Consider the following 72,089-nt stretch of genomic DNA (forward strand, 5'->3'; position numbering starts at 1 on the left):
TTTGCCTTAAAATGAAACATTGGGGTAAAATACTCTAAAGAAAACAAAAATAAGGATCAAAATGACTATTTAATAGAATCGGTATGATACTTTTTTTTGGCGTCATGCCTTGTTTTCAATCCTTGATTATTAATTTTTTACAGGAGGAATGGGTGGTGTGTAGGGTATTCCAAAAGAGTGCAGCATTGAAGAAACCCCAGCCAAGTTCATCCTCTCAACCATCGCTTGGATCTCCATGTGATGCAAATTCAATCGTGAATGAGTTTGGCGACGTTGAGCTACCAAACTTGAATATCAATGCCAGGGGCATTGCAAACCCCAGCTACAGTAACACTGTTAACCTTGCTCATGTGAATCCCATGAACTTAAACCTGGATTTTGGAGCAGCAGCAAGCTTTCCATCGTCTCTCTCTTGGCCTTCCACCATTCTAAACCCTAATCTTTCCATGAATTCCTTTCTGCTCAAGGCATTGCAGCTTAGGAATCTTCAACCAAGAGATTTTACAGCTATGGATTATTCGATTCTGTCGTCAACACAAGGGATTAATATCCCTCCATACGCAACAGATTTAGCTTCTTCTTCCAAGGTTGTAGTTCCTTTGCATCAACAACAACAACAGCAACAACAACAACATGAGCAACCATTCAACATGGACTCCATGTGGTGAAAGTTGTAAACCAAATATAGCTGAAAGTGTGTAAAAAAAAAGCTAACACTTTGTCAATGACATGAAAGGGTTGATTAAGATGAAAACAATCTCCATGGTGTAATGAGCAGTTCGATCTTATATAATATGTCTATGTATGTACGTAGGTAAATGAGAGGGAAAGAAACACCCTAGTGATCTCCTGTTATATAATATATCTCTTCTAGAAGTAGAATGCTCCTTGTGATTAGTACACCTTTTCCACCGGAAAGTTCTAATCAATGTCCGTAAATTACAACTGCTATAATAAGAAGTTGCAGTCTCTTTCTCTGGTGTCTAGCAACTTAATATTGTATTATTTCATGCAAGCTATAATTACATATAAATACAATATAAAGCTGAAAGCTGCTACAATTTTTTGTGAATATAAAAACTCTTTGCAGTACAGTATTTTTGGGTGCAATTTTTGTAATAAAAATATGATATGAGCTTGATGGTGCTGTTGACGCAAATCTAGCAACAGGCACTACGGGAGGAGTTATCCGTGACAGCACAGACTCTTGGACGTTGGGTTTCAACAAATTTCTCGGTCACACAACTGTTCTTCAGGCTGAATTGTGGAGCATCCTCATTGGTCTAAAGCTAGCTTGGTCTAGAGGCATTCATAAGTTAAAAATTCAGTCAGACTCCCTCTATGCTGTTAAGTCTATTTCTGAAGCCGACGCACAAACAAGTCCACTATCACTCGTCCGAGAAATTCTCAGCATAGCATACGATCGGACGACTGGGAAACATCTATTCAGTGGGTACCAAGAGAAGCAAACGTTGCTGCGGATGCAATGGAAAAAATGGCGGATAGGAATGTATTCTCCACGATGGTGTATGAAATGCCCCCTCTATCTATGTTACCTCTGCTCAATCGGGACTTACATGGCCCTCCCCATTTGAGGCTTGTCTTGTAATTCCTTAGCTGTCACCTTCAATTCAAAAAAAATATATATAATTTAATTATAATAATACAATATCGTAGTAATAATAAACGATATAATGTCGTAATAATAGTAATGCAACAAAAGGTTGTTGCAATATTATATAGTAGCAACGTAAGAAAATAAAATTAAAAAAGTAAAATTTGAACAAAAATTCTTATTGGATAGAGTTAGATGAACAAAAGAGGAATTTTTGTTGAGGTATGTATGAACAGTTTCCTTAAGACATATTTGTTATCTCCTCGATACTTTGAATAACGTTGGACATCGATATCCCAGAATACAACTACAAATGATCACAGTTGCAAGCACAACAACAATGAACTCGAACAAAATCTATATTTTCTTGATAAGTGCTTTATTTGTTTATATTTTGCTTTTAAATTGCTCCTTAATCATTGGTTTTTATGGTTTATTTGTTCGTTTTAATTCATTTTATGTGCAGGACACTGGATTCTGGAAATTGCACTAAATGGACGGAATTTTGTAGTTTTTTTTTTAATTTTCGAAATCAAAGCTAGATTAGTGGGCATGACTTTGGACATAAAACATCTGATGTGGTGATGACGTCAGCACCTTCTAGAAGGTCCAGTCAACGCTTCTAGAAGAACGAATGGTAAAACGACACGTTTCTGCAATCCGAATTTGAATTAAACTCATGTTTTAGGATATTATTTTATATATTATATTTTATCTTTGTTTTAGGTATTTTAGTTTAAATAGTTTTAAGTGTTTTAATTAGGATTTAGGATATTATTTTAAATATATTTTATCTTATCTTTGTTTTATGTATTTTAGTTTAAATAGTTTTAAGTATTTTAATTAAGATTTATTTCTTTATTTTAGCAATTATCTTTAGCTTGTTTTTAGGATTTTGAAGGCTATAAATACCATTTCAGGGTAAACCTAAAAACATATCTCTCACATCTGAGAATTTAATCTTCTTCTTCTCTCTAGCTTTATAAAATTTTCTCTATTTTCTTTCAAGTTTTTCGCATACTTTTATTTTATTTTATTTTAAAGTCTTGTTTTCAAATATGCTAAGTATGACTTTTGTCATGCTTAGCTAATTTTCTTTTAAGCCGAAGGATAAATTGAAGGCTCAATTCCAAACGTGAAAATTGTAAGGCACCTAAATCGCCTGGGATTTTTCTCTCTGTTTTCTGGGCTTATTTTTCAAATCAAAACGATTTTCAAAACCAAAAGTCGACATTGGTCTAGATGTTGTTATGGTTAACGTGGGAAGAAGGATTGACTTATTGAAGAACATTCGACTTTCTGTGAACACACTTAGCAAAATTGTTTGCAAAGAGGAAACTGAGATCGAAATCAGTTATTATTGAAACAACATAATCCGAGTCGGCAACTTTTCAAACTTCAACATTTTAAGATCTACAACATTGTTGTTGCTTAGATCAACTCACAAACCGAAATTTAATAGTGCACTTGGATATTCGGTATATAAAGCATAGTCACAAGGAATTGTCCTTGTAGACAAGTAGCCGACGTGTATCTTGAAGTAAAGATCTATTTCGATGATCTGAGGAATTTGAGGCAAAGCTGAAGTTTGTGTTTTTTCTTACCATAAGTCTTCGTTATATTAATTTATTTTATTTTTTATTTAGTTTTTATCTCATTATATATCTTTAAACAATTTAAAAATTCCCCTTCTTATCTTTATCATTATCTTTACTATTTATTATTTTATTATTATCTTTCATTTAAAACAATTTATATTTAATTATTTATTTAATTATTTTATTTTTAGCTTTTTATCTTTATCTGAAATTCTATTTTCTTCTAAATCAAAAGTCCATTGAATCAGAAACACCAGAGTCCCTGTGGATCGACCATGCTTCTCTATACTACTCTCATTTTTTACTTATTAAGAAGTCGAAATTATTTTGATAGCAAAACGATAGTTATCAAAGTGGTGCCGTTGTCGAGGTCTCAAGACAAATACTGATTTATTGTTCTTTGTTTTTGATTTATGACCAGAAGAAACCCAGGTGAATTTGTAGATCTTAACCTGGAGATCGAAGCACGATCATAAAGAATTTACGCACAAACGCTTCGAGAAAAAAGAAAGAGATGAGAAGAGCACAATTTAGAAACAAAATCAAATCTAGAGACAAACTCTAAAGCAAACACATATAATGAAGATCAAATCCTAATGGCAGAAGAAGAACAAAGGATCCGAGAGCTAGCCACATCTCTTGTCACTCAGACACCATTATGCATTAATTTTCTTAGTGACGGGACTTCATTCCAGTTAAAGACGGGACTTCATTCCAGTTAAAGACGGGACTTATTCATCTTCTTCCCACTTTCCATGGCCTTCCAACTAAAGATCCACACAAACACTTGTTGGAGTTCTACGTGGTTTGCACTAGCATGAAATCACAGGAAGTTACTGAAGATCAAATTAAATTGAGGGCTTTCTCTTTCTCTTTAACTGACTTGTCTAAAGATTGATTATTTTATTTACCTCCGAATTCAGTTAATTCATGGGCTGACATGATTCGAATTTTTCTTGACAGGTTCTTCCCAGTGGCTAAAGCAAGCCAGTTATGAAGGAGCATTCTTTATATTCAGTAAAAGACCGAAGAAAGTCTTTATGACTGTTGGGAACGATTTAAAAAACTTTGTGCATGTTGTCCACAACACGAATTAAATGAGCAAATATTACTTTAATACTTTTATGAAGGCCTTTTATCGATGGAAATGAAAATGGTAGATGCCTCCAATGGAGGAGCGTTAGTCAACATGACCCCAACAATAGTGAGATAGTCAACATTTTTCAAGTGAACCCAACCGACGGGTTCACTAGATAATTACATTTTCTATTAAAAATAAATTAGATAAATTAACTGAAATAATTAATTCACTTGTTGCAGGAAAATCTGGGGTAACAAGAGCATGTGGGATATGCACGAAGTTGGACCATCCGACGGACTGCTATCAGATGATACATGAAGGAGGCAATGCAGAAATAAATGTTGTAGGAAACTTTCCAGGTCCTCCACAAACACCGTACAACCCATATAGTAATACTTATAATCCGTGATGGCGAGACCACCCAAATCTCAGTTATGCGCCAAATCAAAAGCCAACTTTTCAACCAAGACCTCCTCATCAACAACAAACGCAAAAGACATCATTAGAGGAAATAATGGAAAAGTTAGTAATTTCCTAGGAAAAGCTGGTTATATCCAATCAAAAATTCCAAAGTCAAACCAAAACATATTTTCAAGAGTTAGATAACCAAGTAAGCCGACCAGCTCAAACTGCGGGGAAATTGGAATCACAAGGAAGACTACCTTCTCAAACGGAGTTAAATCTGAAAGAGAATGTTAGTGCGATCACACTCCGAAGTGGAACAGTCATCTCACCTGAAAGTCCAGCAGAAAAAGCCGCATATCATGAAGAACAAGAAGAAAAACACCTTCAGAAATACAAGGTACATCTGACGTACATCCTTCTCTTTCTTCTCATGAAATCACGCCACCACCCTTCCCATCAAGATTGATAAAGCGTGATAAAAGAGCTAAAAAAAAGGGATATCTTAGAGGTGTTCCAAAAAGTTCAAGTTAACATACCTCTTCTTGAAGTAATTCGACAAATACCGAGGTATGCTCAATTTTTAAAAGAAATTTGCACTACAAAGAGGAAATTAATGGGGCACAAAAAGGTAAATTTGGGAGAACATGTTTCCGTCATTTTTTAACAAAAACTCCCACCAAACATTTTAAAATCAAACGTGTAATGTTTGACTTAGGGGCTTCAATCAACGTTATACCATTTTCTATTTATAAAATGATTACTAACGAGCCTTTGAAGGAAACAGGAATAACCATACAGTTGGCTGATCGATCTGTGATCTATCCAGTGGGAGTGATGGAAAATGTCTTAGTAAAGGTCGATGTACTATTTTTTCCTGCAGATTTCTATGTCATTGACATGGAACATGATAGGTCGAATTCTTATTCTGAAGTACTCTTAGGCCGACCTTCTTAAGCACATCACATACAAAGATTGATGTTAGAAGTGGTATACTGACAATGAAATTTAATCGTGAGATCGTTGAATTTGATGTTTGCAAAGCAATGAAATACCCGGATCGTGTTGATAGAATTAATTCTTTTGATTTTATAGATCCTTTAATTGATGGATATATTGAATCTAAGTTTTCTTATAAAGGATCATGAACTTTGCCACGAAGGGGAAGAAAGGGAGTTTGAAAATATTCATTCAATCAATTTGATTTATATTTACTTTCCTCTAAAACTAAAATTTACCTTTTGTTTTGCAGGCACCTGAGGTAGAATTAAAGCAGTTACCGAAAAATTTGAAATATATCATTTTAAGTGAAAATGGAACCTTACCGGTGATTATTTCAAGTAAATTATTTGAAGGAGAAGAGGAAGCTTTGGTAATGGTTTCGTGTTGTCACAAAGAATCCATATGATGGACCATTTCTGACATTAAAGGATTAAGTCCCTCGACTTGCATGCACAAGATCAAAGTTGAAGAATGAGCGAAGCCATCACAAGAAGGACAACACCGATTAATCTACCGATGATGGAAGTAGTAAAGAAGGAAATTCAGAAACTCCTTGATACTGATGTAATATATACGATATCAGATAGTAATTGGGTAAGTTCGATTCATGTGGTTCCCAAGAGAATAGGAGTCACAGTGGTCGAAAATCAAGAAGGGGAGTTAGTGCCAACAAGAATTCAAAAATGGATGGCGAGTTTGTATTTATTATAGGAAGTTGAACTCTCTTACTCGAAAATATCATTTTCCTCTTCCTTTTATAGACCAAATGATTGAAAGATTAACTACGAAAACTCATTACTGTTGCCTTGATGGTTTTTCATGTTTTTTTCTAAATGCCAGTAACACTCGAGGGTCAAGAGAAAACAACTTTTACTTGTCCCTTTGGTACATTTGCATATAGACGAATGCCCTTTGGTCTTTGTAATGCACCGACCACTTTCCAAAGATGCATGTTGAGTATATTTTCCAACTACATGGAGAAAGGTATCGAAGTCTTTATGGATGTCTTCACGGTTTATGATAATTCTTTTAGTGAATGTCTTAATAATTTAACTAATGTGCTTAAAAGATGCTTAGAGTTTAACCTTGTTTTAAACTATGAAAAATGCCATTTTATGGTTGATAAAGGGTTAATTTTAAGTTATATTATTTCCTCAAAAAGGGATTGTGGTTGATAAAGCTAAAACATATGTTATACGCTCACTTCGTTACCCCACAACTGTGAGGGAAATTCGTTCTTTTCTTGGCCATGCAAGAATTTACCGCAGGTTTATTAAAGACTTTTCGAAGGTAGCACAATCTTTATGCAATCTTCTTCAAAAAGATCAAAACTTTGTCTTTAATTCAAAATGCAAGGAGTCTTTTGATTCATTAAAGGGAAAGCTTATTTCAGCTCTAGTTGTTCAGTCTCCAGATTGGAATTACCCCTTTGAACTTATGTGTGACGCATCGGATAAGAGCGTTGGAGCCGTTCTCGGCTAAAAAATAGGGAAAAAACCACATGTTATGCCTATGCATCCCAAACTTTGGACTCGGCTTAGAAAAATTATTCAACTACATAAAAGAACTTTTTGCTATAATTTTTGCTTTAGAAAAATTTAGATCTTATTTTCTTGGCATTAAAATTACTGTTTTTCTGATCATGCAACTTTAAAGTATTTGATGAGCAAAAATGAAGTAAAACCGAAGCTTATCCGGTGGATCATGCTTTTACAAGAATATGTGAAAATTTGGTAGCGAATCACTTGAGTCAAATTCCCCTTTCTACATCTGACCCACCACTTAGAGAAGAATTTCCTGAAGAAAAACTGATGGTGGCAGAAATCATAACTCCATGGTTTGCGGATATGGTTAATTATTTGGCCACAGGTAAGTTACCATTAGATTTACCAAGATCTGAAATCAATCGAATTAAGCGTGAATCCTGATACTATATTTGAGAAGATCCTTATTTATAGAAGCACTGCTCGGATAAGGTAATTCAACGATGTATTACAAAAAATGAGATAAATTCAATTTTACAATTTTGTCACTCTTACTCTTGTGGTGGACATTTTGGGCCAAAACGTACAACTCATAAAATTCTTGAATGTGGTTTCTTTTGGCCTAGCATCTTTCGGGACTCTTATCTATTTTGTAAAACCTATGAAAGATGTCAACGTATAGGTAATTTAAGCTGTAAGAATGAAAATTTTCTTACTTATGTACAAGTTTGTGAAATTTTTGATGTTTGGGGAATCAATTATATGGGTCCTTTTATTTTGTCATTTGGAAATACCTATATTATTTTATCTGTATATTATATTTCTAAATGGGTGGAAGCTAAGGTCACTCGGAATAATGATCCTAAAACTACAATTAATTTTTTGAAAAATACTATTTTTTTTCTAGGTTTGGCACGCAATGGGCTATAATAAGCGATAGGGGAACTCATTTCATCAACCGAGTAATCGAGTATCTAATGAAGAAATTTGGAGTAACCCAAAGAATTGCTACCACTTACCATCCACAAACAAATGGACAGACCGAAGTATCAAATCGGGAAATTAAAACAATTCTTGAAATTTTTTTTAAACCGGACCGAAAAAATTAGAGTTTAAAATTAACTGATGCACTTTGGGCATATCGAACCGCTTATAAATATCCCATTGGGATGTCATCATACCGACTAGTTTTCGGTAAACCATGTCATTTACCGATTGAGTTAGAACATCGAGCTTATTGGGCCGTTAAACAATGTAATTTGGACATAGATGCAGTTGGTGAAGCTCGAAAATTACATATTAAAGAACTTGAGGAAATTCAAAAACAATGCCTATGACAGTGCTCAAATATTTAAAGAAAAAACAAAAGAATTTCATGATAATCGAATTTCTTTTAAAACATTTTTCGTCAGTCAAAACGTTTTGTTATTTAACTCTAAATTTAAACTTTTTGCAGAGAAACTCAAATCAAAATGGCTCGGACCATTTACAGTGACTCAAGTATTTCCTCACGGTGCTATTGAAGTTGAAAATAACTCAGGAGTTTGATTAAAGGTTAATGGTCAAAGATTGACGCCGTATTATGAAAATGCTCTAGTTGGTCTAATCGAAGAAATCTATTTAGAGGAACCCACAGTCTGTTAAAATCATGCCATCAAGCTAACGACGTTAAACAAAAGTGCTTGATGAGAGGCAACCCATTTCGTTTTAATTTTATTTTAATTTCGTTTTAATTTTAGCAAACTTTATTTCATTCTATTTATTTTATTTTATTTTATCAGATGCTTAATTTTATTTTATTTTTCTCTGAACAAATTCGAATTCCGATCACATATATAACAAAAAATTAGTGTCTCACATCTAAAGGTAGTAAGTAGGCGCACGTTAGCATAGCCCAACCCTATTGTGGCGCATGTTAGCATACCCCAAGTTAAATTTTTGGTTCATTCTTCTGCCAAAAATTCCAAGTTTTGGAGTTACTTTTGTTTCAAAATTTTTCGTGGGCCCACCTTATCTATCACTATCTCTACATTTACAATTTTCAACCAATCCCAACAAATTTTCATTCCACCTTTTCAGTTTGACTCAAAATCAACATCTTCTTTTTCTTTCTTTTTTATTCCCCACGTGACTAGCCCCCATAAACAACCCAACAATTTTCTTTCTTCATTCATTCCAGCCACACGCCCCTCCACATTTCTTTCTTTGTTCGCCGGTCACACTTCGTCCGTTGCTCATCCCTCATCGCCTCCCCCACACATCGACTACTCTATTTCTTCTCACCATGGTACGAACACGTAACCAAGAGAAACAAGGGGTTCCTCCACCGCTCAACCTTGGAGGACGTCGTCGCCATGCCGCTCTAACTATTATGGACGTTCCAAGTGATTTCGACCCACTGCCCACGGCACCATCTCCTTAAATTAGTGTGCGACGACTGCAAGAATCACCACCGAAGATCCTAATACGTGCACCCGTGACCGCCGCTTTTCTGATCAGCCGTTCTACCTCTTTCCACTGTCATGCTACCAGACCAAGTAGTCCTTTACCACTGATGACCCCGACATTCTACTCTATGCTGTCCTTTAAAGTAGGCTTGAATGAAATCGAAGGGTCACCATACAAAACGTTCGATCATTTCGATGAAAGGAATTGAAAAGGCCGAACCTATTATGTACCATCCTAGGAGCTGCTACAAGGTTATCTTGATTTTGATGGCGATGACGCAAGGAGTTTTGATAGCATTCGTCACGGTAGGTTTCAAGTATGTAAGTATATTTCATCTCGTACACTCAACACCTTACATTTACGTGATGTTGTGATGCACTATTTTGATGGTATTGGTTAGACTCTCTATGCATATATTAGATGTGATACTTATTATGAATTGGTCTTTGAGTTCTATACCACTTTTATTTTTCTGCAGCATCATGCCATATCTATGAATACATCTGATGTTATTGCTTTTCGATTGCTAGGATAATATTTTAGGATGTCGTTAAATGATTTTAACTTCTCTATGGGGTTCATGATTGATGTTACAGACCATGATTATCTGACATCTTTACGTGAGATTCCACAGGACTTTGACACTAATATGGTATATGAAGCACTTACATGATTGACAGGCATTCAATTCGATGCATGCATTACAAAGGCGTGGCATATTCATGACCCTTCTCTACGTTATATACACTGGTTCCTTACTTACAACTATTCTGGTCACAATGATACTACATCTTGTTTGAGTAAGGTTCAATTATTTTTCTTATGGTGTATGCAAAACGGAACGAAGGTAAACTTAGGATATTGGTTAGCTCGAGCCTTCGCATGAGTTGTATGAACTAATTGACCCTTGATTCTTGGACCTTATATTACACATTTAACATCTCGTTTATTTCTATTGACCTTTGATACTATAAATTTTACTCATGATTTTTCTATGAATCCACTTGATGCTAGATGTTTGGACTGAATGGGACTTCTTGCAGGCACTCCCACTGCCCCCACACATTGCACCTCCCGACACCATTACACCTTGTAATGGGCACGTGTACATGAGATGGATTGAACCACCTCCGGCAGCCAGTTCCCAACCGGATATGCGAGCCGAGATGCAAGGCATGTCTGGTCGCCTTAACACTATTGAAGCTAACCTAGTCGAGGTTATTTTTTACCTTTGCCTGGGCTCGTCTTAACGTGGTCGCGGCCGTGGTCGGTACTATATTGGGGTGTATTCCTTTTCCATCTCTTTGTTTTTAATTTGATATACGTTTTGGGACAAAACGGAATAAGTGAGGGGGAAGGATAAGCATGTCAAATATTTTCCTTGACTTATTTGATTGTTTGAAATTGGGATATTCTAATATTGATGTATTGGGATCGTTGCTTGTTATTCTTGAATTTCACTTTATACTCTTATTTCCTTTTGGATTATGACCATGTTTTGATCGAATTTAATTTACATGATTGGTGCTTGGTATAGCTAGTGAATTTTTGTTGAGTATTGATATTTCATGCTTTGTTGATAGAGATGAACTTGACTCAGTACATATAAACTTTTCTTGTGAGATTGGAGCTTAACGAGCATATATTTTCTTTCTTGCTCATTGTTTGACTTGAGTGTGTCGGACTAATTAGGATGTTCTAAAACTTGTAGTCACAATGCTTATCGAGACTACATGTTGAACGTAATGTTTTAATGTGATAGGGGCACCTAGGATAAACCCACTTTTCCCAAAAAGCCTACCCATTTACATATCCACTAGTGAACCACATTTGAGCCTATTTCCCTTTCTTTGTTTTACACCTCGTACTTAAACTTGAAGCCTCTCTTTTTATTTTTCCTCTCTTTTTATTTTTCCTCTCTTTTCACACCCTTATTGAGACTTGAGATCTTATAACACTCTTTTTCCATGAAGAAAAAAATTGTTCATTGTTTGGAACAGTAGAAAAAAAAGAAGAAAAAAATTGTCATTGTTTCGAGCAACATAAAAAATGTTCACTGTTTTGAACAAAGAAAGAAAAAAGAAGAAGGAAAATTGATCGTTTCAATTGCCTTTCATTTATTCTTTTTCCTTGTTTTATTGTACTTCATGTTAGTTCGTGGATTGTTCCTAATTGTATTAATCTCTTGTCATAGAAATTAACCCGATCATCATGGGCTTTTCCCTACCCTAACCTAAGCCCCATTACACCTTGTTTAAATACCCCTTGACTATTACATTATGTTTACTTTTAGTAGTGGAGAATTGATTGGATTCCAAGCCTATGGTAATATTTTGGTTAGTTTTAGTTTGAGCGATTTCATTTACCCCTAAACACTTTGAGCAAATATGTGTGAATCTTTGTAAGGTATTGAGTCATATTTCATTGAAGTTGGCAATTAATTGGGATATCTTGCTTACTTTAAATTTTCTTAGTTGTTTATTTGCTTGATTGTAACTTGAATTAGGCAAATGTCATGGACTTAGTTCGATTAGAAGTTTGAGAAATAAATTGAAATTGAAGACGAAAACTTGTGATTTTGATGTGTAAATTGATGAATGCTCGAGGACAAACATTGAATAAGTGAGGGGGAATTTGATAAGTGCTTTATTTGGTTAATATTTTGCTTTTAAATTGCTCCTTAATCATTGGTTTTTGTGGCTTATTTGTTCATTTTGATTAATTTTCTGTGCAGGCAATCGCTTGTAAATGTATATGCTAAGGCAAGCAATTATGTACAAGTATACACAATCGATTCAAGTAATATAGGGTAAGTGAGTATTGTCTCCTCAAGGATTGGTTTAGAAATTTAATTTCACCACAACTAGAACTAGTGGTCACAAACTAATTCATACTAGATTGTCAACTTAAAAACTACTAGTAATAAAACAAAGAAGTGATAAAATGATTGTAGAAAAGTTTGGTCGAGGCAAAATAAATATGCAGAATGTTGGAGTAAAATAAAACAAGGACAAGTATTGATTTAAATATAATGCAAACAACCTCACATATTTAGACTTATCACGAAGAACTTATTCTAAACCTTTGTATTAACAACAATTATTCTAAGTCTAGAATGAATTATTATGACTTGCTTAAGCTGCCCAATAGGATTACTAGGTATTCTTAGACGGTTGATATGGCAATACTCCTCAGTGTTAACTACAACTCTTGGTTTGTCAGACTGTTGTTGTAGCAATACCTCTCAGTGTGAACTATAGGCGTTGTCTATCATACTCTAGCATCTATCCCTTTTAGTCATTTGAAACCCGCTCTTTATCTCTAAGGTAGACAAGTTAGAACTTCACCATCTCAGATTCATTCCCTTGCTCACGTGGATCTATCTTAATTCTCTCGAATCTATGAATCACTATCTATAAAAAAGGCGATCTCTCGATGCTCTTACATTGCCAAGACATGTTTTACCAAAACCCCAGGAGATCTCTCGATGCTCTTACAGTATCAAGGTAAAATATTTAAACAATGAACAAAATAGTCATTAGTGAAACATAATTCATCATTCATAAACAGAAAATAATTGTTCAGGCAACACAAAGTTTAACACCAAGTAAGACAACCATGGTGCTATCAAAAAGTCATCCAAGATTCAACGTTTAATACAACCCCAAACATATAAAGAGATTAAGAACAAAGAAAGAACGACCCCAAAATTGGGGGCTCTATCGCGACAATTCTGATCAGCACCATGCCTGCCTTGGTGATCAGCCTCTCTCGAGACCTGATCACCGCTCTGCTATAGCCTGGCTATGAAGGACACCAAGGAAGATTGATTCATGAATGGTGGGAAAGCACTGCAGTTGCTTGTTTACGCCTTAAGTAAAGCTCTTCTCTCTTCTTCATTGCCTCCTCTTTTTGGCCGCTATGGCTGGTTATTTATAAGGAAGGATCTCTTAGGGCTTTGTATAATTTGGAGATTCCTTAAATAACTGTTGTTATATTCCCAGGCCTAAAAAGGAAAGGCGGCTGTCAAAATATTTAAGGCTTACTTGCACGTGAAATAGGTCATCCAGATGGTATGTGATATAGGCAGTTTTGTCATACCCGCTTCAGACTCCCTAGATAAACCTTACCTCAGTGAGATAAATCTACTCCTCACGTTCTTATTTGTTCCGTTGGCCCTTGCAAATTTCATTGTCACGACTGAAATGTTCTTTCTCTGTAAGTTTCCTATACAAACACAATCCACACAACCCTTTCTACTCGGCAGCATCAGTCAAACCAAATAAATCTTACCGAAGCAAAACTTATCCACCACAAGCTAACATAACCTATATGCAACTAAATGAAACTAAACAACATACTTTGTTTACATGAGCAATAACTTAAGTGAAAAGACTAGAAATTGAGTCTTTTTACGGAGTTATTACACCCTCAAACTTAAGCTATTGCATGTCCTCAAGCAATGTATAATAATTAGAAGAAAATTAAAATTGTCATGGAAAAGCAGTGTTAAGAAAATCATATGGTTTGAGATTTCATCCCTCAGCAAAAATATTTGGCCTCAACATGTTCGACAGTCATATCAGTCAAGTCCCTTCCCTAGTCAGGATTCCTTGTTATTGTGTGTGCGTGATTGTAAACAGTCTATGCATAAAGGTAATTAGAAAACTTAAAGTAAGCGCTTCTGGATTGTCAAGGAATCAAATTATTTGTCAGGCTTAGTTTATACTCCTAGTTATTTATCAATTTTTTTTCTTCTTTTTTTCAGAGGGGAGTCAGCTCATCACACCTACCGTTCCACACTCTAGGTGAAAGGGAGCATACCTTCCACCCCCAAGCTAGTCGGGCAGAGTCATCCTATGACTACTTTCATTCACTCATATGCCTTGGCAAATCTTAATTTCTTATGGAGTTTTTCTATTTACTCCTTTGCATAGAGGAGTGTCCTTTTTTATTTTTCAAGTTTTAAACACTAGAGAGCTTCACTTTACCCTTTAAATATTCTTGAAGTCTCAACAAATATAAAGTTATTTCCTAAAAATTTTACAGATTACCTTAAGCAGGGACAACCTACAATCGTGTTTGTAGATTTCAAATAATCAGGCCTAGGGTTGATTCTCTTCCTTAGACAGTCTTACAATAATTCTGGCATAGGCAATCAATTTATGCATTCATAATTGGGCATCCCTAATTCATTCCAAATAATAGTCTTAACCTACTTATGTCATGACAACCAAAATTTTCAACCAATTATCATCAATTACTATTTAACAAAGTATGGTAAAATATGTCACAATACCTCCCCCAAACTTGAGGGATACATTGTCCTCAATGCATGATAACTAAAACTACATGATACTATATGTGAATGCAAAAATAAATAAATAAATAACTAAAATGGAAACTCACTGTGGTGGGGTGGCTTCACTGGACACCCTTGTTCGGCGTCATTTGGGTAGGGAGGGACTCTCTAATTTCGAGTCTATTGCTGCTATCGTCGAGGGAGACAGTTGAAGTATATGGCATGATGTTCGCTTGTAGCGCTTCTTGCTGGTAGAGGCTCATGCTGGAATTAGTTGCTCGGCAGTAGGAGTCGGTTGTGCTGGAACTGGTGATGGGCTTTGAGCTGCTGCTGGTACTAGCGTTGCTTGATAGACAGGGACTGAATAGGATTATGCTCGGGTTACTTCAGGGTTTGTGTAAAAGCTTTATCGGAGAAGAAGTTGGGTGGGCTATCTTGGCTGCTCTCGGAGGTCGAGAAAGATGAGGAGCTGAGGAACTCTTCTGTGTCACCTTGTCCTTTCTCTGGTACATGCAAGACATGGGTTGCTAGTGGTGGCACGTTTGTGGGTACTCCTAGGGGAACCTCTGAAGAGACATTTGATGTTGAGGCATGGAATGTGCTATCGTCAGCATTGTATTTGAGGATGACAATGGGGAAGTGTGGTAGATTAACGTTTGTGTTTGGGAGCAACTCCTTGAAGAAGGCGTTAAGTTGTATGTCCCTTACCTTGACATACTCGAAATAGATCTCCATGTGATCCTCTAGGTGCCCTATCTTCTCAAGCGTTTCTCGCGTGTGCGTAACCACTGCGGCCATTCTGGCTGCGACAACAGATTTTGCTCCCCGTTTTAAACCTTCATGGGGGCGTTGTCATCGAAACTCATCAGCTCAGGTACCTTCTTCTTGGTGATACCCTCATTGGATTTAATTAAATCCTTAAAGGGCTCTTCGGGGACCTTCTTTTTTCTACACAGTGCAGTTATCAAGTTAGGAAATAATAAATTACCCTGGTTCTTTTTCGCACACTTGTGGATTTGTTCGTAGATGATTTCTCTAATGTTGATATTCCTCCCATATATTATCGAGTGCAAGAGCATCAATCTTTTCACGAGCATAGTGGTGCTGTGAGATATTGGCATAAGCTTGCCTTTGAGGAAATAATTCCATAACTTCACGATCGGTTTGAGGGCTCTGCGATCGACTCTCTTCCTCGTTAGGGCATTCCCTTCGAACTTGGCCCACTTGAAGCAAAAAACTTCTAGGACTCCACTATATGTTTCCTAGTTTACCTCGGCCACAAATTTCTTATGCTGCTCTTGCACCTTCCCCAACTTGAAGTATATGTTAAGTGCTGAAGGGGAAAATCGCAGGAGCTTTCCTCGGATGTATGTGGTTGGACGGGTCCTCGAGATAGGCGTAGAACTCCCTCATCATTGCTGGTGCTACGACTTTAGGATGGCGAGCGAACTTCTCCAAGTTATGTTTCTTTATCACGTCCATAACCTCCGGTCCAAATGACTCTTCATCCTCTGCTAGAAAGAAGAATCCATCTTCCAAATACACTTTACGTTTTTGGAGGATTTTGAAGCGTGCTTCTGCTTCGGCTGTTTGGAAATGCTCAAAGCTCGGTGTTGGGGCTGGGATTTTCCTTGATCTTGCCATGGTATTCGGTTGGTGTGGTGAAATCAGTGGCGGCGATGGGGAAGATTTTTATTGAGAGAAATATAAAGTTTCTTGCTTAGTAGAGAGAGAGTGAGGCACGATTAAGAAGAAGAAGAAGTTGGGCAGTTTTTTTTCTTTGGAAAGTAATGGGTGGTTTTGAGGTAATTTTGTCTTTACACGAGGGGAAAATATTTTGCATTGAATGTTGGATATGTGATTGGACGTAAAGTGGGGGAAAAGATTTCATTCCCTTTTTAATTATGCCGCCTAAACCTTGTCACCCTATGGTTTCCTTTATTTTCATGCATGCTCCATCTCCCTATGCTGCCACGTTTGCTTTGTATACCTACAATAAATAAAGAAATAAAATAAAACGGATAATGAAAGTAGAAAATAACTTAATTTATTTATGTACATAATTCAAATTTTTGTTCCTAGGTAACGAATTTTGTTCAAGTAAGTAAGGTAAACTCTTGGGTGTTAGGTGCCAACGATGCCGGTTTGTCGCACATAACTGAAGCTCATTTGTACTCCTTTAGCCTCTGCCCGTTCACCTTGAAGATGGAACCATCATTTTTTTTTTCTAGATTTCTATTGCTTCATTGTTGTGGACTTGATGTACGATGAAAGGTCCTGACCATCGTGATTTTAGCTTGTCTGGGAATAACTTAAGACGTGAATTGTAGAGCAATACTTGTTGTCCAGAATAAAATTGCCTCGGTAATATTTTTCTTTCATGCCATCGTTTTGTTTTTTCCTTGTATAGGCGGGAATTCTCGTATGCGTGTGCTCTGAATTCATCCATCTCGTTCAGTTCCAAGAGTCTTCTTTCTCCAGGAAGCTGAGTATCCATGTTTAACTTTTTGATGGCCTAGTAAGCTTTATGTTCAAGTTTAACAGGCAGATGACATTCCTTTCCGTAGACTAGTTTGAATGGTGACATTCCAAGTGGTTTCTTTCATGCTGTACGATAGGCCCATAGCACTTCATCTAGCTTCGGTGACCAGTCTTTCCGACTTAGGTTGACCACTTTCTCAAGGATTTGTTTAATTTCTCGGTTAGGCACTTTGGCTTGTCTATTAGTCTGAGGGTGGTACGCTATAGCGATCCTATGTCGTACTCCATATCGTTTCAGTACCTTGGCAATCAGTTTGTTATCAAAATGTGTGCCTTCTTCGGTAATGATATCTCGTGGTGTTCCAAAGCGTGTGAATATATTTTTGTGCAAAAATTTTAGCACCATCTTGGAATCATTTTTAGGTGTTGTGATGGCATCAACCCATTTGGATACATAGTCCACTGCTAAGAGAATGTACAAATCTCCGAATGATGTGGGAAAAGGTCCCATGAAGTCTATTCCCCATACATCAAAAAGTTCAATCTCCAGAATATTTTGCCATGGCATCTCATGCCGTTTTGATATGTTTCTTGTTCATTGGCATCTATCACATGACTTATAGAATTTATGTGCATCTTTGAACAAGGTTGGCCAATAGAATCCAGACTGAAGTATTTTCACCGCTATTCTCATTCCACCAAAATGTCCTCAATACGGTGACGAGTGACATTGCAGAAGAATATCTTTCTACTCTTCTCCTGGGACGCATTTTCTGATTATTTGTTCTACACATTGTTTAAATAGAAATGGTTCATCCCAGTAGTAATGTCGCACATCATGTCAAAACTTCTTTCGGCCCTGGCTAGACAAATCAAGAGGAACAATACCACTAACAAGAAAGTTAACTATGTCAGCATACCACGGTGCAACCGTGACAAATAATATTTTCTAATCAGGGAAATCCTCTTGAATTTATGTTATGTCAAGATAATCAGATTTGTTATCTAGCCTAGACAAATGGTTTGTCACTTGATTTTCTGTACCCTTTCTATCATTGATCTCTAAATCAAACTCTTGTAGTAATAATATCCATCGAATTAGTCTAGGCTTTGCATATTTTTTATTGATTAAATATTTAATGGTGGAATGATCTGTATGCACAATTACCTTAGTGCCTATTAGATATGGCCTAAACCTATCGAATGTAAATACTACTGCTAAGAGTTCTTTTCAGTAGTGGTATAGTTTACTTGTGCATCATTGAGAGTATGGTTAGCATAGTAGATAACATGAAAGATTTTACTTTTTCATTGCCCTAGCACCGCTCCGACTGCATAATCACTAGCATTGCACATGAGCTCAAATGGTTTGTTTCAGTCAGGTGGGATAACAATTGGTGCTGCTGACAACTTCTTCTTTAAATTTGTGAAGGCATCCAAACAATCATTAGTAAATTCAAATGGATGATTTTGTTAAAGCAAAAGACCCAAGGGTTTAGAGATTTGAAAAAAATCTTTTATGAACCGCCTGTAGAAGCCTGCATGAACAAGGAAACTGCGTACACCTCTCACGTTGGTGGGTGGGAGAAGGTTTGCAATTACTTCCACCTTGGCTTTATCGACTTCAATGCCTCGGCTTGAAATTTTGTGACCCAACACTATTTCTTCGATCACCATATATGACATTTCTCCCAATTTAGTATTAGGTTGGTTTCTTCACATCATTTCAGTACATTTGATAGATTGTCGACACATCGGTCAAAATCATCACCTGAGACAGAGAAGTCATCCATGAATATTTCCTTACATTCTTCCACCATATCTGAAAGAGATTGCCATCATGCATCTTTGGAAGGTAGCTGGAGCGTTACACATCCTAAATGACATTCATCTAAATGCATAGGTACCATATGGGCATGTGAAAGTGGTTTTTTCTTGATCCTCCTATGCTATGGCTATTTGATTATATCCTGAGTATCCATTGAGGAAGTAATAAAATGCTTTTCCCGCTAACCTATCCAGCATTTGGTCGATAAAAGGGAGGGGAAAATGATCTCTCTTTGTGGCTTTGTTAAGCTTCTTGTAATCCATGCACATGCGCCAGCCTGTGACTGTTCTCGTGGTGAGGAGTTTATCATGTTCTCTTTTAATAACGGTCACACCACCTTTCTTTGGTACACACTGCACCGGGCTGACCCATGAACTATCGGATATAGGATAAATCACTCACGTATCCAACCATTTTATAATTTCCTTCATGACTACCTTCTTCACGATTGGGTTGAGTCTTCTTTAGGATTCCACCGAAGTGTTATGGCTATCTTCTAGATTGATTTTGTGCATGCATATGGTCGGACTGATTCCTTTCAAGTCTGTCATTGTCCATCTGAGAGCCTTTCTATGCTGTGACAAAATATTCAACAAACTATTCTCCTGTTCGGAGGTTAGATTGGCAAATATTAATACTGGTAAAGTTTCATCAACTCTTAGATATGCATACTTCAAATGTGATGGCAAAGTTTTAAGTTCCAGTTTTGAAGCATGTTGTAAGGATGACTCTGGAGACTTAACTTCATCATAATCTAAGGGTTCAAATTTTATACCTGATTTATTCTGAAGAAGCCTTGATTGATTCTTTGTATTTCCTCCGTATCCTGCATTGGTGTCATTTTCAGGGCCCTTATTGTTCATATTTTCGTTGTCAGGTCCATGATTCTCAAAATTGTCTTCTAAAAGTAATGCGTCGGTGCCAAAAGTTGTCTTGTTCATGCATCTCGGTTGTAGGGTCATGATACAAAGCGTTGTATTTGTCGAACCTTAGAGATTCATCACGTGCAAGGATTGTCTTTTCTTCTACCTTATTAATGCATTGTCATTCCTCTGAATCGTCCACATATTTCATAGAGTTGAATACATTGATAGTGATGCTTTACTCTCCTACTCGTATTGTGAACTCTCCATTTTCACAATATATTAGGATTCTTCCAGTGGCTAAGAAGGGTCGTCCCAGAATGATTGGTGCGTTTTCATCAGCCTCACAATCCAAGATGAGAAAATCAATTGGAAATACGAATTTATCCACATTTACTATGACGTCTTCTATTTTTCCCTCGGGCAGCACATAAGACCGATCGACTAGCTGTAGGATGATTGTGGTTGGGCTGGCTTGATACCTTTCTAGTTTCATAAATATGGATTTTGGTATCAAGTTTACACTTGATCCCAAATCAACGAGAGCTCGTCCTATGAAGTCATTACCAATTGAACATGGTATTATAAAGCTGCCAGGGTCTTTTTGTTTTGGTGGGAGTTTGCTTACTGCCGAACAGATTTCTGTTGTCGTGGAAACACATTCTACCTTCCGTTTCTTCGTAATAATATCCTTAAGAAACTTAGCATAGGAAGGCATTTGCTCGATAACTTTAAAAAAAGGGCAGACATTTGCTCGATGGCTTCAAGAAAGGGTATATTGATATACCGCTGGTCCATAACATCAACAAATTTCTTGAACTGGATGTCATCATTATGCTTCTTCAATCATTGAGGGAATGGTGGTGGAGGTCTCACATTATCTACTGTTGGTGCTAAGGAATCTCTGACCTTTGCCATGAATTTCTCATTGTTTGAAGGATGTTTTTCTGAGCCTTCACTTCTTTCCTTCTCTTCAGGCGATTCATCTCGTTCATCATTTTCATCTCGATCCTCTGGTTGTATTATGCCACGACGAGGACTGTTTAGGTGTTTTCCCCCAAACTTGTCATTTTGGTTGACCTGTTTTCCACTCCTTAGTGTAAGTACACTGCATTGCTCATTCCCATGATGTTTAGAAATCTCTATATCACTAGGGAGATTTCCTTGTGGGAGAGAATGTAATGTTGTAGCAATTTGTCCCACTTGATTCTCCAATGCTCTTAGAGATGAACTATGGCTTTGCAAAAGTGTTGCTTGGCTTTGTAACAAATTTCTTTGATTTTTAATTGTTGCAGAATGTTCGTACATCAAGATCTTTGTAGATGCCATGAAATATTTTGTCGAGGCCATAAATTCCTGCAATGATAATTCCAAGGAATTAGTACTGGAATTAATATTAGAGGAATAAGCTATACCTTTATTATTTTGCCAGGACTGCTGATGATGCTGATTCTGAAAATGTTGATGGTCAGAATTATTTTGCTGTGGCATGTAATTTCTTGTTTGACTATTGTCGTTCCCTTGATTACTTCATGAGAAATTTGGGTGTTGTCTCCAACCACGATTATACATGTTTGAATAGGGGTTATTATTGCTCCAATTGTAGTTGCCCATAAAATTAGTTGACTCATGGTTGTCTAGACATTCACTCTCATGATGGTTACCATGACAAAATATGCATACATTATTGGTCACCTTGACTTCTCTTACCTCATTAGGAAGTTGCAAAATTTTCAACATATTGGTTATGGCAGAATGTTGAGCGGCTACTGAATCCTTACCCTCTAATTCATATGCTCTAGATGTTTTTTTGCCTGTCCCTAATCTTGTATTTGGGAATTGATAATCATTATTTGTTATCCTATCAAGGATGTCAAAGGCTTCCTTGGGTGATTTGTTTAGTAAGGTTCCATTTGTCGGGGCAACTAACATCATTCGAGTTGGTGCATTAACTCCGTTGTAAAACATCACCACTTGCGTCCAGTCAAGAAATCCATGGTTAAAACATTTGTGAAGTAGACTTTTGTACCTATCCCAACATTCGTATATTGATTCATAATCTCTTTGGCGAAAACTTGCAATGTCATTGCGAAGCTGTGTATTCATATTTGGCAGGTTATATCAGAGTAAGAAACTCTTGTATAAATCTGCCCATGACTCTATTGAGCCGAAAGGAACTCCGCTGACCCAAGCTCTTGCTCTATCGCGTAGGGAGTAAGGGAAAGTTTTAATTTAAGCATATCTTCATGTACTCCTTGTTGTCGAAACGAGTCGCATACTTCAAGGAAAACACAAACATGCTGCCTAGCATCCTCATTGGGCGAACCACCAAATTGGCCAATATAGTTTAGTATATTAAACATCACCGATTTCAGTTTGAAGTGAGTTGCTTGTATTTCAGGTGCCACTATGCCTAGATTGAGGTCATCGAGAATTGGGTTCAAATGATCTTGTATCACTCTTGGCCTTGAAACTTGAAGGTTGATAGCTGCATCAGGTCATATATCTCCTATGTTGTCTTGCATTTGAAGTTGGTTTAAATGTTCTCTGGTTTTTTGAGCATGCAACCTTTGTCTGAACGATTACTCAACTTCAGGTTCGAATGGTTCCAAAGGCTTACCAGCAGATCTCAAGGTCATTCAATAATAAAAACCTACAAAAGAAAATATTAAATTACGTTAGACTAGATATAAGGTGACAAGAAAAACTTGTTATGGAGAATAAAAATTTCGTTAGTTTCCAATCCCTGGCAACGGTGCCAAAAACTTGATCGCTTGTAAATGTATATGGTAAGGCAAGCAATTCTGTGCAAGTGTACACAATCGATTCAAGTAATATAGGGTAAGTGAGTATCGTCTCCTTAGTGATTGGTTTAGAAATTTAATTTCACCAAAACTAGAACTAATGGTCACAAACTAATTCCTCCTAGATTGTCAACTTAAAAACTACTAGTAATAAAACAAAGAAGTGATATAATGATTGAAAAAAAGTTTGGTCAAGGCAAAATAAATATGCAGAATGCTGGAGTAAAAATAAAACAAGGACAAGTATTGATTTAAATATAATGCAAACAACCTTACATATTTAGATTTGCTTAGAAATATTATGACTTGCTTAAGCTGCCCGACATGATTACTAGGTATTCTTAGACAGTTGCTATGGCAATACTTCTCAGCATTAACTACAACTCTTGGTTTATCAGACTGTTGTTATAGAAATACCTCTCAGCGTGAACTATAGGTGTTGTCTATCATACTCTAACATCTATCCCTTTTAGTCATTTGAAACCCGCTCCTTATCTCTAAGGTAGACAAGTTAGAACTTCACCATCCCAGATTCATTCCCTTGCTCACGTGGATCTATCTTAATTCTCTCGAATCTAAGAATCACTATATAGACAAAAAGCGATCTCTCGATGCTCTTACATTTCCAAGACTTGTTTTACCAAAACCCCAGGTGATCTCTCGATGCTCTTATAGTGTCAAGGTAAAATATTTAAACAATGAACAAAACAGTCATGAGCAAAACATAATTCATCATTCATAAACAGAAAATAATTGTTCAGACAACACAAAGTTTAATACCAAGTAAGATAATCATGGTGCTATAAAAAAGTCATCCAAGATTCAACGTTTAATACAACCCTAAACATATAAAGGAGATTAAGAACAAAGGAAGAACAACTCCCAAAATCGGGGGCTCTGTCACGACAATTCTGATCAACACCGCGCCTGCCTTGGTGATCAGCCTCTCTCAAGACCTGATCACCGTTCTGCTACAACCTGGCTATGGAGGACACCAAGGAATATTGGTTGGTGAACGGTGGGAAATCATTGTTGTTGCTTGCTCATGCCTTAAGTAAAGCTCTTCTCTCTTCTTCCTTGCCTCCTCTTTTTGGCGGCTACGGCTGGTTATTTATAAGGAAGGAACTCATAGGGCTTTGCATAATTTGGAGATTCCTTAAATAACTGTTGTTATATTCCAGGCTTAAAAAGGAAATGCGGCTGGCGGCTGTCAGAATGTTTAAGGCTTGCTTGCAAGTGAAGTAGGTCATCCAATTGGCGTGTGAAATAGGTAGTTTCGTCATACCCGCGTCAGACTCCTCAGATAAACCTTGCCTCGGTGAGATAAATATGTTTCTCACATTCTTATATGTTCCGTTGGCCCTTGAAAATTTCATTGTCACGACTGAAATGTTCTTCCTTTGTAAGTTTCTTGCACAAACACAATCCACACAACCCTTTCTCCTCCGCAGCATCAGTCAGACCAAATAAATCTTACCGAAGCAAAACTTATCCATCACAAGCTAACATAACCTATATGCAAATAAATGCAACTAAAATATTTTGCATACTTTGTTTAGACGAGCAATAACTTAAGTGAAAAGACTAGAAATTGAGTCTTTTTACGGAGTTATCATCAAGATATTAGATTTTGAAAATTGCACTAAAATGACAAAATTCTACAGTTTTTTTTTATTTTTAGAATAAAAACTAGATTAGTGGGTATGACTTTGGGCATGAAATATATAATGTGGCGATGACGTCAGAACCTTCTAAAAAGTCCAGTCAGCACTTCTAGAAGAACGAATGGATCAGCCGCACGTTTCTGCAATCTGGATTTGAATTAAACTCATGTTTTAAGATATTATTTTAAATATTATATTTTATCTTTGTTTTAGTTATTTAGTTTAAATAATTATAAGTGTTTTAATTAGGATTTAGGATATATTTTAAATATATTTTATCTTATCTTGTTTTAGGTATTTTAGTTTAAATAGTTTTAAGTATTTAATTAGGTTTATTTTTTATTTTAGGAATTGTCTTTAGCTTGTTTTTAGGATTTTGAAGGCTATAAATACCCTCTTAGGGTAAGCCTAGAAACATATCTCTCAACAACAGAGAATTTACTCTTCTTTTTCTCTCTAGCTTTATAAAATTCTCTCTTCTATTTTCTTCCAATTGTTTCGTATTTTTTACTTTATTTTAAGTTTTTCAAATATGCTGAGTATGACTTTTGTCATGCTTAGCTAATTTTCCTTTAAGCCGAATGCTAAAGCGAAGGCTCAATTCCAAATGTTAGAATTGTAAGGCACATAAATCGCACCGGATTTTTCTCTCTGTTTTATGGGCTTATTTTTCAAATCAAAACAATTTTTAAAACCAAAAGTTGATGTTGGTCTGAATGTTGTTATGGTTAACGTGGGAAGAAGGATCAGCTTATTGAAGCATATTTGACTTCCTGTGAAGACACTTAGCAAAATTGTTTGCTAAGAGGAAACTGAGATCGGAATCAGTTATTGTTGAAACATCATAATCCGAGTTGGCAGCTTTTCGAACTTCAACATTTTAAGATCTACAACATTGTTGTTGCTTAAATCAAATCACAAACTAAAATTTAAGAGTGCACTTGGATATTCAGTATACAAAGCATAGTCACAAGGAATTGTCATTGTAGAGAAGTAGTCGTCGTGAATCTTGAAGTAAAGATCTATTTCGATGATCCGAGTAATTTCAGGCAAAACTGAAGTCTGAGGTTGTTCTTACCATAAATATTCTTTATCTCAATTTATTTTATTTATTTGTTTGTTTATTTAATTTTTATCTCATTATATTTCTTTAAACAATTTAAAAATTCTCCCTTCTTATCTTTATCATTATATCATAATTATTATTTATTAATTTATTATTTTATCCTTATCTCCCATTTAAAACAATTTATATTTTATTATTTTATTCTTAGCTTTTTATCTTTATCTGAAATTCTATTTTCTTCTAAATCAAAAGTCCACTAAATCATAAACACCAGAGTTCCTGTGGATCAACCTTGCTTCTCTATACTACTCTTATTTTTTTACTTATTAAGAAACCAAAATTATTTTGATAGCAAAACGACAGTTATCATTTCTCTATCAACAGAAAGAACAAATTTGAAATGAATTTTCTAAGTCTTTTTCTAATTCAACGTGTGTCTAAATTGTGTCTCAACTAGTCTTTATAAAGTGGAGAGGAAATGAATAGAAAGGTTAATACCATTTGATGAAGAGACTTGATCTTTGATAAAGAGAATTGTTGAAAAGCTTATAGGTATAATTAAATGGATGTAGCTTTAAACAAAATTAATAAGTATATTCACCAAGTGACCTAACTTATTAATAGCCTATTCACCAAGTAACATAACTTATTATTAATAGCATCAATATCATTCAATTAATCAATTATTTTTTCAACAATTTTTGTAGTAGTTTTTGTTCATGCTAAAACTTTGTTGTTAATATTAATTCCTTGTACTATGTCAGGATTAATATTGTTTGAATTAGTTATATTCTTTTAAGCATTCAAAATCTCACTAGATGTAATAAAATTTTAAATCTGTAAAAATAAAATTACTTTGAGTGATTTTGGTGCTTAGAGACTTTGTGTTAAATGAGTGTTTATAGATGTGGTTCTCCATAAAAACCACTCAAAATTAATTTTTCAAATGCATGAGATAACCCACGTTCATAAACTTCAATCCCATGAATAGAAAAGTTAAGCAATTCGGCCATACCACGAACCACAACATGGAAACTACCAACATTCTCCCACTTGGTTCGTAATTCCCATGAGTATTTAAAGTTGAAACATAATGCACGAACTATAACAATATTTCCTTTTAGACTTTGAATAGTATCTTTCATGTATCACAATATATCATATCTCAACACTTTAATTAAAATTTTCTTAATGAATAAACTCAATATTTATTCATGGTCCAAACTTTAGTGACATTTCTCGAAATAATTAAATTAATGTTCATACAACAAAAATAAGAAACATTAAACTTAATAAAGTTTTATTATAATCGATATTACAAAATTTACAAAGTAATAATAACTCTCATTGTGACAACATGATCCTTAAATTTATGTGATGGTATGCCTTTAGTCAAAGGATCAACTAACATCCATTCAGTTTTAGTGTGCTCAATGATCACTTTCTTTTCTTTAAAATGTTTCCTTATGGCCATATACTTAATATCGATGTGTTTACTTCAAATTACATTTTTGTTGTTCTTAGCCATAGAGACGGTAGCTGGACTGCCATAATATACCATTAATGACATAGAAATCGAGTCCACAAGTTTAAGCCCATAAATAAAACTCTTCAACCATACCCATGCGAGGTAGCCTCAAAACAAGAAACAAACTCAATCTCCATAATGAAAGTACCATTAAAGGTTTGTTTGACACTCCTAAAAAATATAACTTTACTAACAAACATAAATATGTATATATGATGTTGGTTTATGTGAATCAACATAGCTAACAAAGTCTGAATCGAAGTAGTTAATCATTTCCAAACTATGTAATCATTTATATGTAAGCATGTAGTCCTTTTTCCATTTTTGGTATCTCAACTTTTTTTTGCAGCTTTTCAGTTGTCAATATTCAAATTACTATAACATCTTCCAACATTTCAACTACAAATGCAATGTCAGGTTTTGTACATGTTTGAGCATACGTTAGGCTTTCAACATCATAAGCATATGAAATATTTTTTACTTGCTCCCTCGTTATCCAGGCATTATTTCAAATTGAACTTATCATCCATCATGATAGGAATAACATTAGGTGAACAATCTTTCATCCGAAATCTTTCTAAAACTTTTATTGATGTCTATCTCTATGAAACTTAATGTCAATGACATAAGATACATCACTTATATTTATCATATCAAAATTTTTAGAAATAAATTGTTTCACCTTATGTGGCATATCTCTATCATTTGTTGCAAGTAAAATGTCATCCACATATAGAATCATAAAATAAATTTCACTCACACTGATCTTCTGATATATACATAGATTCATGGTATTCTCAACAAAATCAAATAAAGAGATAACTTGATAAAATTTTAGATATCATTTTCAGGAGGCTTCTTTCAATCTATATACAAACTTTTTTTTAACTTGCATACAAAGTATTCTCCATCACCATAAGAGAATCCTTTTGGTTATTTTATGTATATATCTTCATCTAGGTCACCATTGAGAAAGACAGTTTTCACATACATTTGTTCCAACTTAAGGTTAAAATGAGCTCCTAATGCTAACACAATATGTAAGAAATCTTTCTTAGATACTGAACTAAAAGTCTCAATATAATCGATTCCTTCTCGTTGAGTGAATCCTTCATTGAGTGAATCATTCTCGCTGCGTGAATTCTGTCATAACAAGTCTTGCTTTAGTCTTTCTATGTTGCCTATTGAGTTGTTTTGTTTTGAAGACCCATTTACATCCAATAGCATTTACATTGTCAGACAATGGTACAAGATCCCAAACATTGTTGATTTTCGTGGAATTCATCTCATCCTTCATAACATTGTACCATAATTCTGATTCATTGCAGCTCATAACTTGTGAAAAGGAGATCATTTTCAACTCCAACATTGTAGTCCAACTCTTGTAGATATCGAATATAGTAACTAGAAATTGGTTATTTGTTTAACTAAAGTTTTTGTGGCTAATTCCCTAATTAAATAAAATTATTTATATATCTAGAAATATACCATAAAGGTTTATTACAAAATACTCTCTCTAATAAGTCTTAAATTTTTATGTATCTAATATGTATGTAACTAAAAACCATATAATTTACATATGCCAACGAGTGTTGGTACAAGTGGTTGAGATTCAAGAATTTGATCTTATAAGGCTAAGTTTGAATCCTACCACCGTCACTCTTGGTGGGCAATCTGTAAATTCCTATGTAAATCTCAATTGGATCTTAGGTATGCCTAGCCCTGAACTAGGGAAGCCATCCAACTTTCTGTACCAAATATATATAATTCACATACAATCAAACAAATTTATTGTTTATTAAATATTTCTAAAATTTTCACAAAATTATTTAAAAAATAATTAATTTTAGAAATTTTTTAATAAAATCTAACGATTTTTCAAAACAAAGTTTGCAAAACTTCTCAAAACTTAGAAAATCATGGCATCATTTTGACAAACATATAAACTTTTTAAAATCGGACAAGATAAAGATTAAACATGATCTGACACTAAATGTAAGTATAAAACGATCAACACAACAAAAAAGATTAAAATTATAAATACCTCTATCCATTCCCTAATCGATGTCAAATTGAGATGTGGTAGAATGTGATAGCACCACCGTTAAATACTTCGAAGCAGCGTAGATCAATGTGAATCACTGTCGATTGTGATTGTTGGATTTTTTTTATCAGGAGAAACTCTAACCTTATAACAACTTGGGTCACGATCTTTTGCTCTTTTATCACAAACATGGCCAATGTTTATACACAATTTGAGAATTAAAGAGAGTTGATTCAAACAATGAATGCTCGAAAAGTCATTAGGGAGTATGTAAAAAAATTTAGCGTGGTACTAATGTCACAATTTTACAAATGTGATATTTCATTTTTTTAGTACCACAATTTTACAAATGTGATATATGTAATCTTTTAATCAGTTTAGTATTTAAATGGGTAAACTATGCGATTTTTTCTTTTTGTTTAGGGTATGTCTTACTGTAATCACCAATTTAAAAATTAAGGGTAAATGATCCATAACATTATCAATCTGTCTATATAAGTCCTGTCGTTAACCTTTAACGAATATGTGACATAGATGAGGGACTAAAATAGAACAGAAGTTGATGGATGGGAGACTAAAATTGAATGAATCGGTAACGTTGTGGACTAAAATCGAACGGATTGATAACGATAAGGTTATATACCTTTAATTTTCAAATTGGTGGCCAAAATTAGTCAGACCAAAAATAAAGGGGATTAGTCACATAGTTTACCCTATTTAAAATTATAATTTCTATAAATATGGTACATGAAATAATTAGCTTAATACCCAAATAAGTGCCCAAACTATACCGTTTTTCCTGAATAGGCGCCTACAGTATTTTTTGAACCATCCAAATGCCTAACGTTACAAATGTGACCACTTTAGGTGCCCAAACCGTAACTGCCGTTAGTTTTCTCCGTTATATGACACATATCAAAATTTGGTAATTTTGAATTTATTTTTTAAAAAAAATATTAAAAGTATTATTATATTTATAAAAAAAATCTAATTCTTTTAAATTACAAAAGAGCCTCAAATCCCTAAAATCCAAATCCTAACACTAACCCATTGTTGCCACCTTTTCCGGCCACGACCACTATCGCTGACGTAGTCCCTGCCATCATCCTAGTTATATTCGACCGTAGTTGTTGTCGATTGGACGTCTAAATCACGTGGGATCGCGATTCTCATCCTAGGGTTTACAGGATATAAAACATCGATTCATCGTCGATCGACCATCAATCGGTCATGATTTCATAGGTTTTGGTCACTAGGGGAGGTGAGGTCGGGTGGAGATTCGTCGACGAAAAAGGGTGTTGGTCGGCGTGGGTTTAGGGGTTGAAATGAAGGTTTTCAAAATTTTGGGGTTATTTCAAAATGTATATGTTTTCTTTTTAAAAAATATATAATTTTATTTTTTAATTTTATATAAAAAAATTAAAATTATCAGATCGACATATGTCACTTAACGGAGGAAATATTTGAGCACTTATTTGGGTAGCCGAAATATTTTGATATGTATATTAATCAAAATTGCATATTTGATACTTGTATTTATCAAACATGGATCCATATTATATAATTTAAAAATAAATTTTAATTTATTATTTCATTTATTCCAATTATAAAAATTTGAATATGAAATTCATATTATACTTTTAACATTTATATATATATATAATATAATAATATAAGGTATTAAATATATGATATTTGATAAAATAAACTACTAAATTGAATAAAAAAATAAGTATCAATATATAAGTTTGTTAAATATATCAAATTAATTAAAACGATATATTAAATCTTATGATAAATTACATATTTAGTCATCTACCTATTCTCGTGGTTCAGTTTGGTCATTCAACTATTTTGTTTTAAAAGACATATCTAATGTTACGTTTCAGTTCCATTTTGATCATCTGCCGTTAAAAAAGTAACAATGATACAGATATATCACCATAAGGTAATATCATATACTTACTAAGAAAAAAATAAAAAATTATTACGTCAACAATTTTGTTTATATTTTTTAGTGATAATCAACCGAAACAGAACAAAAAATATAACATTATGTATGATTTTGAAAACAAAATAGTTAAGCATAAAAACGTAAAGTACACAAATGGTCCCCCGACTATAGGATATTGTTTTATTGAGTCCCCTGACTATTAAAAGTAACAAAATGGTCCTCAACTATAGGGTGTTGTTTTGTGAGTCTCTCGACTATTAAAAGTTACAAAACGTTCACCTGACTATTATTATGTTCCAAACTCGTCCTTTTTGTTAAAAGATAACGATCGTCTAAAGACGTTAATATAATGACTGAGATATGATAATCGTTTGGGATTATGCGATCAAATTTTATCATATATCAATCAACAAGTAAACGTCCATCTCAAAATATCATAATTTTTTAATGAAAAATGACGATTCAGGACCATTAGTGTACTTTATCCAATATTAAATGACCAAAGAATAATGTTCACCTTTGGTTTATGGATTTTTAAACTTACGAGGAGGATTGGATCTCATTTTAAGCTCAATTCTTTTCATTGGGCTGAGGCCTTTAAGAACCACTTCGCTACTAGGAAAAGCTTTCTCTCTGATCTCTGGTATTTGTTGTGATAGATGACGGAAACAATGGCGGGAAATCAAGTGGCCGCCGAGGGCTTGGCGGCCAACATAGCCGGAATGTCAAAGAGCCAACTTTAGAAATCATGTCCCAGATGAAGGCACTCTTCTACTTTCTATTTGATTTCAATTTTCCCTCTTTTCTAACGAAAGCCACTTCCTTCGCCGTCAATTCTAACTAGTAGTTTCTTTTTTATGCGCAGACACTTATAGAACAAAACCAGCAGGCGAGGCAGATGTTATCCAAAACCCTCTCTTGACTAAAGCCCTTTGCCAGGTTTCCCTTTCTTCTCTATTTATTACTTATTTTCTATATGAAAATGCCCTTTCTTTCTTTCTAAATTGGTCTTAGTTTTAGTACTGATAGAAGTTATGTGTTGGTATCCTATGCATTACTGATTGTTGGTTGCTATTATCATTAGCATTAACTCTTTAGTTTTACACTCTGATATCCAAGCTAAAGTTGTAAACTTTTGTCGCCTTTACTTGTTATAGAGATTGATATTAGCTTGTGAGAAGGAATTGAGTTAAACGGATCTGTGAATAAGTTTTATATTCAAGAATGTTGGTATGGATAAGAAGCTGTTATGGAAAATCCTTCTTGATGGGCTAATTGTAGAGTGCTGTACAGCTTGATGGGTTAACTACCCCTCTTTTGATTTAAATTGCATCTTTTCTAGATGGTGTGCGGTTGATTTAGGAGCTTCCATGCCTGACTAGATTCTTTGATTATTCTTGTTTGTTTAGGCTCAGATTATGCTTGGAATGGTTAAGCCCCTCAAATGGTATGCTTTTGATCTTTTAGATTGTCTTTGAAATTATGTGTCCGGACTGTGCTTGTGTCTGACCTTTTGCTTTTATTTTGACTCCAACCATCCATCCACCTGCATCGCAACAATCTCAGCGATCATCACAACCACCTCGTCAGTCAAATATCCAGCCATCACAATTGTTGCCAGGTCAAGTTGGGTTGCAGGAGCAAGCTGCTCCATCTCAGAACCAACCTCATGTAAGGAAACAACATCAGAACCAAACGGGGATGCAAATCTCAGTTGCTTCTGTTGCTGCTGCAAACCTTCAGTCTCAACCCATGCCGTCACATTCCCTACAAACACCGCAGCAGACGAAGGGTCATTTGAATCCTCCTGTGTCCCTTCCACGTACATCCAACTCCCAAATGTACCTCCCGTTCCTCTGAATTTATCTTCACAGCCCCCTCATCATCATCATCAAACCCCTATGCTGACATGTCCAGCCAGATGCAGCAGTCATTGCAGACAACTGGATTTCCTCATATGCCTCTGCATCCTCCAATGCAACCACTGGTTCAAATGTTGGTTTCCAGCACCTTGGTCCCTCCAGCATCTTTCACGGCCGATGTTCCATGTAAGTCAAGAGTTACATATTGGAAATCAGTATAGGGTGTCTTATTGTAACATATTCTGCAATAATCCTCTTATTGTTGAATGCTCAGTCAGGTAATAAACCTCCTTCTATCCATGGACCTTTGTTTCCACAAGGACAGCCACCACATGCAAATCAGATGCCACCTCAATCAACATATCAAACTCAGGTATGGTTGTTTGATATGTATTGGTTTGATCATTAGTGAAATACTCTTATTGGGCTGATTATAAAACAATCTCATGTTCTTTATCACGCTTAGTGGCATAACTAAGTAGATGGTTCTAAACTTCCGTTTTTCACCTTGTGTGTAGGCTATTTTTTCAATATCTGAAAAAGTTCAACAAATATGTGCTTGTTCATTGGTACCATAGCTGACACTCAGTTAAACTAATTGAATTTGTGTCTCTAAGAATCGAGGACATTTGTTTTTTACTTTCCTTTTAATTGTTGTACGTGAAGATGGAAAGCAATTGCAAGTTAGAAATGCATGTGGTTGTGATTGTAATAGCACGTAGGTTGAATTTAGGTACTTCAATGTGGAGAAAAGTGATGCATGTAATATCGCTTGCATTGTACAAAAGTCAGCAAGTAGAAATATAATTGCAGTTATCAATGAGCAGTTTATTCTGTCTTCAAAGAATTGAATTCTTGCAGCTGATATATACACGAGTTCTTGCTGAATCTAGAAAAGTAATCCATTGAGTGGAGTGAACAAAGATTATGAGTTGGTAACTGATTCTGAATTAAATAAAAGATAAAGCTTTGACAACTGAATTAAATTATCCAAATGAAAGAAGTGAAGTGATTAAACTATTTTTTATGTTATACTTAATTATTAGTTTTGCTACATTTTCCTTCTAAAAGCAAAAAGAAGTGGGGAAAAAAAAAGAATTTCTGAAAGAATAAAAGCTTAGTAATTTTACGATAATTATGCATGATTTTAGTTTTGAATGCGGCTAATAGGCTTGGATTAAGTTATATTTTAAATTTACTTATTTTTAATTAACTATGATCCGATCTTTACCATTCAACCTTTATTTTGTAGTCATTTGTGAGAAATATTATCTTAATAAGCAAATGCACAAACTGTCTTCAGACTTCGCTAATTGACAACATATTGTTTCAGACAGGGGGCTTGGATTTAGGATCCGAGTTCGGCAGCCGTGTTAGGGTATGATGCAGATGGATAGAGATCTTCAGATGTTTAGCCAGCCAGATAATTCAACACCAACACAGCTCCAAGGAACCTCTCTGTGGTTCCTGGTAAGATGGGTCCAGGAATCAGCCCCCTCCTCCTGCATCGGTAATTATCTCGACTTTCGAGTTTTCATATAAGCAGTAAATTTTCAGTAGCTCAGATAGTTGCATTAACAGTTTGATTTTCCATTGGCTCTTTGTAGTTGACTCCTGAAATGGAGAAGGCACTACTTCAGCAGGTCAGGAGCCTCACTCCAGAACAGATAAAATCTCTTGCCCAGAGCACAGGAACCAAGTCCTTCAGCTCCAGCAAGTTCTGCGCCAATGAAAATGCTGAGACTTCAGCCAGTGATGGAAGGCTTTGTTATGTATTTACCGATCAACAGACGAAAATTGATTTGTTTATTCAGTACGGCTGCTAATTTGCAGACGCAGTTCATCTTATCTGTAGGTTGGTAGCTTCTAAATTTCTTCCACACATTGATGATGTTGATCTTTTTCTGCTACTCTGTTTCTTCGGCTTTAGCAAATTAAAATTAAAAATAGAAAAATTGAGAAAAAGGAAATTAATTTCCAGTACAGTCGACACTTCTTATCTTTACTTCTTATTCTCATATTGTGTTTACTCAATTTTGTGAGCTGTATACTTATAGAGTTCTCTGATGTTATCACTTTAGATACAAAAGCGAATAATATGTACAGTTAAAACTACAAAAATAAAAAACTAGCATACTATAACTTCCTCTTCTTATCTTCCTTTTCTATTTCGAGTACCACTGGTGCTGCTGGGATGCTGAACCATCACTCTCAATCTCCTCATCCATCTTTCCGTGCTTGCTTTCCTAGGAGGCGAATGCCTCGTAAATGTCTCCAAAAATATCAGGAGAAACGTACTTTCCTGGCAATAAAGCCAGTATCAAAGCTGCAAATAGAAGAATGACCGCAAATTTCTCGCTTGTCTAGTATATTAACAACATAGCCTAAGTCAGACTAATAAAAACAGTCTAATCAGTTTTATTTGATACGATTATGGAAGTCGAAAAATCTGAGATGGTGACATGAATCGTCGACAGGTTTATAGACGATAAACAGAAATATACTATGGTGAAAAGGAGAGTGTAGAACCTTTGGGAAAATGGACAGCAACAAGGCACGAAACTTGAGATGAGCTATGTTTCCATCTTGGATAAGCTGTTCAGCTTGAGATATCGCATTCTGTACAGCCAAAAGCTGCTCCATTGTGTTCATAGGCGGAGGTGCTATTATCTTAATTTCATCCATAGGCCTGCCTTGGTTGAAACGTCGCCTAAGAGCCATAAAGTTAGCGAAAAACAACAACATCAATGCAAAGGCATAAGCCAACCATCCCATGAAATGTACAATAAATGAATGCCATTAAGATCATGCAAAGAAACACCCCAGTGCTATGCTAAACTGTCTTTCTATCAGATCAACCAATATCCAATCAAACATTTTCTTCTGACATGAGTACCTAAGCTGGTGGCATCAATAAAACATTTACGAAATTTGACTCTGAGATATCAATAGAACATTGTTCCAGCTTAACTCGGATTATTTATCATAAGTTCAGATAGACGAAATACAAGCCACCGTGCGCATTCCAGGTGAAGGTGCATCCAAAATGAATACACGAAAGTGCTAGATTATGAACAAGGACAGCAAATCAAACCCATTATTTTTAACAAACTGATTTGCAGTTGAATAATGACAAGAAACAAGATTTGGCATTTTGTAAATTCTAAAGAGAATACCTTCATAACAGCTACTTTAACCCCATCGACTGTTTCTTGTGCTTGCACCACCTTTTTATAGTTGTTACTAGACTCCTTAACAGCTCTGTCCAACAAACTCATCTCATCTACAACTAGTTCACCAACAAGAAGCCCATCCTCACTTGGAGTACTTGAACAAACACAAAACCCAAGTTTGAAACCATTGCCAAGGCTGAGATGGAGTACATGCCACCTCCAGCCACAAGATTGTTACCCCGTTCTAATTTCCTAGAATTTGACATATTTGCAAGTGTCTCCTGTATCAAATCTCCCCCAGGTAGTTGATTTCAAAGATTAAACATGAGAAGGGACTCAAACCGAACATTGTTTGAGAAACTCATTTCTTGAATGGTTTGTACCCGTAAATTCCCAGAATAGCTTTTGAAAGTGCATCACCCTTTTCAACTCCCTCAATATGGTACTTGTTTATAAATTTATGAACATCTAAAATTTCCCGGATTATTGCTAGCCAGTAATCAAGCCGAGTGTTCCCTTTAAGCTCAGGAAACTCTATAACAATTGGTTCTGATCTAAAAGAGAAACACGGTAAACAGTCAATATATAAATTATCACTACAGCAAAACAGAGTTTTAGCGGCATTTTTTAGTCCTATAGCGGCGTTTTTAAACGTCGCTAAAAGCGCTTGCGGCGATTGGAAAAATGCCGTAAGAAGCACCGCTAAAACCAGTGCCGCTAAAGTTAGCGGCATTTGAGAACCAAAAAACGCCGCCATAGGTCAAGATCTATAGCGGCGTTTTTGAAACTAACGCCACAAAAGGTTGATATCTATAGCGGCGTTTTTGGAACAAACGCCGCGAACGGTCGAGATCTATAACGACATTTTTGGAACAAACGCCGCAAAAGGTCGAGATCTATAGCGGCGTTTTTGGAACAAACGCCGCAAAAGGTCATATCTATAGCAGCATTTTTGGATACAAACGCCGCAAAAGGTCGAGATCTATAGCGGTGTTTTTGGAACAAACGTCGCAAAAGGACATATCTATAGCGGCGTTTTTGGATACAAACGCCGCAAAAAGTCATATCTATAGCGGCGTTTTTGGATACAAATGCCGCAAAAGGTCATATCTATAGCTGCGTTTTTGGAACAAACGTCGAAAAAGGTCATATCTATAGCGGCGTTTTTGGATACAAATGCCGCTAATTACCTTTCTTTGGCTAAGATTAATTGATTTTGCAATTTCATTTATGCTCTACATCACCTAAATTTAATATCATGTAGTTTTATCTAGTTAACAACAACCATACATTTTAATTAAAGCATAAGTTATGCAGAAAAATACTTAAGAACAAAATAACTTAAAATTTATAAATATTAAAATTAAATGTAATGTAGTTTGACATTGTTCTCTAGGATTTAGTCTAGGTTCTTTCACTTTTAATTAAAAAAAATATTGTTCACTAGAATTTAGTCTTAATTGCTCTTTCAATTAAATCTACTAGCTCCGGTTCACTATCTACTTTAACACAAAGAAAAAGCTGTTGTGCCAAAAATGGCCTCATCCTGAGCTGCTTTCAGTTGCTCCTCCCTCCTTGCCTACATGTAAACACAACACCAGTTATGCTAGAGCAACAAAACCAATTGTCTCCCACAAAACACAAATAACATACATACAACATAACAGGTATGAATGAATATCAATTGGAATTTGAAACAAGGACAGATGAAAAGGAATGATGCATCACCTCTATAGCAAAAAACTGAAAACTCCAGCTAATATGCTTCACTAATAATGCATCATCTTCAGTAACTGCCAACAATGAGGCACATGAAGTAAGTTCTAGTACACCTTTGTTCACTCCAAGATTACAAATATTTCAAGCTAAAGGTTGCAAAGTGAGCTCGAATATATAAATTTATAAGTGAAGTACATATTCAATGATAATCATTGATTATTATAAACCAATAGATTCCCCTAAATAATTGAACATTGTCGGTTTTCAGATTATTATACAAAATCAAAACATTACTTGAGAAACGAGGATACTTTAGTTTATTCCTAAAATAATTATTCAATTCAATGTAGGTAAAAGATCAATAGTTTGATTTACAAATTTCTTAACTTCCCCTTAAAGCTTTAAACAAAAGCAAGGGAGTTACAAGAATTCTTCTTGTGAAGGGAAGAGAACTGAGTGCAGAGAGGCCTTACATGCTTGTAGGATTTACGTTATGGGAGGGCCTAAAACAATAGATGGTTGACCAGCAAGAAAGAGTCTAAAAGAGGTGAAAACAGCTTTAGCTTCTATAAAACTTGAGGGGAAACCAGTAAACTTCATTTTATGTCCAGCCTTTATTAACTCTCGACAGCAAGTATATATGAATTATGATTTACCTAGATCAAATGCTTGATAGTAATACTCATCATTACTTATGAGGTTTAACATCTAATACCTGTTAAATTTTATATTAAATAGCCAAATCTCGTTCCAAATATTCATATTACATAACAATGTAAGCAGTTCAACATTTTTTGCATGTATTATTCTTATAAAGTTTGCAACCTTCTCATTCATATCATCCATTTTTTTCTGATTCTTCAGATTCCTAAATAATATTGCCTCCGATGGACATAAATATAATCCAAGACTAAACTTTAGTTAACAAATTGATTGTTGAGACCAATGAAGAGAATGATTGTAATAGACTCAATGAACGGTCGATAACAGAAAACAGGCATACATATTAAACTGAAAGTACTATATTAGAGGTAATTAACTTCTTAAGTCCTATTGCTACTTGAAAATAATGGGGGTCCAAAATTTTAATTCCAACCAGCTACTTGAAACATAGTTTAGAAAAAGTCACATCACCATTATTAAAGACTATTATTGTTGTGAGATGTAAAACTTGAAACTAATAGAATTCACAATGAGAAAATGGAAAGATAGTCGTCAACACACATATGCAGTGCAAGGAAAGGATGATAAAAGCAATCAACATCATCAGCAGGATTCTGAAACGTTTGGTTTGTACTTTGAACTTGAGCAAAACGTAAGCTAGAGAGGAGAATATAGATAGTGAAAATCTATTACTTTTATCATAAGAGGTTGTACTTGGGGTTGTGGACATACCATAACAATATCTTGGGGATCCACCTGTCAAAAGAATGATTCTAGTAGTTATTTCATATTTTGAATTGCAAATGAATTTATGTACCAATGAAATAATAGAAAAGTAAAGGGGTCAAAAAGATGTCAGACAACAAATCTCAAAGGATAAGAAAGGCTACTTGGAGGTCACTGCATAGAAGAGTAATACCATCAGCCAGTATCATATCTGTGTCAGGATCTGAATAACATATGTGAGTAAGTTTTTTTTTTAAAGGAGTTATGCAGGCTGCTAAATATAGCCATGGTATCAATCAATGGAAAGTAAGTTGCATAAATGAATTTCAGGATTTCATCGAAATGAAAATAAGAGTATATCAAAATCTCAAAGAACATAAAGAAATTCAGCAGTTTTCTCTGTTATGTTCAATCAAAAATACTAAACTAAAGCAAACCACAAATTATTAAGGCAAACTGTAAAATAGAATTTTCTTCACTACAATTTGTTGAAACATTTTGATATTTCGATATAACAAATTAAGTTAAATGGATTTTAAGATTTTCCAAATGATTTTCTAAGTATATTCGATATAACTATTCGAATATCAAAACATTACTCCAAATATTTCAAAAATCATTTTTAATCCTTACTTAAGTGTAAAATTAAGTTTTAATCATAAAACAATTTCAAAATAATTTTACAAAGTAGTTCGAACCAATTCAAAGTCAAAAATTCCAGATTGCTCAGAGGGAACCGATTCCCCCCCATAGGAGGAACCGATTCCCCCTGAATGGTTTGGCTCCGAGATTTCCAGAATGCTCGGAGGGAACCGATTCCCCCATAGGAGGAACCGATTCCCCCCTAAACAGTTTTGTTCCGAGAATTCCAGTATGCTCGGAGGGAACCAATACCCCCCAAGGGGGTACCGATTCCCCCCTTGTACAACGGTCGAAATATTTGAATTTTACACTTAGGAACCGATTCCCTTCAAGGGGGAACCGATTCCCCCCACACTCCAATCTGTTTTATTAAATGTTTTCACACTAAAACGGCTATAATATCTTCTCTAATCATCCCCAACGTTCAGAAGTGATCCAAAGTGTATTTAAGCAAGCTTAGAAGCCATTGATCAACAACAAGAAACATCAAGCAACTAGAATCAAGAGAGAATCAAAGAGAAAGCATCAAACCTCAAGTTTGAGCATTTCAAGCCTATTTTCATTCAATATTCATTTTGCTTTCAAGAACACTTTTTGTGCTCAATTGTATTCATCTTTGAGTGTTCTTTTCTTTGTTCTAGAATTGTGCAAACATCTTACCTTGTGAGGTTTTCTTGTAAGTTTGCAAATTTGTAATCTTCTCTTTGAGAAAAGAGTGTTCTCAAGAGTTGGTGTATACTCTTGAGGGAATTGTAAGGTTATCTCTTTGGCCTCAAAAGAAAGAACAAATTAGTGAATTTGTTGGAAAATCCTTAGTGTGGATAGCTAAGGTAATGGACGTAGACTTTGTTTGAGAAAGTCGAACCACTGTAAATCGCTGTGCAATTACTTTCAATTTTCTGCAAAAGCTTCCACAAAATTTTTTATTGCCAATTCACCCCCCTCTTGGCCAATTTCGTCATTCGATTAACTCAACAATTGGTATCAGAGCCTAACTCATTTGAAGGTTTAATCGCCTCTTGAGTCGATCCGGGAAGAGTTACATCGATTACCAAGTCATCAATGGCCTCCACTTCAAATTACGACTCCGGTCTCGATTCGATGCCCGTCAACAAGCCTCCTTTCTTCAATGGAGCTAACTACGCCTATTGGAAGAATAGAATGATGTACTTCATTCAAGAAAGTGACATGGGAGCATGGAATGCCGTAGAAGAAGGATACATTAAGCCTATCACTCATCCAAGGTTGTGGAGTGAAGGAGATACAAAAATGTTCCAGCTCAACTCCAAAGCCATCCATATTATCTTTTGTGCTCTTGGACCAGATGAATACGGAAGAGTTTCATCGTGTACAACCGCCAAAGAAATATGGGACAAGCTTCAAGTCACACATGAGGGTACCGATGAGGTAAAGAAATCAAAAATTAGTATTCTAACGCATAGCTATGAAAATTTCAGGATGAAACCAAATGAAGACATCAAAGCTATGACGGATAGATTTTCAACGATTGTCAATGGTCTCAAATCATATGGAGAGATCATCTCAAATGAAAAGCTTGTGAGGAAGTTAGTCTACTCCCTCCCAAAATCATGGCAATCAAAGAAGATGGCAATCATCGAGTCTAAGGACCTATCGTCCTTAACTCTTGAAGAACTTATCGGTTCACTCCTCACTCATGAGATGATGCTTGAAGATGAGGTGGACCTTGATAAAGTTGAATAGACACCAAAGGAGAATGAGAAGAAGAAAAACATTGGAGTTGCTCTCAAATCCACAAAAGATGAGAGTGATTCTAATGATGATGATGATGACGAGGAAATGGCATTGTTTGCCAAACGGTTCAGAAAAATGATGAGACCTTACCGAGGAAGAAAATTCAAACGAAATGAAGGCCTCAAAGATGAACCAAAAGAGAAGGACCCGATCATTTGCTATGAATGCAAAAGCCAGGGCATGTCAAATATGATTGCCCACAATTGAAGAAGAAGGGTCAATCAAAGAATAAGCACAAGGCTCATGTGGCTACATGGAGCGATGAAGAAGGTTCCGATGAAGAGGAACAAGAAGTAGCAAACTTGTGCTTGATGGCATTTGGGGAAGATTCTAAGGTAACCTCTAACTCATCTGATTTTGATGATTTATCTTATGATGAGCTATTAGAGGAATATAATGGGTTGGCTTCGGATTATGAGAAATTATTTTTAAAATATAAAAATGATGTTTCAAAGTTGAAAAATGAAAATAAACTCATATCCAAAACCAACAATGATCTTGAAAGTAAAATCAAAGATTTGCAAATCAAACTAGAAGAGTTTGAAAAGAAAAATTTAGATTTGCAAAATTTACTTTCAAAGGTCAATGATGATCATCAAAAGAAAATTGATGATCTTAAAACTTCTTTTGATAAAGTTGGAACAAAACGTTTTGAAAAAGGAGAAAATTCAAAATCCAACTTTGTTAGAAAAGATTTTAGAAACTACAATCATAGAAATCCTCAACGAACCTTAAATGGTAAAATCTTTAGAAGTATATGGGTTCCTAAAGGACTCATTACTACTAAAGATAAAGATATCCTACACAAATGGATACCTAAGGGAACTAGGATTTTGGAAACTAATGAATATGGACCCAAAAGAATTTGGGTACCAAAATCAAAAATTAATCTATGTTTGTAGGGAAAGGAGCATTGCTACAAGGCACGGGAAACAAATTCAAATTCATGGTACCTTGATAGTGGATGCTCAAGACACATGACCGGAGACAAAAGCCGGTTCATAGAGCTTAACGTCAAAAATGGAGGAGAAGTGACTTTTGGTGATAATTCAAAAGGTCACATTGAAGGTATTGGTACAATAGGTAATACCTCTTCTATACAAATTAAAAATGTTTTATATGTGAATGGATTAAAGCATAATCTATTGAGTATTAGTCAATTATGCGATAAAGGATTCAATGTCTTATTTGAAATTAATGGTTGTAAAGTCATTGACATTGCATCTAATCGGATTATGCTTGTTGGTCATAGAATAGGAAACATTTACGTGGTGCATTTAGATTCTATTGATATGACTAATTTATGCCTAGTTGCTAAGGATGAGCATGATAGTTGGTTATGGCATAGGAGACTAGATCATGCTAGTATGAGTGTTTTGCAACGGTTAATTCAAGGAGACTTAGTAAGAGGGTTGCCTAAGCTTAAATTTGATAATGATAAAATCTGTGATGCTTGTGCTAAAGGAAAACAAAAACGAGTTTCTTTTAAATCTATTAATGATGTATCAACTAGTAGAGTATTACAATTGATCCATTTAGATCTTTTTAGGCCAACTAGAACTACTAGCTTGGGAGGAAAACAATATGCATTTGTCTTGGTAGATGACTATTCTAGATACACTTGGGTTCTATTCTTAAGTACTAAAGATGAAGCATTAGAAAATTTCATCACATTTTCAAAAATAATCCAAAATGAAAAAGGTTACTCTATCACTAGTGTTAGAAGTGATCATGGAACTGAATTTGAAAATCTTGGATTTATTGAGTTTTGTAATTCTAATGGTATTAGCCACAATTTTTCAGCACCTAGAACCCCTCAACAAAATGGAGTTGTTGAGAGGAAAAATCGAACTTTAGAAGAAATGGCTAGAACCATGCTTTGTGAAAATAATTTGCCAAAATATTTTTGGGCGGAAGCCACAAATACCGCTTGTTATGTTGTAAATCGAGTAATGATTAGGCCAATTTTAAAGAAAACTCCATATGAAATTCTCAAAAATAAAAAACCTAACATTAGCTATTTTCATCCTTTTGGATGTAAATGTTTTGTTTTAAACAACGGTAAAGAAAATCTTGGTAAATTTGATGCTAAAAGTGATGAAGGAATTTTTCTGGGTTATTCCTTAAATTCTAAAGCTTATCGTGTATTTAATAAAAGAACTTTAGTTGTAGAAGAGTCTATACATGTTGTTTTCGATGATAATCCCCTTCCGAGGAAGGATTTTTATGTTAATGATGATGTAGGTATTGTACAAGCAAATGACGTTAGACATGACATTGGAGAATCATCATCAAAGGAAGAAACAAAAGATGAGGAAACTCATGATCCCCTCGAGAATCCAACCATTGAAGAAAGGGAAGTATCTTTTCCAAGAGAGTACAACTATGTCAAGGATGGTGAAATTATAGGTGATCCATCAAAAGGGGTAACTACTCGATCTTCTCTTAGAAATATCTGTAATTATGTTGCATGCATAGAGCCTAAGAACATCAAAGAAGCATTAAAAGATGAACATTGGATTATGGCTATGCAAGAAGAATTAAATCAATTTGAGAGAAGTAAAGTATGGACATTAGTTGAAAGGCCTAGTAATAAATCTACTGTAGGTACTAGATGGGTTTTTAGAAATAAACTTGATGAAAGTGGTAATATAGTGAGGAACAAGGCTAGACTTGTTGCTCAAGGCTATACTCAAGAAGAAGGCATAGACTATGATGAAACATACGCTCCCGTAGCTAGGATGGAAGCAATTAGAATGTTATTAGCATTTGCATGTTTCAATGAATTTAAATTATATCAAATGGATGTTAAAAGTGCATTTTTAAATGGTTTTATAAAGAAGAAGTGTACGTGGAACAACCTCCATGTTTGAAGATTCAAATTTTCCGGATCATGTTTTAAAATTGACAAAAGCTCTTTATGGTTTAAAACAAGCTCCTAGAGCTTGGTATGAAAGATTGTCAAATTTTTTAATTGAAAAAGGTTTTTTAAAAGGAAAGGTTGACACTACATTGTTTTTAAAAAGAAAATGTAAAGATTTATTAGTAGTTCAAATTTATGTTGATGATATAATATTTGGTTCTACTAATGATGTTCTTTGTCAAGAATTTTCTAAGCTAATGCAAAGTGAGTTTGAGATGAGCATGATGGGGAGCTCTCATTTTTCTTGGGACTCCAAATCAAGCAAAGAAAAGATGGCATCTTCATTAATCAAGCTAAGTACGTCAAAGATATGCTCAAGAAGTTTGGACTGGAAAATGGGAAACCTCATAACACTCCAATGAGCTCTTCAACAAAGCTTGACTTAGATGAAGGAGGTAAATGTGTAGATGTTAAATTATATAGGTCAATGATTGGCTCTTTGCTTTATCTAACTGCAATTAGACCGGACATTATGTTTAGTGTTTGCTTATGTGCTAGATTTCAATCATGTCCTAAGGAATCACATTTACTAGCTGTTAAGAGAATCTTTAGATACCTTAAGGACACTCCTAGTTTAGGACTTTGGTATCCTAGAGACTCTAGCTTTAGCTTGCATGCTTTTTCTGATGCGGATTATGGAGGATGCAAATTAGATAGGAAAAGCACCTCCGGTACTTGCCAATTCCTTGGAAATATGCTGATTTCTTGGTTTTCAAAGAAACAAAATTGTGTTGCATTATCTACCACTGAAGCAGAATACATTTCAGCTGGTAGTTGCTGTGCACAAGTTTTATGGATGAAACACAACTTTTTGATTATGGAATTGAAGTAGGTACCATTCCTATCAAGTGTGACAATACTAGTGCTATTTGTCTCACTAAAAATCCCATCCAACACTCTAGAACTAAGCACATTGAAATAAGACATCACTTCATTAGAGACCATGTCACTAAGGAAGATGTAGTTCTAGAATTTGTTGATACTTTGCACCAATTAGCGGATATCTTTACAAAACCCTTAGACAAGGAAAGATTTGGACACTTAGGAGAGAATTAGGTTTGACCAACCTATCTTCACTTAGTGTTTAAAATAATTTTAGCACTTTTAATAAATCTTGAAAAATACTTATAATAATAATTTTTGATTGCATTCTTGCTATTAGTTAGGGGGAGTTTGTGATTCTTAGTGAAAATTAATTTTATGTTCAAAAATCGATTAAAGATTAATTTAATTGTTTGAACATAATTAATTTTTGATATATGAGTTGCCAATACCACTAGAAAAGATTAATTTAGCATTTTGTGCTTAAAAATTGGATTTTAGCATTTTGGTGCAGAGGGAATCGATCCCCCCCTGAGGGAACCGATTCCCCCTTTGAATGGGAACCGATTCCCCCCACAGGGGAATCGATACCCCCTGGGGTTCTGTTAAAATCGGGCAGAACACCCAAAAACGCAAAAACCCTCATTTACTCTCTTCTTCCGCCGTTCCTCTCCTCTAGATAACCCAAATCTCCATTTTTGTCTCAAATCAACGATATTAATCGGAATTCGAATCAAATATCATCTTCTAAACCTGTTGGAATCATTAAGATCGTGCAAACAACATCTAAATCCCCTCAATCTTCATCTTTCAAGGTAATTTTTCTAAACTCTCTATTTCATTGTTTTTGAACATAGGATTAGTTTTAATTAGTTCTAGGTTGAATTAGTGATCGGGCATTGATTGTTTAGTGAATAGAAACTAGATGTTACAACTAATTTCATCAAAAACACAAGAATTTTCAAAAACTTTTAAATTTTCGAAATTAATAAAAAAAATTTGTTTTTTCAAATTATTGTGTTTTGATTAAATTATGTTGTTATGAAAACTATACATATATTGTTTCTCAAAACCATATTTTTCAAAAGTTTCTCAAAAACTTTGCCCATTAGGATTGATTTAGAGAACCTTGAAATATTGAGGACTCAATTGAGTTTTGGGATTAATTAAATTGCGTACATTTGTTTTAAAATTGCAGGTTATTCTATCTATTCCGATTTCCTTCACCATGTCAAATCCTAAACGTCCTAGGTCTTCATCTAGTCGTTCTAGTCGTCAACCAAATCCTCCTCCTATTCCTCAAAATCCTATTCCAAATCTTGATCCTAACTTGACTATCCAAAATTCTTGTTTCAATCAACCGGGTCCTAAAGATTATCGTTATTGGTTTTACCAATATTTTGGCTCGTATCAATGAACTCACTCACGAAATGGCTGCTATGCGAGCCCGTTTTCCTCCTACCGATCCAGATGTTTGATTATGTGTTTAGTTTTAAGACTTTGAACAAAAAATATTGTTTCAACATTTTGGATATTTTGGATTGTTTGATTTTGTGGATTGTTGGATTTTGGATTTATGAATAGTGTGAACTTATATGTTTTATTCATTTTTGCATCATCATTAGCAATATGACCAATTTTTCCATATCACATTATTTATGAATATTGATTTATGAAACTAATGGCTAACCTCTCTTTTGATTGTGATCTTAGCAGCTTAAGCTTATAATTAATAAATCAATTGGCTAAATGATTTTAAAACCTTGTTTTACAATGTCTTTTTGATTTAACAAAAAGGGGGAGAAGAATAAGTGTTAAATGTTTTACATGATAAATTGAAGAAGTGTTAAAGTAAGGGGGAGTAATTTCAAAACTTGATTTCAAAAATCTTAAAATTAGTAAAATGTTTTGTTATATCAAAAAGGGGGAGATTGTTGAAACATTTTGATATTTCGATATAACAAATTAAGTTAAATGGATTTTAAGATTTTCCAAATGATTTTCTAAGTATATTCGATATAACTATTCGAATATCAAAACATTACTCCAAATATTTCAAAAATCATTTTTAATCCTTACTTAAGTGTAAAATTAAGTTTTAATCATAAAACAATTTCAAAATAATTTTACAAAGTATTTCGAACCAATTCAAAGTCAAAAATTCCAGATTGCTCAGAGGGAACCGATTCCCCCCCATAGGAGGAACCGATTCCCCCCTGAATGGTTTGGCTCCGAGATTTCCAGAATGCTCGGAGGGAACCGATTCCCCCATAGGAGGAACCGATTCCCCCCTAAACATTTTTGTTCCGAGAATTCCAGTATGCTCGGAGGGAACCGATCCCCCCCAAGGGGGTACCGATTCCCCCCTTGTACAACGGTCGAAATATTTGAATTTTACACTTAGGAACCGATTCCCTTCAAGGGGGAACCGATTCCCCCCACACTCCAAGCTGTTTTATTAAATGTTTTCACACTAAAACGGCTATAATATCTTCTCTAATCATCCCCAACATTCAGAAGTGATCCAAGGTGTATTTAAGCAAGCTTAGAAGCCATTGATCAACAACAAGAAACATCAAGCAACTAGAATCAAGAGAGAATCAAAGAGAAAGCATCAAACCTCAAGTTTGAGCATTTCAAGCCTATTTTCATTCAATATTCATTTTGCTTTCAAGAACACTTTTTGTGCTCAATTGTATTCATCTTTGAGTGTTCTTTTCTTTGTTCTAGAATTGTGCAAACATCTTACCTTGTGAGGTTTTCTTGTAAGTTTGCAAATTTGTAATCTTCTCTTTGAGAAAAGAGTGTTCTCAAGAGTTGGGGTATACTCTTGAGGGAATTGTAAGGTTATCTCTTTGGCCTCAAAAGAAAGAACAAATTAGTGAATTTGTTGGAAAATCCTTAGTGTGGATAGCTAAGGTAGTGGACATAGACTTTGTTTGAGAAAGTCGAACCACTGTAAATCGCTGTGCAATTACTTTCAATTTTCTGCAAAAGCTTCCACAAAATTTTTTATTGCCAATTCACCCCCCTCTTGGCCAATTTCATCATTCGATTAACTCAACACAATTAAATAACCATATGAATAAATACATGAACTAAGGAACTGAAAAGAGGGCAGCAAACCACTGATACATTCAATATAGTTATAGACAACAAAACCATAATTCTAAAGATAACTGGAAAAAAATGACATTGATGGAAATGGGAAGAGACGTGATTAGCCTTACCAACGGGTTTTTATTGAGGGACCAGAATCAATCATCTCTATCAAAACACATCCATTGTTCCTTTGTTTTCATCTTTGCACATAAACCAATTTTTCCCGATCCATTTTTAAAAGTAGCTCTATGTTAACGGTGATTTCAAAAGTAAATCCTAGACACACCCAAATATTAACAGTGAAGCCGCAAAATAAGAAAAATCAGGCTACCTCGATTTAGTTATCGACATGAACTGCAGGACTTTGATCCCACGACTTCCCTCCAGTTTATGTTGTTACAAACAACAAAATCATATTACATGATATAAGAACATTTTCATTTTGTAGTAAATTTTATCTGTAATAATATCTCATATGAAGAAAATATACCTTAATCGTTTATAAATGGAGGAAAATGGTTGGTACAGAGTCGAGGTTTACAACTAAGATAAAACATACAGAGTTGGAGCACCACCAACTTTCTTCTTCTTCCTCTCCTTCGTTTAAAAAGGAAAGAAAATATATGTTGTCTTGAAGGTTTTGAGGGATGGGTTTTCTCAGAAGAAGTCGAAAAAATGGTGGCTTTTGATTCCATGAAAACATTAGAGGTCAAAAACCAACTTTTAAACAAAGCTTGTGTTTAGATTCCAATTTTGTAACTTCTTCCTCCATTTTCTTGTTAGCCAGACATAACCCATTTCAAAATTCCAATTTCGAATTCTCAAAAATCAAAATTTAACATGGGAAAGAAATTAGCGAAACAGAAAACATAATGCAAAACACAAAAATGCTTATGCCTGAAAACAAAATTGCAGGATACATCTAAGTAAACATCAAATACAAAAGCATTAAACTAAAAATTCAAGAATCAATTATAAATTTTCAAAAAGATGAATCAGATGCATAAATGCAAACAACATGGAAACATGGGATATATATCAAATGTATAATCACTAAGTTGCAATGACTACGAAGAAGGGGAAATCTAAGGTAAGATAAGGATACTTAGAAGTCAGTAGAATCTCAAAATCCCAAAATCTCGTACACGCTAATAACTTCCAAAATAAAATCCCAAATCTTTTCTGGTTATACTTTCTTATCATACACTAAATTATAAACATCTTGCTAAATTTAACAGATAATACTATTTGATAAAGCAAAGAATAATCAGTTTGGGACATTGATTCTTTAGAGAAAAAAAAACAACAGTAATGGGAAATGTAATGAACCACAAGAAGTAGCTAAGACATTAACAGAAAAGAGACTGTAAAGACTTCATACCATACTATCTTAACCTTGGATCAACCGCGAATAATCAATAGCGCCATTTTTCACCTTCTTGGATTTACCCTCTCTCGCCCCATTCCTCTCAGACCTCCATGACTCTCGCGGCGACGAGCAGCACCAGTTTTGCGTGGATGGAAAAGATGAAAAAGGGGAAAGGGATTTGAAAAAATAGATGTAATGGCGAGAAAAAAAAGGCTTTCATAAGTGAAAAAGAAACTATGTTCGGTAGAGATGGGCAAGAGGAAAAAGGGGATCGTGGGAACATATGGAAAAGGAGAATGGGATTTGAACAATTAAAATTATCAAATATTGCGGCGTTTGTTGACAAAAATGCCATCATTTATCATTTTATAGCGGCGTTTTCTAGAAAACGCCGTTAAAGTACATGTTTTTTACGGCGTTTATGTAAAAACACCGCTACAATTCTAATTTTTTGCGGCGTTTATTGGAAAAACGCTACTATAGGTGAACCCTATTATGATGTTTTTTATAAAAATGCCGCTAAAGTACTAATTTATTGTGGCGTTCGTCGAAAAAACGCCACTATAGATGGACCTATTACGACGTTTGTATGAAAACGACACTAAAGTACTACTCTTTTGTGGCGTTCTTTGAAAAAACGCCATTACATATGTACCTATTGCTGCTTTTATATAAAAACGCCGCTAAATTACTACTCTATTGCGGTGTTTGTTTAAGAAACGCCGCTATATGTTTAAATTTTGTGGCGTTTACTTTCTAAACGCCGCTAAAAGCGCCGCTACAGAACAATTTTGTTGTAGTGTATATACTCAAAAAAGCATTATGTTAAGATTTAAAATTCAAGATATGTTTTAAAATTCAAGATTGATTTAACACCAAAATATCACAGAATTCTATTGGACAGACGGTTACAAGGAGAAAAAAATGAAATAAATCTACACCATGCCTTACAAGGAAATTGATTTGTACAACACTGCCTTGTCAAAAAGTCGAGTACCCCATGGTCCAGTCAACTCAACTCAGGTTTAACAATTTGTTTTAGATCATCTGACAAATCATATCTTTTAGGCTTATCATAAAATACAACTTTTTTTTTGATAAAATATGGGATGTCTAGTTAAAAACCCCCTCATAATCTTCATGCTAAAATAGTAACATGAAGGATATAGGAAGGAAGAAAAGAGTGACTCAAAAATTTATTAATAGAACACTTTTTACAAAACTTGTTCCATACACACACTACCCGCAACATACAACTCAAAACATAACATAATCACCCAGAACCACAACACAGAAATCATCCAATTCCATCTTTAGCCAACCCATTTGCCTCCCAATTGACAGATCTCAAAATATGCCTAACGATAACATCCTGTTCTACCACAAGAGAAGCAATATCTTTCACCATTGACTCGAACAACGGGGTGCAACGACCCAGATTTTTGATCCACTGCAGAGCAGTAGAACAATCTGATTCAAGAATGAGCCCTCCATTTGAATCAAAACCAGACACTACAAATAGAAACAAACCTCTTTTAATTGCCAATAATTCAGCAATGATAGGAGGATCAGGACCGACACTCTCTGAGAATGAACCAAATATCACACCATCATTGTCCCTGAGTAAACCACCAATGCCTCCTCTTGACCATCCTTTTACCATGTCACCATCCACATTTAGTTTGACAAAACCCGAAGGAGGAGGAACCCAATGCGACAAGGAAGAACTAGATTTCTTAGAACTCACCTCAAAATCTGTAACTTTTGGATCTCCCACAAGAGAATCAAAAGGAATTTTCACATCCGGAAATCTATATACAAACCAAGCTGTGTTCCTATATCTAACAAGGAAAAACAGTAGTGTTGCATCCAACTTAGCTTCCTAAAAAATAATCTCATTCCTACACTTCCGAACCGACCACATTTCTGCCCCTAGAATGAATGTCCAAATAGTGGAGCGTGGAACAAGATCAATCCAAACAGATATCAAAGCAGTCAGACTCTCCGGAACGACAAAGGAAACATTCCAAAAATGCAAGAATCTAGACCATAAACCCCAAACCACCTCACAATACAAAAATAGATGAGAAACAGACTCCGAAAACTTGTCACACAACGGACAAAGAGTATCCATGATCCATGCAACTCCTCTTTAACCGCTAATCTTTGATGGACAACCTGCCAAACGAAAGTTTCTACTCGGGGTGGGGCTACCCCTTACCAAACATGTCTATCCAAAATAACATTAGTATCCACCATCTCAAAATATTTCCTAATACAAGATTTAACTGAAAAACAACCCTTCCCATTCCCTGTCCAAACCCAACAGTCTTTCGCCGAAGCTGACAATAAAGAGTTATTCAGCATAGAATTAAGTAAAATACATTGATCTACCTCCCAATCAGCTAGGTTCCTTCTCATTTGTAAATCCCACACATATCCTAATGAAACATAGATCCTAAAATCAACAACTTTTCCCCCTTTTTTAACCGAGAGAGCAAATAACTTCGAAAATCAATCTTTTAAAGGTATAGAATCCAACCAAATGTCTTGCTAAAAGACCACAGACTCGCCATTACCAATTCTTAAACACATAATATTTCTGAGGCATTCTCCAAAATCATCGCTTGAATAAAATTTTTTTACCACCCCTCTCTAAATCCACGAAACACGAGAGGAACTTGAATTATCTACCATGCTTGCGTTCGGATCCAAATTATGAACACAACATACAACCTTTTGTCACCAAGATTCTTTTTCACAGATAAATTTCCACAACCATTTTCCCAAAAGAGCCCTATTCAAAAAGTCCAGGTTTGGAATACCTAAACCACTCAAGTTATTAGGCCTATACACCGAAACCCATATAACCCAATGGATATTCCTTTTATATGTTGAACCCCCAAAGAAAAGGTGCCATTATAGAATTTAACTTATTCAAAACGCATACATATAAACAAAAGATAGAAAGAAAGTAGATGGGAAGATCACACAACACTGATTTCACCAATAACACCCTTCCGGCTAAGGATAGAGACGAAGTCTTCCAACCAGCCAGCTTATTATAAAATCTTTGAACAATCGGCTCTCACAAAGCCACCGAGTTTCTCTTAGTCCCAAGAGGTAAACCTAAATACTCTGACGGAAAAGTTCCCACCGAATAACCAATAGCCTTCAAAGTACAATGCATGATTAGTCAGTACCAATCGACCTACAAACAAGCAAGAACAACCTCAGAGCAGGCTATTTGCTAAAAATGAAGTGAGGGGATCAATAAATAGGGGAAAAGAAAGAATATTATTGTAGAAATGACTATCATCAAGGAAAAAAGAAATAAAATTGTATTACATACAATGTTTGCTATCCGATCAACTTACCTAGCCATGTTGATACTCCAACATGTTCGAGAACTGGCTGAGTAGTGTCTGTCCCATCCACCTAAAGTATCTTTTCTCCTCTTGATGCTCGAACAACAGACAGAAGAGAGGACTCTGTTTGGCTCTTCATCCTTTTTATCCCACTGTAGAATATATTTTAGAATACCATATTTAGACATGCAAACCTACTAAGTAGAGAGATACTAACACAAATTACTAAGTCTCTGATTACTACAAAACTTCTACGGACAAACTCAAAACAACAAACTGAAGAGAGGTGTAGTGAGCAATTAAATAAAAAAAAGGTCATGATAGGATCCTTGATTTAAGGATTTACTATTTTAAATAATTGATTCCTCAATATGATGAATTTATATTAGAATATTTCATTTCCTTAAATGTTTTCTATTTCCTTGTGCGAGAACCCTAATTCTTGGTCACCAAGGATTTACTATTTTTTACTGTAGGGGTATGAAGAAACCATTAAGCAATTTGTTGTTGAATGTGATATTTGACAACATGACAAAAGTGAGATAATTGTACCCCTGATTTACTCCATCCTATACTGATTTATGAGGAGGTGTGAATTGATATATTTATGGATTTCGTTGGTCTTCCGATATCTCAAAGGAAAAACCACCATCTTTGTGGTTGTGGATCATCTCACAAATAATTCTTATTTTTGTGCTATTTGACATTCTTATACTAACGCAACTGTTGCTAGTATTTTGTTGAAAATATTGTGCGATTGCATGAAATACCGAAATCCATAGTCAGTGATAGAGACAAGGTCGTTATAAGTACCTTTTGGAAGGAGCTTTTTCAATTACAAGGTACTCATTTGAATATGAGTATTGCTTATCACCCACAAAATGATGGGCAGAATGAACTAGTGAATCAGTGCTTAGAGAACTATATTCGATGTTTCATAAGTGACAAGCCAAAAGATTGGGTTAAGTGGGTACTATGGGCAAAATGGTGGTATAATGGCTACATATCACTCTTCAGTAGAGATGATTCTATTTGAAGCAGTCTATAGTCGACTTCCTACTATGATTGCTAAATATGTGTCGGGTTCTTCTAAAGTCAATCAAGTGAACAGGGAAATGTGTGATAGAGATAAGGTGATCAAACTTTTAACAGATAATCTAGTAGCTGCACAGGCTCGAATGAAGCAACAAGCAGATAAACACAAAACTGAACTAGAGTTTGCAGTAACAGATTGGGTTTATCTTTCCCTTCAGCTGTATAAGCAAGTTTCCTTAAAGGTTCGATCTTCTATGAAGTTATCTCCTCGGTTCTATGGGCCATATAAGGTGTTGGAGTGCATTGGCTCATTAGCATACTGATAAACTTGCCTATCAATTCTAGGGTCCATCCGGTCTTTCATGTTTTGTGTCTAAACTCTCAAGAAGCAAATATGAGAGGATAATGTAATGCAATCTACCAGACATTGCTATTGCATGTGAAATCCAAATCACACCTCAAGCCATATTGGATAGGCGTATTGCGAAACACCACAGATATTCTACTACTGAAGTACTTGTTCAATGTGATAATTTACCAATTGAAGATGTTACTTGGGAATCCTACAAGTCGTTGGAAAAGAAGTTTCATGAGTTTGTGGCTGCTCAGCCTTGAGGACAAGACTGTTTCGAAGAGGCAAGGAATAAGGGATATTTTAGGAATTCACTATTTTAAATAATTGATTCATTAATCTTATGAATTTATATTAGAATATTTAATTTCCTTAAATATTTTCTATCTCCTTGTATGAAAACCCTAATTCTTGGTCACCAAGGATTTATAAACTCTGTAAATATGTTATGCCCTATTGTTATTTTCTCAAGCAATAAAATATCTAAAAAAAGCTTTTTGACAACTGTTTGATCCCCTCGAAGTGATCAAATTTTACCATCTCATGTTAATTTTCTCAATTCCCTTTTGATAGAACACTAGATTCTTATCAGATCAATAGATATGTACAGGGTAAGCAAATTATACTATACTTCTGAGAAGAGCTTAGCATATCATATAACTTGCCACTGCCAATTGATTTTGGTTAAATTTTAGCTTGGTATAACAGAGGCCGAATTATTCATAGACCTATGTGTTTCAATTTTTTAGCATCAAGATTAAATGCAAAGCAGAATGTTAATGCTTTTATCAGTCGATATTAATTTTAAGGTTTATTGTTACTTAATATAATATCAAATACTAAAGACAGCATAACAAGTATTATCAAGAGTATTATAGAACCCTCAAACTTGACATTCGAGTTTCAATTATATTGAGGTAATGTGTAACCAAAAAGTCAAGATAAGCCAACAGATTATCTTGACATTTTATTCAGTAAAAAACCATAAGAAAGGGATTAACCATGAAATATATGGAGAAAGGACACACAACACACCACCTTGACTATCATGCACTAAAGCAAACTATTTTAACCAAGGATAAACTAAAATGGACATAAAACTTCAAGTTCAATTGATATACTTTATTGGTAATAATTCAGATTTCTTAGCCTCTAACCTTAAAGAGATGTCATCTGATAATAAAAAATAATGTTCCTGCCTGTCCATAATTCTGACCTAACATGATTAGAGACTAAAAATATATCAACAAATTTCCCCACTTTGCAACTACCAGCAGAAGTCAAGCCCCAAAAATCTAGTGTGAACTAGACTTGATTTTACACCATCAAGTCGATCGTTATGATTACTACACATTAGAACAATTGAAAAATTGCATACAATTTTCAACTCCCTTTCTCGCAAAATTTTCAGCAGTTGTCCCTGAAGCTTTACTAGGCAAACTATACTTTAAAAGAATACCAGTTCAAGACTTACAAACACTTCTAATGTAGTCCCTCTAGGTTGGCTATATATCCTCATAATATCCCTCTAGGTTTTTAAGTTATTTAAACCTTTAAGGAATATAAGATACAAAGAGAACTTTCATTTGAACAGTAAAACCTTGCAGTAGAAACAAATAATTGGACCAAACCAGAAGAAGTGGTGGAAGGAAACATATCGAAAACCTTACCTTTCTAGTCCACTTAGATACTTGTCATAGACTGAGAAATGAAGTCGACCGGTGTTGAGATTGTAAGAACATCGAAAAGATTTTCACAAATAATCACATTGGCAATGATTGGAACTGCTGGTGCTATAGGAGTGAAGGCCTCCACCCCAACTGAGAGATCATCTAACTGCATTTAAGACAAATGCTCATTAAAAAGTTTCAGCATCAAATCTAAGGTTTATTGGACAATTAAGGGCACAAGAAAACCAATTAGCCAAATGTCTAAAACCGGCTTAAACGTGTTCAGAAAATTTGTGTTACATGAACTTGGATTTGGGAGTCCGATAAGGGTAAGTATCTAGAGGTTGAACATCTGGAGTCATCTGAAGTTTTGGACATCTGAAGTCATCTAAAGTTTGATGGAAATAGAATATATATACAGGATCTGTTATTTTAAAATGTCTTAAAAATATATTAATACTGTATAGTATAAATATTGTATTAATTGAAATAGAATTAGGACCAAGCTAACAACAATTTGAAAGGGATAATTTGGAGTATTAACTCTTGGATAAACCCAAGACCACACCATACATTTTTTCCATCCAAACTAACTTTGAACTTTAAAGGCTGAAAGAAGAAACTTCAGATAATAATTAGGTTTGTCGCAACCTATATTCAGAGATATTTGTTACATATTTACTCAAAGGACAATGAAAAATTAAAAACTCCTATTCATTTCTATTCTTAATAACTTTTTTAGAGCAATTTATGTTTAATTCGTGGATGGGAATTTTTTATCTAAGAAAATTAAGTTTCATACAAATGCAGGTCCTCTAGTAAGAGAAAACTCCCATTATCCAACAATTTCAATCTCCTGCATATGGTTAAATAGGGTTTCAACTTGTATTTCATAATCTATTTGTGTTGTGTAATGTCAACACATATGTCGTCTTCTATGAAGCAGACATGTAGGAATTATAGAGATATATGATTTGTTATCATTCCTTTAGTTAAGGGATTCTGTAAATAGTTTTCTACAATCTCTTATTTTAAGGAATCATATCTTCTAGGATTAGTATCTTTTCTTACTTAGAGTTTCCTACTTTAGAGAGATAATTTGTATATAAAGTTGTAATATGTCCTATTGAAAATAAGAAAATATAGAGAATTACTCTAATTTCTACATGGCATCACATTAGGTTACGGTTTCTTTCCAACCTACACGATGTCCACAACTTCTCCTAATTCGAAGATCACTTCGAATCCAGAAAATCTTTCTGATTATGCTGCTCAATCAGAAGGTAATCTGTTCATGAAAGAACCAGAAGGTAACTCTTATGCTATAGTTTTTTTCTCCTCCCAGTTGACCCCTAATTGGATCCTCGATTCTGGTGCTACGGATCATATGACTGGTAATAAGGATTTGTTTTGCAATTTTTTTTCCAAACTTTAGTAAAGCTGTCAAAACAACTGATGGTTCCTTGTGCAAAATAAAAGGACATGGCACTGTTATTCTCAATGAACATATTGTTCTTAAAAATGTCATCTTCGTACCAAATCTGGCTTGCAATCTCGTTTCAGTTAGTAAACTTTCCACCGACTTGCACTGCTCTGCAATTTTTACCGATATTTTTTTTGGATAGGAATTGAAGGCCTCATTAAAAACCCCCTTCATGATTAAAGAACTCAAAATGAATTCCTTAATCAGAGGAAGGAGGAAAAGAGTGTCTTATACTTCATTAATAAAAAGTTACATAAGATTTACAACATAAAGATAAAATCCTTACAAACAATCCTATAACCCAAAATAAAATACCCCTAAAAACACATTAAAATTAACCAATACCAGACTTAACCAACCCATTAGCCTCTATATTAGTTGTCCTAGCAACCCATCTAATAACACCCTCCACTTCTTTAAGCTTAATTGCTATATCCCTGACAAAAAAGCATAGAAATAAGGACACATAGCTCCATTCTTAACCCATTCCACTACCATTTTACAATATGATTCTATAATCAACCGACCCTTTATAACTCCTCTCACTGAATCAAAGAAATATAATCCATTCTGAACAGCCTTTAACTCCATCAAAATAGGTGGACCCGGACTAGTAGCTTCCTTAAAAGAACCTAGAAGTAGACCTTCATCATCTCTTAGAATACTCGCAATTCCACCGCTCTTCCAATCACAACTGGTAGTTGCGTCCACATTCAATTTGACAAATCCCTTAGGAGGGGGACCAAGGGATCGTAGAGATAATCGATTTGTTGATAGGGAAACATGAATCCCCAAGGGAAGGGTCACTGATAAGAGAATCCATAAAAATAACAGAATCTACAAACTTAGCTAAGAACCAAGATGCAAGCCTAACTCTTGCTAAGAAAAATAAGTTAGTTTGGTCTAACATCTCTCTTTCAAAGACAATATCATTCCTAACTTTCCAAACAGTCCAAATAACAACAGCCAAAATAAATTTCCAAATAGCAGAACTAGTATTTAGTTCTTCCCAAGCTAGGAGGAAGTTCTGCGCAATGTCTTGAAAAAACGAACTAATCCTCCAATACTGCACAAAATTGTTCCAAAGTGACCATACGACAGAACAAGAGAAAAATAAATGAGAAGAATATTCATCCACCAAATTACATAGAGGACAAGAAAGATCTATAATACCCGTAACCCCTCTTTTAACCAGTTCAGTCTTCACTGGCAGTTTTTGAAGAACCACCTGCCACATAAAAAACTCAACTCTTGGTGGCACCAATCCTTTCCATAAAATTTTCTTCTAAAAAGAATTCTCCTAGGAAGCCAAGGAACAAATCTTCACACATGAATTTATAGAGTAAACACTAGCTAACTCCCCCATTCTCAAGAAAAATGGCATTATGATCTGACACAGACCTTGGTAACAAAAATTATGTAGTTTCAGGAAATGCTTCCAGAAAATGGACATCAACTAGGAACCTGTCCAGTTTAACAAAAGTGGGTATATCCTGGTTGTTACACCATGTGAACCTACCCCCATGTAAAGGTAAATCAATTAAACATGTATGTTAAACAAAATGATTGAAAATCCCTATTGAATTTCTATTTTGAGCTTCCCAACCTTCTCTTCTTTTGATAGATACACATTAAAATCATCTCCCACACATAGAGAGATATTCTATCCATAAATAAAAATAGCTAACTCTTCAAAAAAGCTAGCTTTTTCTTCTTCAACAGCAGGCCCATAAACATTAATAAAACAACATCTAAATTGTGTAGATCAAAATTTCCCAAAAATACCGATAAACCTTCTGTTTATAACATGATTCTCCACTTCAAACGTGCACTCATCCTAACAACTCAACAAACCTCCAGAAGAACCTACTGTTGGAGATGCTGCAAACCCTTAAATGGTATTCAAACCACTCCTCCTTAAAAGATTTCTCTGAACCTTCTCCCATTTAGTTTGTTGCAGTATAAGAATTATAGGGCGTTTCTTTAAAACTATATTTTGAACAGCTCTGTGTTTTTCCTTTCTTCCCAATCCCCTAACATTCCATGTAATAATGACTAATTGAATTTTCATCATAAATAAATAAAGTACCAGAACACCCACAAAAAATAGAGGCTTAGAATATTCCTCCAACTTTATGATTTTTTCCAAAAAAAGTTGACTTTATATCCTTGAAAGACACCCCCAATAGCTTTTTGATTTCCCAAGTAGCTAATGCTTCTTCTAAGAGAACCGAAAAAGCTAAAGAATAAACTGTTGTAGTGCTAACTTGATCCAATGCATCCCTTATTAATAATATTTTGGCTCTTGTATTAAAGGTCTTAGAATTGAAATCAAAGTTATATCCATCTGAGAACCACCCTTCACACATATTAACCAAACTTCTGTCAGCAATTTGCCTCTCCAAAGTAGACTCCACACAGCCTTCCATATTAACTTCTACTACTGCACTGACTGACATAACTGAATTTGGATCCAAATCATTCTCCTTGAGCCTTTCAAGAGCTTCCTCTTCTGCATGAATTACAAATTGGTCATTCCTGAACCAATGTCTTCTCTCTCTGGATCTTTTATACACCCTTTTATAACTAGCAGTTCTTCTCCTTTCCAACGGCTCACTCCTTGTAATTAAAGAAGAATTAGATCGATAAAGTGATATTCCCTAGAAATCCTTTTTCCAGAATATACATTAGACTCAATCAACTTTAAATCTGTTGTTAACTCCACTCCTCCATTGCAGTCTATCGAACAGATATGTGGCAGACCTCCATTATTGTCTTCCTCTATGTTAGTTGATTCAACCAAAAATTGATTCTGGTCCATTTTCCTAAACCCATTTAACTTAATAATTGGCCCATCTGGAATAATCTTTAGAATTATAGAATCAAGCTGTCAATTTTCTGCTGACTGGGCTATAGACCAATTAGCGGAAAAATTTGAAAATCTGCATCATAAACCCGCATATTCCCCCAAATTGTTTCTCCCAAGATCTTGACAGTCTGACATCTCACAATTAATGTCTTTCCCATCTTTGCTAAGCATTAGGAGATGAATTTCCCCACCCACTCCAACCAAACCCATGTAGGTTCCTGGTCAAACCATGTATCTACCTTTTATCTGTTGTGTTCTTCTAATTGTTCAGCATTTTCCATACTTTTTGACAAACTCCTATCATCTTCCTCTCCAACAATCTTCTCACTAATTTGTCTTTCATCGGAGCCTCCCATCGGCGACTTGCTAGAAAAAACTGAGGAATTCTCAAGCAGCGAGCCCAGCTTAATCTTAACTTTAAAAGACCTTCCATAAGATCCAAGTGTTATCACCTTCGGGACATCATAAGGGCTCGTCACCCTAATCAAAATCTTCACCATCGAGAGGTCTTCTCTATTCTTTGTATCTTCATGAATATCTTCCACCGTTCCCCACTTCCCTGCTAACCTTTCCAAAAAAGAGTTATTCCAACATAATAATAGAACCCCAAATAATTCTACGAGGCAATAAGCCATTGGAATACCATCATCATTTAATAAAGGTGCCACCCTATCGAACCAAAAAATAATTCATCTTTTTTCATCAACTATGCATCCATCATTTCTTCGATCGATTTAAAAGTTACAACACATGAATTCCAGACATAACCCCATCTGGCAATCTGGACATCAAAACCTTCATTAACTAGAGCCTTTTGGACTAATTCTAACTCAAATGAATATTTAATGATCCTCGTTAATGACCTCTTCACCCAACTAGAAATCTCATAAGGAATATGCATATCCCAAATGTTTTTCATTCATTTCCTCCTATTGAAACCTTCATTTGACTTTTCCATATGATCTGATACATTGCTCTTCAATCTATTTGATAGTAAGGCATCCTTGTAAGATCTTTCATCCCTTAAACTCTTGTTAATAATAACGTTATCTTTTAACCTTGATGTATCTTATGAGTTCGGCTTTGAAGACATCGGCAATGAACTATTCTTCCCTACTGACCTCACTTGAGCTTCCTTGTATCTTGCAGTACCAACTGAAATTCTCCAACCATCAATCAGTGAGCCATTCAGTTTGTCTATAGCCCTTTTTAGACTTGCCTCATTACCAAAATGCACAAAGGCGAATGTGGAGAATTTGTATTTCGGATTCCTTGTTTCTCTAGGAATGAACACTCTTACTATCGGACCCTTAGATGAAAACAATTCCCTTAACTCTCATCGAGACACTCTCCTGCTTAGATTATCAACGAACGTCGTCCGTACTTTCTCGGAAGAAAACTTTCCTTTCAGTTTCTCTCTCTCTACGTCTCTATCTCTCTCACTCATATTTTTTCAAAATGATATGAAGTGATTTTAGTGCATCTCATTAATATTGTAGACAATTTCTGGAATCCATTTTACTTAACAAAGTGACCTTAATTTTTTTTATTGATATTGATTGTACTTTGCAGGCACTGAACTCAAAAAAGATGATTGGTAAGGCCAGCTTGCAGAATGGTCTCTATATTCTTCCTGCCTATACTAAAAGCGAAATCTCAAAATCTTTCACCGCTTTAGAAAAAGTTAATAATGTTATGTTATAGCACAATCGTTTAGGTCATCCCAGTTTCCACTATATTGTAAAAGTTTTTCCTGCTCTATTTATTCATAAAAGGCCAAATTTGTTTTCTTGCAAAGTTTGCTCTCTTGCCAAACATACTAAATCATCTTATTCTCCTTCTACATACAAGCCTTCTCACCCTTTTACTTTGATTCATATTGATATTTGAGGCCCTTCTCGGGGTGAAGAATGCTGATAATTGTAAGTGGTTTATCACATTCATTAATGATCATATTAGGATAACTTGGACTTATTTGCTAAAAGATAAATTTGAAATTGCTGGTGTTTTTGCCCAATTTTATAACATGTTTCTCACTTAATTTGGGTCAAAAATTCAGCTCTTTAAATTTGATAATGGCAGTGAATTTCTTGCTAAGTCTTTGGGTGTTTTTTTCAGGGAAAATGGCATAGTTCAACTTAGTTCTTGTGTTGGAACCCACAGCAAAACGTCATTGCTCCAAAATATTTGTGGGGGGGAAGCCTTATTAACTGTCACATATTTAATCAATCGAATGCCTAGTAAGGTTTTACGATTTCAAACACCTCAATCTATATTTTTACAATAATTTCCCCATTTTAAACCTATCTCCTCTATTCTTCCACTTAAAATATTTTGATGTATTGTTTTTATCCAAAACATTGCTCCTAATAAGTCCAAGTTAGATCCTAAATTGTTAAAGTGTGTATTGGTTGGGTATTCTTCACTTAAAAAGGGTTATAAATGCTATCATCCTCCTTCTAAATGATTTTTTACCACTATAGTTATAACATTTTATGAGCAAGATCCCTATTTCACTCAGGCTAAAATTCAGGGGAGACATTGAAGGATTTTCAGCCACATCAAGTATCTCTTCCTACTTTTCATTCTCAATCTTCAGAATTGCCACCAATTTTGTCTTTACCTACAGATTTGTCACCTGTAAGTACTCCCATTGATTCATCTGTAGTACTTATCACTACTTCACCCACACCTACTTTAAACACCTTTCCTGAAAATAAACCTACTCCCATTTAAAATCTTCCACAAACATCACCAATCAAACAACTTCGTGTCTATACAAGGAAAAGGAAAACATATTCCTGAGGCTGTTTTGCATTCTGATGCATGTCGAGAATTGGATTTGGGTCCAGCTGTCGAAATAGAAGAAGAAATCAGTAAGTTCACTTCTCCTACTCTAGATGACTTCCCTATTACTATTAGAAAAGGGGTTAGACATTGCACCAAGCATCCTATTGAAAAATTTACTGGTTATAATTCAATAATACCGTCTTTTCAAGCATTTACAACAACCTTGGATAAAGAACAGGTACCCAAAGCATAGCTGAAGCTCTAAAGGATTCAAAATAGAGAAGGGTTGTTGAAGAGGAAATTTGTTCACTATAGAAAAATGCTACTTGGACCGTTACAGACATTCCTCAAGGAAAAAGGTTGTTGGCTGTAAATGGATCTTTGTTGTAAAATATAACTCCAATGGTAGTATTAAACGATACAAAGCTAGACTAGTGGCCAGAGGCTTTACGCAAACATATGGGATAAATTTCACAGAAACTTTTGCATCTGTGGCGGAGCTGAATACTGTTCGAGTACTCCTAAGTTTGGCTGTAAATTGCGATTGGAAATTACACCAACTTGATGTAGAAAATGCTTTTCTTAATGGAAAACTAGAAGAAGAAGTCTATATGAAGTTGTCACCTGGCTTAAAGTCTGTTGAAGGTAGCAACAAGGTTTGCTAGCTCAACAAGGTGTGCAAGCTCAACAAGTCTCTATACGGATTAAAACAATCACCCAGAGCTTGGTTCGCGAGGTTCACTAAAGTCATTATGAAAAACGGCTACAAGCAGTCCCTCGTCGATCATACTCTTTTCATCAAGGTAACTTCTACAAATAAGAAAGCTATCCTTATTGTATACGTGGACGACATAATTCTTAATGGAGATGATGAAGATGAGATTTGCAATTTGAAGAAGTTGTTAAATGAGGAATTCGAAACCAAGGACTTGGGAAAGCTAAGGTATTTTCTAGGAATGGAGGTGGCAAGGTCAAAAGAAGGACTTGTGATCAACCAAAGAAAATATGTACTTGATTTACTTAAAGAAATTGGTTTTCTTGGTTGTAAGCCGATTGATACACCAATGGAGGCAAGCTTAAAATTTAGCAAAGAAGATGGGTCCTTAGTAGACAAAGAGAAATTTCAAAGATTAGTTGGAAACTAATTTATTTATCCTTGACAATACCAGATATAGCCTTTCCCGTAAATATGAGAAGTCAACACATGACTAATCTTACTAAGAGCATATGGCAGTAGCAAATAGAATTCTCAAGTACTTGAAGAAAACTCCAGGACACGGCTTAATGTTTAAGAAGACACAAGGCAGAACTGTTAAAATTTTTACAGACTCTAGTTGGGACGGAGACCTTACTGAAAAAAGATCCACTAGTGGCTATTGCACCTTTGTTTGGGGTAACCTTACAACTTGGAGAAGTAAGAAACAATCTGTCGTTTCAAGAAGTAGTGCTGAAGCTGAATTCAGAGCACTAGCATGGGAATATGCGAAGGAATTTGGCTACTTAAACTACTGAAAGAACTTGGCACTAATCAAGAGGATCACTTTGAAGTTTTGTGTGATAATCAATCTGCTATTCAGATTGCCAAGAACCCAGTTCAACATGATAGGACAAAACACGTTGAGATTGATAGGCATTTTATTGCTGACCAAGTTAACAAAAGGACAACCACACTTTCATACATTCCTTCAGAAGAACAAATTGCATACATTCTTACTAAGGCTTTGCCAAAGCCTGTTTTAAATAAATTCCTATCCAAGTTGGGATTATACAATGTATATTCTCCAGCTAGAGGGGGAGTATAGGAATTATAGAGATATATGATTTGTTAACATTCCTTTAGTTAAGGGATTCTAAGGGATTATATAAATAATTTTCTACAATCCCTTATTTTAAGGGATCATATCTTCTAGGATTAGTATCTTTCCTTACTTAGAGTTTCCTACTCTAGAGAGATAATCTGTATATAAAGTTGTAATTTTTCCTATTGAAAATAAGAAAATACAGAGAATTACTCTGATTTCTACAACACACACTTATGTTAGGGAAGTGAGTGTCCAAGTGGACATGTGTCGACAGACACTACAGAAGGTTTGCGAGATGATTGAAACATCAATTCCCCCCTCCCCTTCAAACCAAAGAAAAACATTAGACTTGAAATATGTAACTTAAATTAACTAGATATTGGTTGGCATCTGTTGGGGCTTCCTAGGCAACCATCATGTCAGATGTAAGGCGTCGAAACTTTTTATCAGCCAGATGACCCGTTACTTGAGTAGAAAGTCCAAGAGCCCTAAAACAACAGTATTCCAAAAATTTTCTTGCATGCTGCGACTTCATAGAATCAGTTGCCTTAGCATTGAAGTGTTCTAGAAGCTCATTTGAAGAGGTTCCCAGGATTCTGCATCATTTTGTTTTTGTTATCCATAAGGAGACTATATAATTCAATCAAAATGTAATTTGCATTATTCTTATTTGCATCTAGATTGAATTAGAAGCATATGAGAAAACTAATTTAACAAAACAACTTCAAATCAGATTAAGGAACAAATTGCAAAAATAATTTATGTACTTATAACATGCAGATAGCAATAGCAATAATAATTAAAAAGATTGATAATTACTATTCATATCCTATTTTCTAAGATCAGGATCTCACCCACCATCATTTAGAATTTGTCAAATTAATTTATTTTATTTCAATTGACAGTCTAAGTTCTACCCAACAAAATAAATAAATAAATCAGTTGTCTCCTAGAACAAACCAGTCTAATAGTACATTTTAAGCCTACAAAATAGCAAATTAGTTTTAAATAGAAATCCAGTTTTGTTACGTTCGGTTAAGCAATAAAAGATTGATATATTTTTTAAATAAAATTTAAGATTTATTTGATTGTACGACGGTAACATTAGTTTTGTATTAGTTGTTGATTGTTCGTGTTCATCTTTTTTATTACTCTCATATTCCGCTTTAAATTGTTATTTTATTAGGCTTTTATTCTAATTTTTAAGAAAAATCTCTTTCGATTGACTTTTTAATTTTCGTATATTTTACACATGTTTATATACCTTTTTGACACGTTTTAACTATATTCTTGTGATATGTTTCCTCTGTCTTATGGTACATTGTTTGCCTACCTCTATGGTAGATAAGTTATCATGTAGAGATTCTGACATACTCATATCTGATTTGTGTTTATCAGTGGTATTTTAATGATTAGATTTTCTTTTTTGACTGTTTGTCGATATATTTAGATCTATTTTGGTGAATCAGCCTATAAATTGCTTTGATTTGCTCGCCACTCTTTCATCATCTCTAAAGCGTCTAGTTAGATAAAACAAAAGAATATTATTGAGGATTACTGAGTTACTATAGATGATGGACGTCAAATTCAAAAGAAAATTTCAATTGTTATTACGCCTTTAATTTTTTATTTTATATTTAAATTTTGGTAAACATAATCCCTAAATTCTCTCTCTATTTGATTATTTTTTAAGATTATATTTTCTTTTGTTTCGATAAACTTCAGTATCATTCTTAGGTTAAAAAAATTGTCATACCTATAAAGACAATAATATTAAAAAATTATTTTAATTTGATTCTACATATAATTAGGCTCAAACTGTTGATTCTCAAAGTCTTAATTGACCGGAAATTGAGGTTTGTTGATTCTTTAGTCTTTGTTTATTTGAACTATCTTTTCTTTCGGATAACTTAAAACAATGTTACACTTTTCCCATTGTCCAATTGCACTTAGAAGTCTTTGTTTATTTATTTTTTCTTGTTACAACTTTATTTGTTTTCACATGGTGGGTGGATAAAATCTAGTATATATATTAAAGCTGTCTCCCCTTTCGTCAGAAATTTTTACTTTTTTTAAAAAATATATATATATTATTAATTTTTTAATTTAGTAAATGAATTCAACAATGAAAAAGAATGTTGGTTTCTCTAAAGGATTAAGTTCAACCAGTTCTATTATCAATGATTAAGAAATATTCTGAACTTATATTATCATATATTCACCACATACTATTAAAAAAAATTAATCTTTTTTTAAAAGACTTAGATCTAAATTGGCACACATGTGTAGACAATTTTACTCAAACACAAATCATCTAAGAAGAACAATATTTCTTTTACTACTGAAAATGTAGACAATATTTTTCGCCAGATAATTTATTAATATTGATTTATTTAAGTTTTGCTAATTCAGTTTGATCGGTGGTCGAATTAACTATTTAAACATCCCTAATTGAACCTCCAAAATGATTTAATTATAATTAATTACTTAGAGCATGAATACAATATATTGAAAATGAATTCAAATAATAATAATAATAATAAACCCCAAATAATATCTCTATTTGATTTTCATATTTAAACTATTTTTTGTTTGGTTGAATCAGGTATCTAAACCATAGTTTTATAATCACTCGTCAGCTTCTTAAAACTCAAGTTGAAGCATTGTTCAATCAACTCGCAACTGCTATGATTCTACAATTCTTGAGCGAAGATGTTAAATTCGACGATTTAAATGGTCTAACGCTCACAGATGGAGGATGCGCTCCAAGATGCACTCAGTAGAACCCTTGCGTGGAGGTTCTCATGGCAGCGTATTTTTGAAATCGGGGAATCTCGAGGGTTTTGACTAGGTGAGGTCGGTTAACGAACTCAACATTCAGTTACTATTCGACGAGAAATTCATTTATGTTCCTTTATTTATTAAACGAACGAACATGAATAAGATTTTATTTTCGTTTAATTAAATGAACGAACACGAACAAATAGCTCGTTCGTTCATTTACGTTCGATAATTTGTTTGTTTATGTTTTGTTAACGTCAGTTTGTGTTCGTTTATCATTTTAAGGAACAAACATTAACAAACACGAACAAGCTACATTCATTAACGAACGAACACGAACAAAATATTTCGTTCGATTAGTTGTTCGTGTTCGTTTGTTTAACTAAAGATAAACAATGAACATAAATATATCCTCATTCGATTCGTTTATAGACCTAATTTTGACCTTGATTTGATGAGAGCACGACGAAGAGAAGGGATATTTAACAGAGAAAAGTTTTGGGACGATCGACAACAACCAGACGGTGAATGACAACGGAAAAGAGAGCCGAGTTTTTAAATGCTCCATATTAGTTTTAAGGGTAAACTATACCAATGATCATTTAACTATTATTCCCTTTTATTTTAATCATTGATGTTTCAATTTTATCAATTAAACCATTAAACTATTTAAATGATTTCAATTAAGCTACATGTCTTTAACCTTTAACAGAAGTGTTGACGTGATAATTAATAAAATTTGTATAATTATATATTTGGTCCTCAATACTTATACATTTTACTAATTTGATCTTAATTTTAATTTAATTTAATAAATGTAATCCTCTAATTAGTTTTGTTAAGATTAATTTGAAGAAAATAAATACATAGTGAAAAGAGTATTCAACTTGTTTATTGTTTAAATTTGCATTTTATATTCTTAATTTTGATAATTACTATTCATATCCTATTTTCTAAGATCAGGATCTCACCCACCATCATTTAGAATTTGTCAAATTAATTTATTTTATTTCAATTGACAGTCTAAGTTCTACCCAACAAAATAAATAAATAAATCAGTTGTCTCCTAGAACAAACCAGTCTAATAGTACATTTTAAGCCTGCAAAATAGCAAATTAGTTTTAAATAGAAATCCAGTTTTGTTACGTTCGGTTAAGCAATAAAAGATTGATATATTTTTTTAAATAAAATTTAAGATTTATTTGATTGTACGACGGTAACATTAGTTTTGTATTAGTTGTTGATTGTTCGTGTTCATCTTTTTTATTACTCTCATATTCCGCTTTAAATTGTTATTTTATTAGGCTTTTATTCTAATTTTTAAGAAAAATCTCTTTCGATTGACTTTTTAATTTTCGTATATTTTACACATGTTCATATACCTTTTTGACACGTTTTAACTATATTCTTGTGATATGTTTCCTCTGTCTTATGGTACACTGTTTGCCTACCTCTATGGTAGATAAGTGATCATGTAGAGATTCTCACATGCTCATATCTGATTTGTGATTGTCGGTGATATTTTAATGATTAGATTCTCTTTTGTGGTTGTTTGTCGATATATTTAGATCAATTTGTGAATTAGCCTATAAATTGCTTTGGTTCGCTCGCCACTTTTTCATCATCTCTAAAGCATCTAGCTAGATAACACAAAAGAATATTATTGAGGATTACTGAGTTACTATAGATGATGGACGTCAGATTCAAAAGAAAATTTCGACTCTTATTACACCTTTAATTTTTTATTTTTTATTAAATTTTGGTAGACATAATCCCTAAGATTCTCTCTCTATTTGATTATTTTTTAAGATTATATTTTCTTTTGTTTCGATAAACTTCAGTATCATTCTTAGGTTAAAAAAATTGTCATACCTATAAAGACAATAATATTAAAAAATTATTTTAATTTGATTCTACATATAATTAGGCTCAAAATGTTGATTCTCAAAGTCTTAATTGACCGGAAATTGAGGTTTGTTGATTCTTTAGTCTTTGTTTATTTGAACTCTCTTTTCTTTCGGATAACTTAAAACAATGTTACACTTTTCCCATTGTCCAATTGCACTTAGAAGTCTTTGTTTATTTATTTTTTTCTTGTTACAACTTTATTTGTTTTCACATGGTGGGTGGATAAAATCTAGTATATATATTAAAGCTGTCTCCCCTTTCGTCAGAAATTTTTACTTTTTTTAAAAAATATATATATTATTTTTTTAATTTAGTAAATGAGTTCGGCGATGAAAGAGAATTGGCACACATGTGTAGATAATTTTACTCAAACGCAAATCATATAATAAGAACAACATTTCTTTTATCACTGAAACTGTAGAGTTGGATAATTTGTTAATATTAATTATTATTATTTAGTTATAATTATAATTATAATTATAATTTTCTTATTTTTTGCAATTCGCCGGCGACGAGGGGCTTAGTCGAACATCGAAGGTACATATGTGGTAAATATATTTTATGCCTCATTTAGAGAGATTCACGTATGCAATGATATATTTATATATACATGTAAGTCTTTCTAATTAAATCTCATATGTTAAGCATGATGTAGCATAATATGTAATCTGATGGTATTGAATATATTATTTTAATGCGTGCCTTTAAATCTTATTTAATTTAATCAAGGCAAGGTATTAGGTTATTTAATTTATTTTTTATATGTTTATATATGCATGTTTGTTTGTATGTATAAGTTTAGGTGTCATTTATCTTTTTTAAATATAATACGTTCAATACTCGCATACGCATATCATGATTCGATTCAAATAACTAGATTAAGGGTAATATGCTTCATTTTAGGATTATTGTGAAGTGACTGTCTTAACATATAAGAAAGTTGCTTTCGATAATTTTAAAATGAAAGTGTATCTCATTAAGTGAAACCTATAAAGATTGATTACATTTAAAATTTGGGACAGAGAAAAAGATTATGTTCTTTTAATTAAATTCACCAAGAAAAGACTGTTAGATCGAATCTAAGGTCCCGTCTCTATGTGTTTAAATAATTGAACATCCTTATTATCATTAAATGTTAGTAAAATAATTAATTAATCATATTTGTTTGATATATGTGTTTAATTTTCGTTTTGTGTGTGTGTTTTAATATGATTTCAAAAATAAATTACATTCGAATTAATAATGAATTTTAAAATGAAATAATAATATTTCTTTATTTTGATTGGAGTAAGAAATTACTACTATAAGGCATGATAGGGCATTTCTTCTCGATATGAAATAATTAAATATTATCGTTTTCCCTCTTAAATTTCAAATAACAAGTTTTAAAAAATATTGATTTTAATTTGTTTTATTTTGTTCATTTATACACTCGAATCAATAATGAACTTTAGAATGGAATCGTAATATTCTGCTATTTCTATTGGATTAAGAAGTGACTGCTCTAAGGTATAAAAGGTCATTTCTTCTCGATAGGAAATAATTAAATATTATTGTGTTTCATCCTAAAATTCAAAGAATATTATTTAAAGGGATCTTAAATTAAAATAAACTCGAATTCGTAAATTTCATTGCAAAGACAATTAAATAATTGATTAGGTACCGATTTAGGGTGTTGTGGGGGTGCTAATCCTTCCCCACGCGTAATTGACTCCCGAATTCAAATTTTTGGTAAAGCAGATCGTAAATTTGTTGTTTTAATTAAAATTAATATTTTATTTAAATGAAAAGTATGTTTTTGGGTGCCCAATCACACCCGAGCCAAGCTAGTAATATGGAACGAAGGATTCAAAAAAAAAGGTAGAAGACAATGTAGATGTTCTGAGATGGTATGAGCAATCCCAACTTACAAATAAGATAGCTTACAGCCTGGATACGTGTCAGATCTGATTGGGTACAACCACATCAATGCCCGTCAAACTGACCCGAGCGAGCTAAAAGAAATCTGGGGAAAATGGGAAGTAGTCGATAAACAGTTGTTTTATCAGCTATATGGTAACATCTCTTATCTCCTGGATGTCCTGATTGAGCTC

General features: G+C 34.4%; 3 protein-coding genes, 1 long non-coding RNA gene and 1 pseudogene across 4 annotated transcripts in view; 3 read left to right on the forward strand and 2 right to left on the reverse strand.

The window, feature by feature from the left end:
- The window catches only part of LOC120163033 (NAC domain-containing protein 100-like), a 2,732-nt gene extending 2,064 nt beyond the window's left edge, over positions 1-668 (forward strand). The window contains exon 3 of the mRNA XM_039173061.1: positions 144-668. Coding sequence (XP_039028992.1) covers positions 144-668 — 525 coding nt within the window. The remainder of the gene's footprint in view (positions 1-143) is intronic.
- Positions 669-31,835: 31,167 nt separating this feature from the next.
- LOC120163148 lies at positions 31,836-34,927 on the forward strand (annotated as a pseudogene).
- Positions 34,928-35,224: 297 nt separating this feature from the next.
- On the reverse strand, positions 35,225-35,787 carry LOC120163029. The gene is made up of 2 exons (XM_039173060.1): positions 35,556-35,787; positions 35,225-35,389 (listed from the first exon to the last, which is right to left on the reverse strand). Exons 1-2 carry the CDS (start codon positions 35,769-35,771, stop codon positions 35,273-35,275), a joined length of 333 nt encoding a protein of 110 aa, XP_039028991.1. The 5' UTR covers positions 35,772-35,787; the 3' UTR covers positions 35,225-35,272.
- Positions 35,788-51,235: 15,448 nt separating this feature from the next.
- LOC120163149 lies at positions 51,236-52,072 on the reverse strand. The gene is made up of 2 exons (XM_039173144.1): positions 51,858-52,072; positions 51,236-51,773 (listed from the first exon to the last, which is right to left on the reverse strand). The coding sequence occupies exons 1-2, from the start codon at positions 52,070-52,072 to the stop codon at positions 51,236-51,238; spliced, it is 753 nt and encodes a 250-aa protein (XP_039029075.1).
- A 3,905-nt stretch (positions 52,073-55,977) lies between these two features.
- On the forward strand, positions 55,978-56,336 carry LOC120163031. The gene is made up of 2 exons (XR_005519609.1): positions 55,978-56,106; positions 56,194-56,336. It is a non-coding gene; the product is annotated as an uncharacterized LOC120163031 (long non-coding RNA).
- The last annotated feature ends 15,753 nt before the right edge of the window (positions 56,337-72,089 follow it).

This window comes from Hibiscus syriacus, unplaced genomic scaffold, assembly GCF_006381635.1.
Source record: "Hibiscus syriacus cultivar Baekdansim isolate YM2019G1 unplaced genomic scaffold, ASM638163v2 tig00111427_pilon, whole genome shotgun sequence".
NCBI classification, from domain to species: Eukaryota; Viridiplantae; Streptophyta; class Magnoliopsida; order Malvales; family Malvaceae; genus Hibiscus; species Hibiscus syriacus.

Coding starts and splice junctions, on each gene's coding strand:
- LOC120163029 (XM_039173060.1), bottom strand. CDS start 35,771: ATGTTGTTGTTTTTCGCTAACTTTATGGCTCTTAGGCGACGTTTCAAC. Junction 35,390..35,555: donor TGCTGTCCATTTTCCCAAAG/GTTCTACACTCT, acceptor TTAATATACTAG/ACAAGCGAGAAATTTGCGGT.
- LOC120163149 (XM_039173144.1), bottom strand. CDS start 52,072: ATGGATACTCTTTGTCCGTTGTGTGACAAGTTTTCGGAGTCTGTTTCT. Junction 51,774..51,857: donor ATTCTAGGGGCAGAAATGTG/GTCGGTTCGGAA, acceptor TGTTAGATATAG/GAACACAGCTTGGTTTGTAT.